Below are 53,628 nucleotides of genomic sequence, written 5' to 3' on the forward strand. Positions count from 1 at the left end.
GCTTTCTACTTCTGCTTTACGTTCATTTATCATACAAAGGCATCCAATACACACGTCAATGAGATCATCCCAACTTCCAAGTTCTCCCAAGCAAGTTTTCAAAGCCCACAAGAAAATGATTTGTTCGGCCTTTGGGTAGTGGGGATCAATCTAATTGCCATTTATTTGAATTGGGCTCTAACAATTCTAGTATCGGACAAGAGAGAAGGAAAATTCAAATAGGGGACTTAAACGTTCTAAATATTAAAGCTACAGACCCTTCGTGCCAAGTTGTTTTCGGAACACTTTATTTAAAAAGCATAATATTAAACATGACTAGATCATAGTGTTTCTAGATCGACGACTAATTTCTCAAATCTGTTACTCTAGTGTTGAAATTTGGTAGGGTTTAAGGTACAAGAAAGGAGAAGTCATTCTCTACTCTTGCAATATCTTTATTCTAAAACTTAAGCTCACATTCAAACACAAAACAAGAGAAAGACTACGTCTAAAAGAGCACAAAATTAGGAAATTAAACTTAGTCTAAACTTTGTTGAGCACTGACTCATCTTGTGGTTTTCCATGAATTGATGAACTTCCATGTTGAGTTTCCGTGATCTGAGTTTCCTGCTCATAACCTTGGAGACCATTTCCCTTCTGATTTTCCATGATCTCAATTTCCTGCTCAGAGCCTTGGAGGTTGATGCCCTTGTACCACTTAGCACAAAACAAATAAACCACAAAATCCAAAGCTGCTAGAATTGCAATGAGGAAGTAGAATCTGTCCATGTGACCTTCATTCAGATTATTTGGGATCCAACCAGGGTCTCCACCTTTAGCTGTAAAATGCGTTACCATGTTAACCAGTAAGCTGCTCACATAGTTTCCGAGAGATATTGACGCCATGCATAGTGAACTTCCAAAGCTTTTAATACCATCCGGCGCTTGTCCATTGAAGAACTCAAGTTGTCCCACGTACATAAAAACTTCTGAAGCACCAACAAGAACATATTGTGGGATTTGCCAAAATATGCTTAGTGAGCTTATCTTCTCACCAGGTATCACACCTCTGAGCCTAGCAATTTCCGTGGCACCGGCCGCGACCATTGCCAACAATCCAATAATGAGCCCTACTCCCATTCTTTGAAGCTCAGATAAGCCTTTTGGGTTCCCACTTAACCGTCCGGCTAAAGGCACAAGGCACTGGCGGTATAGTCCAGTGCAGATAAGAACACTGCATATGTCAAATGCAGACATGCTGGCGGCTGGAAGGTGAAATTTTCCGATGTGGGATTCCATCACATCACCTTGCTCCACAAAAAGTGAAGCCATTTGTGTGAACACCACTGAGTAAATTATGGTGCAAAGCCAAATGGGTAGCATTTTTAGTACGCATTTCGCTTCCTCAACTTGAGTTACAGTGCACAGCCTCCACGGATTCTTTTCGGCTGCAGTTTGATCCTTCTCTGTTATTGTCGCTGCCTTGTCCAAAAACCTGACCAAATTAAGTAACAAAAAAAACTTGAAATATTGGGAAACTAATGAAACTATTAAATGAAAGCTGCTATTTGCACTCTTAAAATGTCATCTTCCACTCCTCGCATGACAAAATAAAAAAGATAAGAGTGCATGATGACATTTTTTTAAGAGCTAATAAAATTAACTCATATATATGTATACAGTTAAAGTGCAATATTACTTACATAATCTCATTACTGTGGAGAATTTTTCTACTCCCTTTGATTGCAGATTTTGTTCCTTCGAGCTCATACAGATTATCCGGGCTGGCTGGAGCAACTCTCAATTTTCTAAAAGCAGCCACAAAACCCTGAGCCACGCGTGGCAACGGGTTGCCACATGGTTTTATGTACCGATACCGAGGTGATGCCGCCAAATATGACACTAGGCCTAAGATAGCAGATCCTAATGACACCAGAAACCCCATAGTCCATAAACCTTTATCCTCATAGTAAACCAAGATGGTGTTTGAGAAAAGACATCCAACGTTGAGTGCGAAGTAGAAGTAAGCGAAGAAAGCTGCTTTCGAAGATTGTTGTTTGGGATCTTTCTCGTCGAATTGGTCTGCTCCAAATGTTGCAATAGTTGGTTGGTGGCCACCGTATCCAAGTGCTATTAGATATATTGATAGGTAAAAGAGAAAAACACCAACTTTGGATGTTGGTTGGCAGTAATTGCCTACACCGCCACAACCATGCGGATGGATCAGCCAGAGCCAAGACGTCAAGGATAATAGCCCCAAGCCCTGATTAGGGAGTATTAAGTTTTGTTATACATGTATGTTTCAAGAACAATACAAAAAATTCACTTGGAAATCTCAAAAGGTAAGTATATATTATAGAAAATTCTATTTCAATCATTGAAGAATATTACTTTTGGAATAAAATTGTGTATAAGATTAAAAACTAATTTTAGTCCTTAGTATTTGATTGTAACGATCAAATATTAATTAGGTTGTAGTACATTAATTATGGACGGGTACATAATTTCGGATCATAAGTTATAAATAATAACTATGGGAAGTTTTAGTAATAGGGACTTAAATTAGATTTATAAAATCATCTAGGTTAAAATTTAAAAAGAATCTTATTTAAACCCTAAAATCTAAAAAGCATACCAGCACAAGGATGACTTGAAAGATGGCGCATGTTAAGTAACGACCCCAATAGGAGTCACTGAGGAATGCTCCAAGCAGAGAGAACAAATAAACAGTTCCAGTCCATATGCTGACGTTGTTTGCCGCAGTGGCACTTTGTTGATCAAGAACTCTGATCAGAAACAAAACCAAATTCACTCCTACACCAAAGAAAGCTAGTGTTGCTAGGCCTTGATTCGCTGCACAGAATAAGAAATAACATGTACATTTATTCTTGATAATACTATTTGAAGCAAATCTCTCTCTCTCTCTCTCTCTCTCTCTCTCTCTAAATATATATATGCTAGGAAAATTAAGTGAATAGCATCGATGATGGGTACCTAGCAAGACAAGTGCAAGCTTCCATCCTCCCCTACTCTTTCCGACAGTTGGTTTGGATTCCTGAGTTACCTCATGGACGTTTCCAACCACAGCTTCTGCTACTTCTATGTCTCGGTTCATGGCCGTGCTTATCATCTGCCAGTTTTGCAGGGGATACTAAGTTAAATATGTGCTACTAGTAACAAATTAACTTTGAAGTTACATTACAAAATATATACATGAAACTAGATGAAAAATGTAGGATATACCAACCTTTTACGGAACTTGATCACTGCCCTTGAAATTGTTGAGCCGGACTCCGGTGATGGGGAAGAGCGTGGGTCGGTAATTACAAACGGCAATGTAGTAGGCCAATTCAAATAATTTGCCGGAAAACTAGAAAACACGAAAAACCCTTTTGTCATTTATGGTGGGAAGTTGAACAAGAAAATTTCACTCTAAAACAATGGCCCTTTAGCTAATTAGTCCCCTCTTTCAACCCAAAATCTCAATCCAAACTACTCGAAGAACCTCGAAAAATCATAATTCTGAAACCCTAATGCAGATTATATTTGGAGAGACTGTATATAACAGAAAATATATATATCGCAAGAGAACCAAAGAGAGAGTTCTTGATCAAAGAGAATCCAAAGACTTGAAGCTTCGTGTGAGATGTGAGAGTGTAACAAATGACTTATATATTTGAAGGCTTGGTGATGACAAACCAGATACATTCAGGCTTCAGTTACGGATTTCCCTAATAATACTCACATGTTTTCAGCTCTTATCCAATGACTGGTTCGAAGTTTCGGATCTTAGATTTTAGACCTAAAAATTAGGAGAGTTATTATATGCTTAAAATTTTAGTTAAGTTCGTGGACAAGTACAGGTTCATTACAATTAGGAATCAGCTTCTGTTTAGTAGTAACAAGTAGAGCCACATTCTGAACCACAAAACTGATTGTGAAATCCCCTACATTTCGGGGGAATCCTAACTTTTCTGTTCCACATATTCTTCTCTTCCACCTTAAAATAAAATATTCATTTACCGATAACTTAAAATAATTAAATCTAAAAAATTAAGTGAAGATATAGTGGAGAAAAATATTTTTTTAATTATATTTTTTTTTTTTCTTGTTAATAGACTTTATGAAGGAAATAGTACCTTAATTCCGCACCATTCTTACTTCAGGGAACTGATAAAATTTATAGCGTCAGACCACCCAACCAAAATGTATCAAGCATATATATATATATATATATATATATAGTGTGAAGTTTTGAGCTTTTGAGAGATGGATTCCAAACAGGTCACCAAAAAAAAAGAGAGAAAATAGATGGTTTTGATTTGGGTTGTTAGAGATGTATAGCAATATACGTACACACACACACACACACTCGGACTGAGATTCCAAACTGGATACAAACTGGATTCCAGAGAATTTTAGTCATGTCAGGATTGCATGGAGGTCTGGAACAATTACTATGCGCGCGTTACTGATCACCTCTTCATTGTGTTCAGATGGATACATGCGAAACTTCAACATATAAGTAGACATTAAGTTGGTTGGCATTTTTTTTTCTTTTAACAAACGATATTATTTACTTTAAAGAAATTTATTGGGCATCTTAATTATTGTGATTTGGGTTTCTTACATCTTGTTAAGATAGATTTTTCTTTCACATAACAGGTTGAACAGTAACTTTAATGTTAACAATCCTACCCTCCCTTCCTCTGCATCGTGCCTTTTCTGTGCGTCAACCTAAATGTTCTTGTCTCCCAACTTGATCTGTCCTTCGTCTCCCCTCGATCTCTCCCTCCCATCTGCCTGAAGCTTCGTAGCTGACACAGTGAGACGCCAACCCTCCCAACTTTGCCTTCGTCCTCCTCTGAGTCCTCTCTCTCTCTCAAAACCTATCTTCCTTCATCGCATCGGCCTACTTGCACAACTGTGACCTTTTCTTCCTTCAGATCTGAGGTGTCAGTGCCCGTTCACAAAACAAAGCACAAATTAGTGCCCAACTTTTTTTCATCCTGCTTATAATAAAAAGTTAAAATGGAGTACATATAGGATACACCGGTGCTAAAACGTTTTCTCAAGATATCTTCCAAAACATTGGGGTTGTTACTCTGTGGATGTTGTTCCCCCGGTGTGAAACAAGTTGATTCTGTAGTTTTACAAATATGCTAATCCCAAGTACCCCATCTCCATCATTGCATACGGGAATATAGAAAGTATAATGAGGAAAAGGCATGGCCAGAAGAATTGTGTGGTCACTGTTTCCGCTCCAAAGGGGGAAGGTTTAGATATTTAATTAAACCCTATGTCGTGAGGGAAGTGACCTATGCAAGGGATCCGGACAAAACTCATATTCGTATTATTGTAACACCTGTTGATGTACTTCATTGTTGGGTTGTATCTTCGTCAGGTGTCAAATGTGATGTTGTGGTGTGTAGCGGTAAAAATAAGGTATGATAATTATTTTTTGTAAGGATAATGTTATAGGAAGATTAAAATTTTAAACCAAATTTACAAATCAATGATGTGTCACTAATAAAAAAATAAACACGTTAATCAATCATTGAGCAATAATCTAACCATCAATAACTATATCATTTGATTTACGAAATTTGGTTTTAAAATTTTGGTTGTTTTGGCATTTACCCTTTCTGTAAAGTTCAAAGACCAACTTGTGAAGAAAGAAAACTGAAGATCAAAGTGGAAATACAATTAAAGCTCAAGGGCCAAAGTTGTAATTAACTACTTTTTCTTTTCTCTTTGACGATTGATACTCCGACTTCCACTCCGCTCCAGAATCCTCACTTCTCAGTTCTCACCCCTCACCGAAAAACACATCATACATTTCATAGGCGCCCTCTCTCTCTCTCTCTCTCTCTCTCTCTCTCTCTCTCTAACGAGCAAAGCTGATAAGAACGGGAGTCTTTCCAAATTCCAGCTCCGCTTTCTCTTTCCCAATTTAAAAATACACAGGTTTTGCTGTTTCCGCTCTCCACATTGGCGCTCTCAGTTGCAAAAAGGTAAGAAATTGATGTTGCATTCATCTTTTGGAATAGCTACTTCTATTACTGCTGGGGTTGCTGTTCCGATCAATTATTTGGGTGCTGATATTTATATGAAATGTAGTTAAAGTTTGAATTTTTCTCAGATTTGAGATAATGGTGTTGAAATTTACTGGGGGTTTGTTTAAGTTAGAGAAGGGTTTTACTGTTCTAGTTCTCTGATTATTTTTTTTTTGTTCTAAAAGTTTCTGGCTTTAGCTTCAATAGCGGATTTTTGTGTCTAAATTTTCTGGGTTCGGCTTACTTTTAGAAGTTTTGGACTTTCTGCGAAAGGGTTTTGTGTATCTTAATGTAAAAACCAGCATTTTGGTGGAAATCCAGGATCCTTTATAATGTTCGAAAGTATTCTGTTTTCGAGACCCTACTGCAAGTTTTCTTGCGCTTCGCGGTTTTATGGATGTTAATTATGTTTTAGTGTATTGTGTAGATCTCTGTTCTCCTTAGTGAGATTGCAATTATCGGATATGGCAACAACTGCTGCTTCCAGCCTGCAAATGGCAACTGCCAGACCCTGCATTTCTTCTTCTTCTCGAAGAGCTTTCGGGTCAAGTTCTAAAATGCTTAATGGAAATTTTAAGGGGGCTTCATGGTCCAAGCTTTCGAGTACATGTCATACATCATCTGTACAATCTTTCCAACGTTGCTTCACATCATCATCTATGAAAATGGATAAGTTTGTTACAAGGGCAATGGCTGGAGCTAGTGAAAACAAGCCTGTCTCGGGGTTGCCAATTGATTTGAAAGGTTAATTTCTTTTTCTATCTATCTGATTTCACACTCTTGCTTCACTACTTGTTCGTGTTAAGTTACTTCCTTCATCTTTAATAAAATGGACTCGTGTTTTCATGTTGCAGAAGCTCATATTGGAGATTTCTGTCTTGTAATTTACTTTATGTCATACTTTGTGGTAATGGGTTTTTTCCAAATGAAAATGTATTGCAATAAAGAAAGCAGAAAATTCGTACCTACTTATCATAAAGAAGCTATTGGTTCTCTTTTGAGATAATTACTCTTGATTTGGAATCTCGGATGCATTCACTTGGAAGAGGTGATGGAATCTATAGCCAATGTACTTGAAGGAATAACATCACTCTCAAGATGATGTTTATTAGATCTTGTTTAGCTATATTTAAATGGCGATGGTTAATATGCAGAATTTATTCCTTTAATTGTAAGCTTTTAGATTGTTGCTCAACTGGAATATTGCATATATTCCCAGGTCCATATGCCAAGTAGGCTTGCAATTTGATGAGCAAATACCTTCCCAACTAAATATGTACGTGCTTTGTGCAGGAAAGAGAGCATTTATTGCTGGTGTAGCAGATGATAATGGATATGGTTGGGCAATCGCAAAATCTCTAGCTGCTGCAGGTGCTGAAATCCTTGTGGGAACGTGGGTGCCTGTAAGTTTATTGGCCCAATCTCGAGGTCTTTATATCTTCCTTTATCTTCTGCATTTTTACTGACTACGATGAGTCTATGTGCAGGCTTTGAACATTTTTGAGTCCAGCCTGCGACGTGGAAAGTTTGATGAATCACGCGTGTAAGATGTTTGATCTGGTTTTAATCCTGTTAGCCAATAAATTTGGCAAAAGGTTTCTAAATTTCTAACTAGATAATTGATACTACAGGTTACCAGATGGTTCTTTAATGGAGATTACCAAAGTATATCCCCTAGATGCTGTGTTTGACAACCCTGAGGATGTTCCCGAGGAGGTAAAGGAGAGAAATAAATAGTTTATATTAATAAAAGATGAAAATGATTTGATAAATTTAATGTGTTTCGGCGTAATTTCATGCAGATCAAAACAAATAAGCGCTATGCAGGTTCCAGTAATTGGACTGTCCAGGTATAAATTAAATTTCATATTTGCTTCTAAATGTTTGTAGAAAAACTTTACGGTGCATGTTGGAGCTTGTGACCAGTTTTCAGCTTAAATATACAGACCGCAGACTTTTCTAAACTACATGTTTTTACTTGAATCTTGCTTTTATGTTTGCAGGAAGCCGCTGAATGTGTGAAAAATGATTTTGGCAGCATTGACATTCTTGTGCATTCGCTTGCAAATGGACCGGAGGTACAATAGTAACCTTAATAGATTTTCTATTCTCTGTCTTCTTGACACATACTAAGTTATCTCTTAAATAGGTTGTTAAACCTCTGTTGGAGACGTCCAGAAAAGGATATCTCGCTGCTATTTCTGCATCGAGTTATTCCTATGTTTCTTTACTCAAGCATTTCCTCCCAATAATTAATCCAGGCAAGGTTCCACGTTCACCTATCCACTATTTTTTTCCTTCTTTTACTAAGCGCAAAACTGAGCTCAGTGGCGTTCTAGGCATATAGCTGACCCCACTTAGTGGGATAAGACTTTGTTGTTGTTGTACATGTGTGTTTTTCAAATTAACATAACCTTTTGGTTACAGGTGGTTCTTCAATTTCTCTTACATATATTGCTTCCGAGCGGATCATTCCCGGGTATACATTTCACCGTTTGTGGATGGAGTTACGTTTCTAATATGTTGTGATGAGGGATTTTTATATTATCTTTTGTAGATATGGTGGAGGTATGAGCTCTGCAAAAGCTGCTCTTGAGAGTGATACTCGAGTGAGTTTTTCTTCCATGCACTTGTACCTTATCCCACTTTCGTTTTCCTTCCAAGAAGTCTTTTGACATATCTTGGCATTGTTCAGGTGCTTGCTTTCGAAGCGGGAAGAAGAAAGGGAATTAGAGTCAACACAATATCTGCTGGTACCGTACATTATTCCTTTTCGTTTGGATTACGTTAAACTGGAATGCTTTTGGATCAACCACGTTTGTTTACATACTCTGTTAAGATGACCAAGTTAAGCTTCAAGTTCTGTTTTTTAACTTCAGGTCCACTAAGAAGCCGTGCTGCAAAAGCGATTGGATTCATTGATATGATGATTGACTACTCATCAGCCAATGCACCTCTAGAAAAAGAACTATCCGCAGGTGATTTGCCAGTCTCTAGTCTTCGATTCTCTTTTGCTTTTCCGTTATTATAGATACTAAAGTCACAAATCTCATTAAACAGATGAAGTAGGAAACACAGCTGCTTTCTTGGCATCACCTTTGGCCTCTGCCATTACCGGCGGTGTTATATACGTAGACAATGGTTTGAACGCAATGGGTGTCGGAGTTGACAGCCCAATTTTTGAGAACCTCAACATTCCGAAGGCTCAGCACTGACGATGGTTGGCTGGCTGGCTGGCTGAACGGTAATCCAAAGTGATCATTGTACCGTAGACTACTAAATGCAGTTAGTTTTGCCACCCAACTCCCCAAGTCACTGAATCACCGATGTCTTGGCCAATGGCCCCCATTTTGGCATGAGAGAAATTTTACGGCAGGGACTAAGAGTTTCCGACAACCTCAATTCAAAATGTGTTTTAACTCAAAATTTTGTGTTTGATACTGGATTATGCTTGTTAGTACTTGTCTATAAATTGAGCAGCTCAAATTTAAGGGTTTTGTACTACAGATGCAGTTGTGTTAAGGAGAGTGCTAGCAACCTTTGCACTAACCTTTGTATTTCGACCATTTCAATTTTTCAGCATGCATGCACCGTTTTTTCTTTCGAAAGAGAGAACCTACACTACTTTAATCTGCATGGAGCGGGGCTCGAACGTAGACCAAGAGGAAGGTTGCCTGATTGACATTTGCTAACGGATTGTACCATTAATAAATAAGGATGAGGAAAATACCCGCAGATACTAGTATCCGCGGGTAATGACCCATCCCTGTAGTCAATGTCCATAACAAATACGTCAAAGCAAAAAGGTTTAAGTCCATCCTAATGCAGAGGATATTGATATGGGCTTTTCTTTTGTCTAAATGTGAGAAGGAACGTATTATACAAGAAGCCCACACTCCTACAATCTGAATGTAGGAGAATGTCAATGGACTCAAAAATGATCGCACAGCAGTGTCAAAACCTAACTTAAATACTGCCACTGCAGGACAGATTTCTAACTGGAAGTCTAATCATCCTAATCCGGAATATACATTTTAGGACACAAAAGATATTCAGCAGGTAACTGAACAAAATAAACCTGCATAAACAGCGGTGATCGGGCAAAGTCCATATCTGAATTAAAGCTTGCGCTTAGACCTGCGAAAGATGTTAGTTCCAGTAGCTTCATCGTTTTCAGGGGATTCTTCTGCAATAGATTCTTCCAGCACAACCCGGCCACGGTTTCTAGAGAGTTTTCGAATCGGGGTTGGGGGTAAGGCTGTTTGGGAACCAGATGATGCTGGTTCCTCTTGAGAGGTACGTGTAGAGTTTGGTGGGGATCTATGAGGCATCAGCTCCTCACCAACAGGCAAACTATCCATCATTACCTGCAAGTAAGAAAGTATGTCTTTTGAGGACTGAAGATGGAGCATGAAAAAGGATGCAAATACGAGAGTCATACACATAATACAAGACATTAAACAAAACAATAACAGTGAAGGAATGATCACTATGACATACCTTCCAGTCCTTGAAATCAAATCGGAACACAAAATGGTGGTAAGTGACCTTCCGTGATGCCACGTCCTCGGCGGAAGGAGCATTCCTAGGTGCTGAAAAGAGAGAAAGAATGATTGAATAAGCCAAACGCATGGATACTAAAACACAAATGTAAACTAGAGAGGGGTTGTTTCAGTTGGGCTATCTTTGATTTGTTATATTCTACTTACAAACAATATGAAAGTCATTTGCATCTACAGATAATTCAGCTCGGCCATCTTTGACTAAGAATGACAGTGCAAATAAGTTCTCCACCGTCTGCGCAAAAGAATTTCTGTTTAACATCAAAGCCTCAAGTCGACTCCGCTTTTTCCTTCTTAGAATGTCAAATATCGTTGACATGTTCTTGTCAGTATCAGTTTTCTCTTCCGTCTGAGTATCATCTATCTGTTCCATAAACCACAAAGGAGTGATAACGTCAGAAAAATCCATACAACTTGAAGGCGACGTTCCTAAAAACAAATGAAGAACAAAACTACATCAGCTTTACAACCATTTTAGCTCTACTCTAACCCTGAATATCAATAACACCGCATTTCCCATAGAACACACCCGATACAATCGACAACCAGCTTTACCTCATCAGGCCTATCGGTTGTGGTAGGCTTCACACGTTTACTGCGAACCACAGCCTTCCTTTGCTTCAACTCGGTACTCATGGGTCCAAGCCTAAGGAAAAAAGAACATAACCATGAGTGAATTAGAACTTTATATACGAACAATGCAACGGTGAACTAAAAATCTTTACAACAAGGCAATCATTGGAAACAAGTAACGACTTACATAGTGCAACAACCATGAGCGCTCTTGAAAATGGGCAAAACAGAAAACCCAATTCCCTTCCAATTAACCGTGACGTGGTCATCCCCTCCTCTCGGTTGGCTAAAATTGCTAAGCAAAGCGGTAACAAAGTCCGACGGGCTAATCCCGGCACTGGACTGTGACTTAACAGAGATCCACAATGTGTTTGTTATGTCCAGCAGTGCCTCTGCGTCTGCTACTTGTTCCCTTGGCTTCTGAACTGAAAAATCCCCAAATGGACAACCCAAATTTTACCATCAAAATTATAGCTCCAAAGAACAGAAGTTTCATCTGTTTTTTCCTTTCACATTTACTCAATCTTCTCAGTAATCCACAACACATCAAAAGGAAAATAAAAATTATAAAATAAATTAAAGTAATTATTTTTCTGATAAAAATTCAAAATTTATGTTATGAATTTTCAAAAACAAAAAATGCAATACCTTGCTCATGCAATTTCTCGACTTTATTGATGAGAAGTCCGAACTTCTCCAAATCCGAACACATCAAATCATCTCTTTTCTCTGCAAGAACAAAGAAATAAAATTTGAAATTATTGAAATTAAAAATCCAAACTTTATTTATTTACTTCCGGAATATATGCATTTGCGATAGGCAGAAATTGCATACCACTGATGAGGTTCTTGACGGCGAGATAGTCGGACCGCAGTGCCCGCCGCCTGACTGCTTCCTGCTCACTCGGGATCGCCGACTCGTCATCGACTCGGTCGCCGGCGTTGACCTTCTCACGCTTCATGGCTCTGAGCTGCGCGGCCTCGTCAACGCCTCGGGTTTGACTCGCGCTCCGTTCGCGCTTCGCTGACGTGGGCATCGCGCCGGAATCCTCGGAGAATCGAGCGGATTTCGACTCTTTGAGAAAAACCCTGAACTTGAAAAGCTTGGATGAGAGAGAGAGAGAGAGAGAGAGAGAGAGAGGGGTTCTGGAAAATTTTGAAAAAACTGGGGAAGGAAAGAGGGAAGCTGTGAATTGAAATGAAGTTTGAGTTGGTTAAAAGATGGGGAATTTTTGGGAACTGGATTTCAAAAAGTCGGTCCTTTTCCCGCTCTACTCTCAAATGCTGATCGAAAAAAATTTCGGTTTTTTATCGTTTTGTTTTTTTGAGTTTTGGGGATTTTATGTGGTTCGATTCGACTAATAACGTGTTTACGTGTCCATAATCGAAATCAAAACAAGAAGTTAATTCTGATTACAGAGAATTGAACCGTTTATTAATTTTAGAGGAATCAAAAGTGTGGTGGGACCCACACGAAAGAGGGAATCCAACTCCCCAAAAATTGAAGGAATTGAAATCCCTATATGGATGTGGTATTTAAGTTCCGGGAGATTGAGGTAATGGGAATGCATTTTTCCTGCCTATTATGCCCTCTGATTATTTTTATAATTTCAAGTCTACCACTCAACTCGCCACTCCCCACCCTCCTTGCGCACTCTGCTTCATGCGGCATACCTCACCTTCCAGTTCCACCTCCCGGTGCGACCTTCACTACCCAACCCACCAACTCACCCCCATGCGACCTTCACTACCCAACCTACCAGCTCAAGAACCCCATCCACATATCCCGAAACCGGATTCAAAAATCAATCACCCAAATCCTGAAAATAAACAATTCAAACTAGACCGAAACCCACAGATGCGGGGAAGCAATCACTCAAAAACCCAAAAAAATTCTGAAATACTTTGCAGGGAGAAGTGGTGGCGGCTATGGGGTAGGGTGAGTGGGGAAGATGGAGGTGAGGACAGGGATAAAAGATATGAAAAATTGCAAGGAGAGAGGAGTATTCTATTCAACTGGGTTTGAATATGGGCATTATTGATACCACGGTCTCCTCGAGGAAGAAAAGAGAATTGTGGCTCTGGTGAAGAGCACTGGTACTTCCAAGGGAAGCACCGAAGCAGGGAAGGATGAGATTTGCAGAGATTTTCTAATAAATTTGTATACAAATTTAATTTTTTTCGAAGAAGGGCATTATAGTAATTACACTGATTTTCATTCTGATTCAGGTGAATTAGTAAACAACTTATATGAATTCAGTGGTATTTTTATTCCGATTCCAGAATATTTAAGTAAACAGCTACAACATAAATCCGATTCTGATTCCTTCTGATTTTAATTCCTCCTCAATTCAATTCCTCCTCAATTTAATTTCTTTTATTTTGATTTCGATTACGTAAACCGGCCAAGTGTATATTACGAGAGTCTCATTCCGACTAATTGTCCGGTTAAATGGTCTTAACGAAATCCTAAAAAGCAGAAGACTACTAAGACCTTTTCTTCTTCCGATCGTGTCCTCTTCCCGCTGGACGACCTTGTCGAGTAGACAAACATATATGATATATGATCAAACAAAAAGCTGAAATTGTGAAGAATTTTGAGAATACACTTGAAAATTTGCAAGCACAGAAGAATTCTAAGAGTTAAAAATCAAATATAATTTATTTAGAACCTATCGCCATTGAAACTTTAATTTTTTTTGTCAGGTCGCAACGTTGATATATTTAAAACTTAAAAAAATTTGTAAAATAATATGAATGTTGTAAAAGTTATGGAAATGAATGCCCACATGTTTTAGCTAAAAATGAAAAGTGATGAAGAATTAATAATAGTAGCGTTGTTGCTGTTGTATGATATTTTTCAACAAACACTCATTTTACTTTTATGATTCTTCACGGATATAACTCTATATAAAGAGCATTTTGCGTATAATCACAACACACAACAGAAAAGGAAACAATGAAAGCAATAATATCAATATATCTCCCTTCCTCTCTTTACTTGTAATTTTTTTGTGTTATAGTTATGAAAATAAAACAGTATGATACATTGCACGCACTTCGCTCTTATCTCTAGCACAAATGTTATCTCTTTCACTTTTGCCGATTTATAACAATGAAATCTATAAATTTTGATACCATGTGAGCATTCACATCATCCATGTTAGCTTTTCTACTTTTTGTAATGGGATGTTGTTGTCTAACAGTTACATGTTGTCGTCGTACATGTTGTCACTGCTGGACAATAACAATTTGAATTTCAAATTACTCAATTCATTGTTGTATAATAAGTTTCAAATAATTATATGCGACGCATTTCTAGAAAATTTTGATATGTATACAATAAATCATTACAATAAATAATTTGATTATAGATGAAATATAAGAATGACAAAAAATAGCAGTATAAATATATTATCTAATTTTATTACTGTTGTTAGACGTGAGTTACGTACATTAACTTCTATTGTAGACTTTTGCATGTTAAAAACTCTATATAAAGAACATGCAATTACTATCAAAAACATCAAAGCATAAGTTAATTATACAAGTTTCTCTCACTTCTCTCCTTGTGTATTCATTTCCCTTGTGTGATACATACACAAGTAAAGAAAACAAATAGAGTGATAAGTTGATATCGTTCCACTTCAAACTCTAGCTCAGGTTTTCTCACATTTTTGTTTATTTAAAAATTAATATTTTTTTTTTTTTTTCCTTTTTAAAAAGAGGATTAGCTCGTGACTTAGCTATGACATTCCACCCTTCTAAAAATTGGGAAGATCATGCATAATGTAGTTCTTAATAAAAATGAAATTTGAGTGACTATATAAGATTAAGTTTAATAATTATTCCAACGTAAGATTATTGATTCATATGATGAATCTTTGTATTCACTCGTATTGCCTTTTCAATATATAACTATACATGTTCATGAAACTTATGTTGCCAAGAAGGCTTGGCGCATATTTAATACCAAAAATGACATTTTTTATGTGTAAATTCCACTAACACACAATCTACGATTTAAGAGATTTATGTAAAGTACTACACCCATGGTGGTGGAGTGAGGAGTTTTACAGAGTCTCCAAACTTATATGATACAGAGTATTATCTAAAGATAAAATTCTAAACCAAGAATATGAGGGAAATTAACACATCTTAGAGCCAATTAATACATGACTTTGGACTTCTGAAAATATGTTTTATACGAATTGATATGTTATGGGTCAAATAAACATTGACATTCCAATGTAAAGTTACGTTAACTCGAGTAATTTTTTAAGTCCCAAAAAACAACTTTTAAGATATGCCAACAAAAAATAAGAATATTCCCACTTACATGCCTACCTTGCGGGGGTTTTTAACCCCTGTAATAGTAGCGGATCCAGAAAATAATATTAGGGGGGTCAGCAAGGATAGCGCGCATCACGCAAATTTTTTTTAACAGAAATAGCATGCATATCGTCATTTCATCGAGTCTTGGTTGGCCTAAAGTCATTTGGAAAAGCATACTGCACACTTGTTAATGCCTCATTTGTATGGGTAACTAACATGTTCCAAGATTGCTCCCATATGAATGTTTAACAAAGAAACACACTTATCTTGAACACACTAACGTTGTTTGATATCATTGCATCTCATTGATATGTTTGTCCAAGAATGATGATATTTTGTTATTCTCTGAGATCACCATTTCATTTACTTCGCATTTTTGGATAATTTTTTACTTGGTTCTTTTTTTCTGCCTACAATTGTAATCACAACCAACAAACAAGCCAGAGGTAAATAATAATAGGACTAGACTGTAAAGGTACAACACCTCTCTAATGCATTTTATCAAGCAATTGAAGGGCATATATGAAGGGCAACTCTAACCTTTAAATGGACAGCATCCAAGTCATCCATGAACATTCATCAAAGTTCAGAGGGTCAGCACTCAAGTTTTCCTTGGACATTTACTGTGTTCGGGGGGATCAACTTACCCCCCCCCCCCCCCCCCCCCCCCAATGCATCCGCCCTTGCCCTGTAACCAATGTTTCACAATCAAGAGTGGAGATAAATCCTCCAGTTAGCTAGGTAGGTGAAACCTCATCCAGGTTTTGTAAAGGTTAAATGTTGATGGTGCTTGGAGTGAGAAAAGAAAGTTCGGTGGTTTGGGTGTTGTAATTCGTTACTGTCAGGGGGGCTTCTGTTGCAACTCAGGATCGCTGGAGCTTTGGTACGGGCACTACTCGTCACCAAGCTAAAGGAACTGCACACCGTTTAGCTCGCCATAGTCTTCACATGAATACTACCTCCTGTACTTGGTTTGAGGAGCCGCCTAATTTCATTTCGAATTTACCAGTTTCTGATTGTAATTGACTGTGGCAACTTTTTGTTTGCCTGCTGACTACTACCGTTGCTTTCAAAAAAAAATTTGACACTTTATTCTCTTATTCTTATCGCATCTAAAACAACCAAATTTCATATAATAAAATTTTGTCCTAGTATGCATTAAGGCAAATGTCTTTTAACTATAATTCGTACAATATCAAATTTTCATTTTCTCTAAAACATGGCCAAGAGCTTAGGAATAATGTCCCGAGGTCGAGAAATCCTAACAATATTAATTATCAAGAATTGCGTACTTTTTTTTAGGAGGATTCTCTTCCCTCCTAATCTCTCTCCTATTCTCTCCTCTCTCCACCTGAACAATTACGATTAAACCACGTCAACACTTAAAATCGATTTTTTATTTTTATTTTTATATAGACAAAAGGACAAAAACCAATGTGTGAGAAGAAGGGAAATAAGGAGATGAGATAAGAATAAAAGGGGAGAGAATCATACTCCTACTTTTTCTTTCTTTAAAGAAATGTCTAATTATGGTAGATGAACTATTGTGGATTTGAAATGGCTCAATTCAGTAATATGTAATAAATTTCAAACAACTATGTACAACAAATCACTAGAAAATTTTGACATTTGTCAACCATGCATAAGGTAATACAAGGTATAATGAAGATCACGCGAGTGGATAAGATTAGAGTTTAATTACTATAATACCCTTATCATAAATTAATACTAGTTTACTAAATTTTGATCACTAAACTACCCTTAATTTGTAATTGAATTACTACTGTACCATCATTGTTTGTCATATATTTCTTTGTTTGTAATACTAAAATAGAAACTTATGTGTATTATTGGTATTATTTTTAAGCAATTAAACTATAAACATTAGTTCATGCTTAATTTTATTTTTAAATTTATCAAAAGACAATTAATTTCATAATTCAACCTCAACGCAATGACAAATGAGCCAAAAGACACCTATCAATTATTGCTAACTTAAACTTTATTTCTATAGAAGTTCCTTCGTAAACCTAGTTAGAATCTTGTTCTAGGCTACATTTGACATCCGCTACTTCCAAATCTTGAATTCATGTTCTCATCGTTATTCCATAATCTTGAAGATTTTGTCATTTATAATCATTATTTCAAAATCATTACGATTTGAACGAAGCCAATTACATGCCTTTTCAATACACAAAACTAAACATGATCATGGAACTCATGTTGCCAAGAAAGGTTGGTGTAAATCCGAAGAAAAATAGAGGAATTTTTTGTATCCCTTGGGTAGAGTACAAAATTTCACCAACACCGTAACTATATGACTTGAAAGATTTGTGGAAGGCGTAAGATTGGAATTACAGATAAAATGAGAACCCAAAACATTCGTGCAAGTCTAGGCCCGTGCTGGTGGAGCCACGGAGAGAGGCTGCGCGAGCTTTACAAATCCTCTCACAAAAACTAATGATTTAGATAGTGCTATTCACATGTTCATTTTTACTTTAGACACGCTATTCTTAATTTTTGATCATCGGATCGAATGAATTGAAAAAAAATTAATGACAAAAATATAACAAGAGTGTGTGGAAGGTAAAAATAGTTATGTGAATAAGATTATCTTATATTTTTGGTGTGTCGTTGTGTCACCGAACACAAAGTGACCCTACAAAAATAATTAGAGCTATGATTTTTGAATTTTAGCTTAATTGGAACTTTAGTTTTTAAAATTTGTGAATAGTAGATTATGAACTTGTAATAATGTGATCAATGATCATTTTGACTAATTCTATTATAACGCCCATCCATTTTTGCTCATTTAAGTCTTTTATTTTGGTTGCAAGTTATAACAGAATTAGCCAAAAAAAAAAAAAAAAATTTATTGCTCTATATTATAACAAGTTCAGAAGTTAATATTTTCAGTGACCAAAACTCTAATTAGGCCAAAATTTAAGGGTACATTTTTTTGAAATTATTTTTTTTTCGCTTAGTTAAAAAATATAAAAGCGAACGAACAAACGTAATAAACCTGTGCATTCATCATCATCTATCATCCACTGTCAAAGAAAGAATTCGGAGATTTCGATTGGTACAAAACCAAAAACCCTAATTTATAAAAAAAATAAAAAAATAAACAGAAAAAAATGATGAAATGAGAGGAACATGGCTGGGGAACACGGAACGAGAACGCAACCATGGGGGACGTTAGAGGAGCTCTTGCTCGTTTCCGCCGTGAACCGCCACGGCACCCAGAGTTGGGACTCCGTCGCCTTGGAGGTCGGGGGCCGATGCTCCGCCAAAGCGACGACGCTACTCACTGCTCTGAACTGTAGGAACAAGTTCGAGGACATCAAGCGACGGTTCGTATTGGGAGACGACGACGATTCGTCCGGGAGCCTGGGCGCGATGGTTGACAAGCTGCGAAGGCTGAGGGTTGAGGAGCTCCGACGCGAGGTCCGCCGTCGCGACGTTTCGATCGTGTAAATTTTGCTGCCCTTGCGAGAGATCTGAGTGTGAGGCGTCGTCGTTTTAATGGTCTTAGATCTGAGACTCTGGTTTTTTACAGGTCGTTGGAGTTGAAGGTGAAGAGGTTGGAGGAGGAGAGGGATCGCAGCTTGAAGGAGGACGCCGAGGCCACCAGTCCGAGCAAAGATCTCAAGCGCGGGGGAGAGGATCAACGGGATGGTTCGCCGGAGAACCTAGCCGGAAAAATGAACTCCGGCGAAGACTTCGGCTGGGACTTCAATTCCGACGAGCGTGAGAATCGATCCTTCAACGAGTCCAATTCGACGAGCCAAAGAGGCGCGGCGGAGAAACAGGCGGAGGGGAAAGAGGAGGAGCCCGGGCCGGAAGGAAACGAACCAGATCCGATGCGGGCTAAAATCCGGTCCGAACCGGATCGCGATTGCTCTGTTAACGGCAAAGTAGCAGACGATGACGACGAAGACAATCAAAACAACAAAAACGGCGATGATACAGCGAAGGCGAGTCAACTCGACGACTCGAGCGAGTTGTGGGAATCCGGTGGCGAGTCGAAGCGGGAGGGAAAAAGAGGTCGTCGTGGTGGTGCGGCGGCGTCGAGGCAGCAGAACAGCGACGTGCAGAGCTCGGCGAGCTTGTCGAAGAGGAAACCACGTCGTGGCGGTGGAGGAGAGGGAGGAGGAGGAGGGAGTAGGAGTAGGAGTAGGAGTAGGAGTAGGAGTAGGAGCAGCAGCGGCGAAGAGGCCGAGGGTGACGAAGTATCTCCCGCCACCAGCAAAGGGGTTAAGCAGCTCAAGCTGGTTAAATCTGAGCCGTTGATCAAGGTCCTCAAGATCATCCGGTCTCATCGGCTCGGCTCCGTATTCGAGCGGCGGCTTCGGAGCCAGGTATTGACAAATATTCCTAAACAAATTTTAACGTATATAATTTTAATTTTTAATCTTAAAAGTGAAAAATCTAAATTAAATAAATTATCCAAAAAGAATTTATAAAATCCGGAAAATAAGAACGAGACTTGACTGCTTAAGATTCAGCAGCATCTCATACTGCCAACCAATTACGGCTGAACATGTGTTCAAGTTGTGAATTTTTTAATTACAACTTAAACACGTGATCAGCCGTAATTGGTTAGTAGCAAGAGGTGTTGTTGAATCTTTGAGCAGCCATGTCTTTTCCGGAAAATAATTAAGATTTGAATAATGGGATTGGGAAAATAAAAAGAGGTCGTGGTTCATGGACGAAGGTGGTGAGGTCTGAGATTAGATTTAGATGTTTGGCTGTGGGCCAATTAGAACGTGACAAATAACGATGTCGAGGGTGTTTTGGTCATATGAGAATAAAATAGGGGTTATTTGGTACTTTAAAGAGTAAGATCGAGGCGGTTTGGGATGGTACGCTGTGCTGGTGAGGATGTTACCTAGCGTGCAGTGCATGAGCTTTACGGATAGGACAAAAACTTGGTCAAGGTTTTGATGAAGGGTTGGGTTACAACCATACGCCTTAGGTGGGGGTACTGTACACAGTTTGAAATTGTGAGAAATTTTTTAATGTGGCGAGAATACGGTTAAATATATTAAGTGTTTTAATATAAATAGTGGATACTTGACAAAAAAAATTTCTAACCAAATTTGGAACGGGGCCGTATTTCAGCACATAAAATTTCTCTAAAGTTAGGATTTAGAAGATCATTATTATTATTTTTTGACAAGTATAGTCTAAGCTACTCTATTTTATTAATGATACTTACCTCTAAGTAGTTTGAAAACTCAACGGCTTTATCATGTATATAAAAGTTTAATAAATTTTTATAACAGTTAGATTTTACATAAAATTTGTATTGCTAAGTGATCATTGTTATATCGTAACCTTAATTTTACCAAAAAAAAAAAAAAAAAATCAAATTCGAATGCTTAGGAGATTATAAGTCGATCAATTGACCTGACCCAGATTTAAGAGATAAATCCACAACCCAATGGAAGCGTTACGAAAGTACCAATGAGGGCGTGTGGCAGGGGGTGTTGGACGCTTATTGGACCTGTTAGTTGTTTGAGCTTGTTTATTAGCTTTTTTTTTTAATTGCTTTATTTTTTAATCTCAATTTCCGAAGTTATTTATATTTTTTCCATTACATTTGTTTTATATTTTTCATTACGTTTATTGGTAGTAGTAAGTAGCAAGCCCATGATCTTTCACGTGGAGTTCAGGATTAGAACAACTTGTCTGGCATGAACCTCACTGCTACAGTAATATTCTATGCTAATAAAAAATATTTTTGTATTATTAATACAAAATTTCATATGATATTACTCGTGCCATGTAAGTTCTCGTATACACACGCAAAGGAGTAAATGGTGGTCCATTTTAGAAAGTGCTCTAATTTGTCTCTTTCATAAACATTTAGGAGGGCATAAATGTAGTTGTTAGGGAGGCATCAATCTACTTCACTCATATATAACTTATACAAAAACACTATTCTTACCATGTATTTGTAATATTATTTGTATAATCTTTCTATTAGAAAATGATACAAATAAATTGTAAGTGTAACACGTCATGTTATGCATGTGAATCCAATAGAAGATGGATGTTACGTAAAAAGGAAAATGTGCGATCCATGTACTAAGAGTAGGTAGGTTAGACGTTACACGGTGCATTACCATATTTTCTTTATTATTAGTATAAAGTAATAATTTAAGACTTATTTTTGCTCACCACTTGGTAATGCTTATTATATGACCGTTTGATAAGTTTAAATTTTCAAATTTGTGTTTTTCTTTACTAGACATATCTCGCGGTTTAAAATCATCTAACAATGATGAACGGTGATTTGGTCAAGAAAAATAATTTCTAGCATTTGTGATGTTTTTTTGGTTTCTAGTTTGCCCTAAAAAAAAGTTATGAGTACTAAATATTAATAAAAAAAAAGCCTACAATTTTTGTGCAGGAATCAGAAAGGTACAAAAGTTTGATTCGGCAACACATGGACCTACGTATGATTCAATCCAAGCTTAACAAAGGCGTCTACGCAGAAGATTGCATCCGCTTGTTCTTCCGTGACCTCCTCCTTCTTTTCAACAACGCCGTCGTCTTCTTCCGCAAGAACTCTCCAGAGCACAACGCAGCTCAAGAGCTCCGCTCCATTGTGCTAAAGGAAATGAACGACCAGCTCCCGAAACCACAATCCGCGACTGAAACCGAAAAATCGAACGTGCCCAAGATCGAAACCAAAGCTCAGAAGCTCGAGTCCCATGGCTCTGAGAAACCCATCAAGTCGTCCATTGTTGTGTGTGGAAAACTTGGTTCTGTCAATGCACTCTCTGATGCGAAGAATCGGAAGGGAGATAAGATCGAAGAGAAAGCAAAGGCGGCGAATGTGAGGAAGGCGGATGGTGCTGCATTTGTGAAGGTTGAGGACAAGGGGGTTAGGAAACGGAGGACGCAAGAAAGAGGCGGGCGGAGAGGCATGAGCACGAGGGGCAGGAATGCAGCGAACCCGACCAAGCGGCATGAGTATGGTGTCAATGAACTCAGTTCACATGACGGTTTGGACGCGTTGAAAGCGGAGAAGGAGAAGAAAGAAAACGGAAGGAAGAAGCAAGGCGCGGCGAGGTTCTTGAAGCGAATGAAGCAGACCTCGAGTACTGAAGTGAAGAAGGAGAATTCGGATGGTACCGAGGAGGATAGCGAGGAGAGCGAGGACGAGAAGAAGAAGAAGAAGAAGAAGAAGAAGCCGACGAGGGGTAGGATGAAGCTGGAGGTTGAGAGGAAGGAGAGGGTGACGCGGAGTTCAACGGAAAGCGGAGGAGGGAGGGGAGGGGGAAGGAGGAGTCAGGAGAGCAATGGGAGGGGAAGAAGAGGGGTTGGGAGGCCACCGAAGAGGCCGGAAACTTCAGCGGCTGGGGCGGGGAGCGGGAAGAGAGGGAGAGACAACGGGGAGGCGGATCAGGTGGGGAGTGCAGGGAGGCCGAGAAAGCGTACAAGGAGGTGAATGTGAACATTGCTGTAAGATGTAAATTATTTTTGGTGTGGTAGTTTGGGTTAATTTCTGGTCTTGTATTGTTGCTAATGCTAGGTTTTTACAGTCTTTTTATTACCTTTTTACCCGAGAGGTCAAAAGAATTACTAGAGAGGGACAGGGAGAGAGGGAGAGAGAGAGAGATTTGTAGTGAACTCGTACAATGTTTTGGGGCATATATTGTTCTTGTTTTTTAGTGTGGGCTTTTTTACTGCAATAAGAAATAAGCTGGGCCCAAAACCCCCGAAAACAAAGGAAGAAGTTAAAGATAATACAAAATAAATAGTATTGGACAGAGAAAGTGTAATGGATGCCCCAACCGTTAATGCACAATTGTTCGTGGATCTAGTCGGGAATGAACGCTTCTCTGCTCGCCAAGGCGAGAGAAAACGTTACCCTAGGGGCCAAGCGGAAATTATTACTCCTATGAAAACTAAGGAGATTAGTCAAATCATATAATATTAACAATTTTCTTCCTCGATAGTTTGATAAGTTATGGGACTTTTTTTTGGGTTAAACGTGTAACTTATACTACATTTAGTTTAGTGTAAATTCGTCTGACAAATTATGTTATCAAACTTTCTGAGAATTATTGAAACATGTTTTTAGATGATGATTGATAGTTTGACGGGGACAAAAAAAAAAAAAAAACTGTTACATTAAAGAGATTTTAAAAATTCTGTTCTACAACTTTAGTTATGGTACATCTGAAATTTTGTGTTCGATTTTCTCGCTCTAATTCACTCGTATCTAAAGAAGGACATCCCTAACCGTAAATAAAAGATAAAATAAAAGAGCTGCTCAACTGATACTTTGTATTTCTTCTTTGATTGGATCATTGAAGACGGAGGTAGAGCAGTCCTGTTTGCGAGGGACCATGAAAGAGTTACTGAGGCTTGCATCTTCTGTGCAATTTTTACTGTCACCCTCAGCGTGTGAATGGCTGCTGCTTCCAACTTCTCCCCTTCGGTTTGAGACTTGGACTTGGTCTTGGGGTTGCTTGTTAATCTTCATCCTATGTTTAATTAATCAAGTGGAACAAGGGTGAAAAAAGTAATTACGCATCATGAAAAAAAAAAAAAAATGAGTAAAATTCAGGTGTAAATGAGGATATTTTCTGTCTCTATTTGTCATTTGTTGCCTAAATAATGAGATACAAATACGAGATTATATCCCCATTTACATGTCAAAATCTTGTCAAGAAAAATTTGGGTATAACTAGGGATATATTTCGTATCTATCTCACTCATGATATTTATGTGAGGCTAGTAGTTGAATGCATAGACGTAAATATATTCCTAGTTACGTGTAAGAGTCTCGACAGACTTACGTCACCGAACTAGAAAAACTTGAATGTAATAAAAGAATATTTCAGTTTCTGTCTCACTTGTCACATGAATGGTGAGAGACAAAGGCAAAAATATACTCCCGATAACATTTAGAATCTCACACGATTTACTTCATCAAAACAAGGAAAAAGAATAAAAAACTTGATAAATAAATTAAAAAAAGTGTATAACACTCTTACCTTCGCTTAACCTTTCTCTGCACCAGATAGAGCTTAAACTGAACATTGTCTAGGAATTGGAAATATGCATATCTCCATGTCCTCTTGAGAAGCAAAGGGCAGCAGAATCCCAAGAACCCTACAACGAAACCGAGCACAACGGATAACCCAATCCATAGACTTTGATCCTCGTCGTCGTCCAAATCCTGGCTGTTCTTATTCTCTCCATCATACCCATTACTTGACAAGCACTTCGGAAGTGGAGGGCCGCAAAGTTTTGGATTCCCTTCGAATGCAGAGACGTTGAAGCTTTGTAGCTGCGTGCCGGTCGGTATTGATCCTTCAAGACTATTGTACGAGACATTGAAAGAATTCAAGAAACTAAGGCTTGCCAATGACAATGGGATCTTTCCGGAAAAATGGTTCATGGAAAGGTCTAATTCCTCCAAGTTCTTGAGGTTGGATATTTGCTCTGGGATTTCGCCCAAAAAGTTGTTCATGTTAAGATCCAGCGTTTGTAGCAGCTGCAGCTGGCCTATCTCAATGGGAATTCTCCCACTAATGCTGTTGTTCCTCATGTCGATCACGCGAGGAAAGTAAGACAACTTGTACTGCAGAAATGTTCTGTTGGTTGAGGTGTAGATAGGCAGTTCGAGAACATCATCGTCTGCTTGAGGAGAAGTTTCTTCGGATAACAACATGGGAAGTGTACAGAGTTCCCTTGGAAATTCACCCGAAATTCGATTGGCTCCCAATCCTAAAACAAAGAGCCTTGGAAGAGCCCCCAACCAACTAGGAATCGATCCAGTGATTCTGTTAAAATTCAGAATCAAGACCCCTAGCTTCTTGAGCTTCAAAAACCATTGAGGTATTTCACCGTTGAGCTGACAGTTACTCAAATCTAGCATTTGAAGATTTTGGAACCCGTCGAAATTAGCCATTGCTTCATCACTTGGAATTTTCTCTCCATAAAATGTTGTCGAAAGGATGAGTACCTTGAGACTTTTGCAGCGCATTAGTATCTTCATTGCCCCCGTGATGTTTGTCAATCGGCTGTAGCTGAGGGAGAGGAAGGACAAGGATTCGAGTGAAAGAATCTCGGGTTGTATCTGTCCCTCTAGATTGTTTTTGCTCACTCGAATTGCTTTCAGGGACTTGCATGAGTAAAGGCTTGTTGGCAAGAAACCGGTGAAGTTGTTATGGCCAAGATCAAGTATTGTTAGTTTAGCAAGATTGGAGAAATTAAGGGTTGAGATGTTTCCTTCAAAAAGGTTGATTCCGAGATTCAGTTTGATAAGGTTTGTGCAGTTCATCAAAGATGGGGGCAGAGAGCCTTTTAGACTGTTAAATTGAAGGAAGATGTGTTGTAATTTGGACAGCTTACCGATGTTTACAGGGAGAAAACCGCTCAATCCGTTCGACTGGAGGTCAAGGAATGCAAGGTTGGTGAGGTTGACAATTCTTTCGCTTATGGCACCGTGTAGCGAATTGCGAGGCAACGCAATTTCTTTAAGTGTGGTAGCATTGTAGATGTCATCTGGAAGTAGTCCCGAGAGGTTGTTGTAACCAGCTCGAAACACCTGTAGTTTGGAACACGCACCTAGTCCGCGAGAAATATTGCCACTGAATTCATTGAGGGAGAAATCGAATAGTCTAATCGAGGGAGACAAATGAAGACAAATAGAGGACGGGATGGACCCTGAGAAGCTGTTGTTCGTGACGTTGAAACTAGTCATATTCGAAGCATGTCCAAAGAATAAGGATGGAATTTCTCCATGGAAGTGATTGCTGGACAAATCAACAATCTGTACAATACTTGGAAGCTGAGAAAGTGAGAGTCCTCCAGAGAGAAGGTTATAGCTCAAATCGAGGATCTCAATTCGATTCAAGGACAAGAAGAATCCAGCTTCGAGTGAACCATAAAGTGAGTTGTGGGAGAGATTGAGGTGTGTGAGATGCGTGAGATTTCCAAGTGATGAGGGAGAAATAATACCCCCATTGATGCCTTTGGATGGTAACTGCAATCGTGTGATCCAACGGTCCTGATTACAAGTGATGCCTTCCCACTGGCAACAATCAACTGAATCAGTAGTCCAGTTCAATGGAGGAGAAGACAGAGAGCGAGAGAAGGTCGTGAGTGCGTTGCGTTCGCTTGGATCGCATGCATCATTCGTAGATATAATGGAATTGAATATGAGGATGAAGAGGATGAAGAGGAAGCCATGAGAGATTGAATGATCCATCTTAGGTTAAGATTCTCACAGGTTTGTTTATATATAATACGCATATAGACGTAAACGTATAGTGACTTGTGTAAATGTGTTTTTAAAAAAACTGAAAGCGTTTTTAGTAAAAATATTTTTAGAATCAATCCTTAATAAAAATGTAAGTAAATCTTGGGAAAAACACTTAACGTGTTTTCTGGAAGAAGCAGAAAACACTTAAAGTGTTTTTAGAATTTAAAAATATTTTCTCTAAAAGCGTTTTAAAAACATATCCAAACAAGCCATAGGTCAAATGTGCACCACTTTGTGCAGTACATACATCTTTTGGAAGCCATGACAGTTATACATGAACATTGTTAAGTTGCAACTTGCAAGCTTTTCAATGCATCAATATATAATATTTGTTTGCAATTTCTCAATATCTTCGAGGGAATGGATCCGGAGAGGATCCCTTTCTCCTAATCTAACAAATTAGAGGATTTGGACTATTGAAATTTGATCTAACGGCTACAAACAAGGGCCTACCTTAAAAGTTATAATAATTTTAGTCGTTAGATCAAATTTCAATGGTTTGAATTCCTTGATTTAGTGAATTAGGAGGAAGGGATCCAAAAAGAATTTCTTTCCATCTTCAAGGTAAGGATTCTTTTATATGTTAATCTATGGATTTGAAGAGATTTGGTTTCGTTTGGTTTTGACTTTAGTAGTAAACAACAAACAAAAGACTTCAAAGAGTCACACTTACAGGGACTTAAATCATTTTGCGTGTTGATTAAATTAACAAAGGGAAGAATGTAATTAGGTAATGGTTTGAATTCTTGTGCTCATTGTCTGAATTTCTCAGTCTTTGCTTTATAGAGACTTGAGTGAAATGGGACGTCACTAACAATGGAGGGTCTAATCATGGGTGGCAGCACTTTTAAATTTTAATCACTTTGACAATTTTTAGATGCAATCAAGTTAAGGAAATTCAACCAAATAGGATAGTTGTATGGTTAAATATAGAGAGATTTTAGGTGAGATCCTTAGTTATTAATATTCCTTGACAGAAATCTTGTTAGTTTTCAATTTTTGATTGAAATATCTGAAATTAATATGATAATTTATTTCTATGTATGTTACTATATTTTTTAAATTAAAAATTGAAATTTATAGTTGTTTATATTAATGAGATTTTAAATAAAAAATCATAATTTGTGGGATTAAAAATATTAGAATATAAATATAATATTGTGTGTGTGTGTGTGTGTGTACATGGGTACATGCATCAAAATTAACCAAAAAATTATTGTACCCAAAACATGGGTACATTCTTCAAAATCACAAAAAAAAAAAAAAATGATATTAAGCTTAAACATTAGTAAATTTCTTCGATTAAACTTGACATGGATACATTCTCAAATCAAAGAAAAAAGAATGTACCCATATAAGTTTAAAAATGGATTAGAAAAAAAGTTGAATAGATTTTATATAAAAAAAGCGTACATTTTACATATAACAAATTGGTATATTTAAGAATGAATACATTTTAAGATTAAAATTTTAAAAAAATTACATGAATGGGTACATATAAGATTAAAAAATTGAAAACATTTTTTTAAAAAAGTTAATGGCTACAAATTTATTCTATTTTATTTATTTATTTTGGAAATGTTTTGAATTGAAAATTAGTTAGGAGTTTAACAAAGGTGTGAGAATTAAAATTCTAAATCAATTATTAATTTTTATTTTAAAAAATTATGTAACTGATATGTAAATTCATTATTACATTAATGCTAGAGACTTTGATCAAAATCTAAAAAAGTCAATAAACATTAGTAAATAGGAACTGGATACTAATTTTTCCTTAAATATAGGAAGTAGAAGTGAGAGGCTCATTAATTAATTAATTTAGTGAAATTTTCATGATTTAACAACGTGAAAGTACTGTTACATGAAAGGAAAGGTTACTTGCTCGATTTTCTTCTTTAAAATTTGAACATCTCTCGTATAAAAGGAAATAATACAATTACGTGTATTAATTACATAATGTAACATGACGTAGACCTATAATCCATCAACTTATTTCATGACTATATTTTTTTCTTTGTCTAGACTTTGAAATTACAAATCCATAATAATCAAAATGGAGAATGCTTTGAAACTGCACTGACATCACATGCCACTTACCTAAGTTTGATTTTTCTTCTCTTATCGGTAAATTGGACTCAATGGTTTACTTAAGTCATGATCAAGGTAAACTAATGGAGCATTTTGTTTATCTTTTTGGCTGGGTAAGATGTTTTATTATATGTTATAGTTACACTCATGCAGAGTAAGAAAAACGGCAATACCTGTTGTGAATAAGTTCCACGTTAATAAGAAGAGGGACCTTGCATGGATTTATAAATAAGTTGGGCTACTCCCCGTATGACTTGATTTTATGATGGAACCTCAACTTCTACACGATATCAAAGTAAGTTGTCTCACATGTGAAGTCAAACGGTCACACGCGCTCCACATCATCCCGTTGTGTTGTCTACTTGTTAAGCTTGAAAATTCGCTATACATGAGGAAGCATGTTGAGAATAAGTCTTACACTAATGAAAGAAGGGATCTTGCATGGTGTACCTCAACTTCTTCAATACCTCGAGACATCATCAAATGTAAACCAAGACATCTGTTTGCCAAAAATTTTAATAGAAGAAACTGTTACGTTGTTGCAGCAACATGTTTCTTCCAGAATATGCCATGCTATGTACGTTCAGGGACGGATCTATATAAGGATCAGGGTGGTCCCATGACTTCTGTACATCGAAGAAATGCTTATGAAGAACCTCAGAGGACCACCCTAAACCCTAGGCCATGAAGGACTCGATAGGATAAATTATAGAAAATTAATAGGATAACATAGTAGATATAAGAGCCACCATTCCTTGGGTTTTAGTCGCCGGAAAGCTTGAGTTGCAGAACTGACAAAATGAAGAAGAAGGTTTGTGCTTTTGCACCCTGCTTTTTGACATTGTCGTTTTGCCTTCTATCTATCCCTTTTTCTAATTTGGACCCACCATCTTCTATTTAAATATTTTTTTTCTACCCCAATTTTCCGTTTGCCCTTTTTTTCTGGAAAAGGATCCTTGTCAGATCATTTTCCTGAGAATTCGGGAAATTCTGTAATTGTCAATTTTCGTTAGGTACTATTTATATTTAATTTTTAATTTTTAATTTTAACATGATTTTTGACCGCATGATGTATGATAAACAGACACGATTACGAGATTTCTTGGATCCCCAAGAAAAGGATCCGGCGAGGATCCTTTTCATTTTTTCTATCCCCTGCAGAAGTATTGAATGCTAAATATGTTTTTTAACCTTTTAAATTACTAGTATGACTTCACCTCTTAATTATTAATAAGAAAGAACATTGTTCAAGTTAAGAGTATCTTAGGCGGAAAAAAAAAAAAAACCCTTTAATTTATGTTCTCAAGAAAGATCTTTCAAGTTATTGCATGTCAAGAAAATTTGACACTGAAAATTTTAGCAAGACTTTTAATCTCCAAAGAACAAAACAAGGCCGCTCATATCTATAGAAAGTACTCGACAAAATGTTACATTTAAAAAATAGAGAAAAATATTTTGTGCATTGCGCACTATTTCTGTCTACAAAATCCTTGAATATTTTATATTAAAACCACCAAAGATTGAATTCTGGATCCGCCACTGTGTACGTTAACAAGATAATTGCAATTTAAACTTCACTGTTTGATAAAAAAAAAAAAAAAAAAAACACACAAAGGTGAACTATTTTCTTTTGCGTATTTCCAGATTTCCAGATTGTTTTCATGTTTCCAGCAGTGGCCAATTTGCAGGATTAAGGTGCCATTGCAACCCATTTCCTGAACAGCCTTTTCTTGCGAAAGTTAAAGCTCTGCAATTTTCGGCTTCTGTTCTTGTTGGGATTCGTTCAACAACTTCCGGCTTTCAATCCATGCAAACTAGAAGACGTGAAAACCCAACTTACACTAGGTTTTTTTTAAAATATTTTTTTAATATATATATATATATATACTTTGAAAAATAAAAATATATAAACCCTTCTCAATGATTCTGCATAAACAGATTTTGAATTTTTGATGAGTAGTATCAAATTGAATCAGGACCCTTTTCTTATTTTCATTTTTGTGGGTTTTTTTTTTTTGTTGAAAATAAAACTTTATTAATGAAGGAGAATATTACAATTTGTGATAGATAGGTCTAAACAAAAACAAAACCCTCCATAAACAGAGTAAGACATAGTTGATTTCGAAATTGGAACCTCATCTTTTTTCGGTCATGAGGAGCTACACCTACACCAATAAGGACTAACACCATGTTGATTGGGCTTCAGCACTTTTGACCATGACTCAAAAGCACTTCCATCACACTTGGAACAAAACGTGTTATGCACTGATGTTTACAATCCCAAATGATGCAAAGTAATTAATTGAATTAAATTATTACTTTGTCCATTTGCCTAAAATTTAAGTCCTCTTTGAGTCTTTAGCTTGTCAATTAAACAAGAAATTAGCCCTCGAACAAGAAAATAGAAAAGAATAAATAATTGTGGTGGGCCACATTCGTGAGATGGGTTCAACGTACTATATTAGGACAAGTTCCCAAGCTTCTTTTTGAGCATGTTGAGAATTTTGTGACGGTTGGATTTTAAAAAATTGATGGTGGATTATTTATATTAATCATTTGTATTAATAATGATTAATATAGTGATTTCATATAAAAGAGACTTATTTCGAGGTTAGACATAGCAAGACGGTCACGACTCAAGAACATATCAGTGAGTGGACTTTTAGGTTCAACCTATATACGAGATATATGATTTTCGAAAGGGTTTTTATGAAAAGGAATTATATTCGCACACACCTTAAATTATTTTTTTCAAATCTTTTTATTTTGTTAATATTTTTTGACACACCACTAACACTTAATAGAAAATATTAAAAAATTAAAAGGGTGTGAAAAAAGTAATTTTGGGGTGTGTTAATATAATCTCTCTTTTATGAAATATCTTGTTATCATGTCAATGTTTTACTTAGCGAATCCAAATATTTTATATATTGAAGACATTATGATTTATGTGTTTTGTGAACATTATTATGGCATGATCATACATTTTTATTATCTCATCATGTATGTTAAACCGATATCTATAGTACTGTTTGAGATCATGACCAACTTCCGTGTATGGTCACACTGCACGTTAGATTTATGTAGTTCCAACTTGTACTAGTTGCATTTAGCTTTCAAGACTGAAGTGTGATGTGCCTTGCACCAACTTCACGTAGTAATCACGTGTATTTGTACTTGAGCGTAGATTTATACACCCATCTTGTTCATGTTAGAGTGTCCTCCCTTGCATGAGCTCGTTTGTCTGCATTTCGAAGACATTTGTGTATGAATTTAGTTAGGAAAGTTGGATGCACGTTTAACCTTATAACGGTAATTCCCTTTTTGTTTTACTCAGTTGTTAGATTGTTTGTATGCAGCAGCAATGTGGTTAATACGTCCTTTATTTCTCACTGAAAAATTACACTGATCAACGTATGAAGCGATCTTTAACATCGGAGAGGAACTGGAAATACGCATATCGCCACGACGTGATCAAAGCTAAAGAGCCACAAACTCCCCAAAATCCTACAATGAAACCAAGAGCCACTGAAATATAAAACCATGGAATTTCATTCCCATTGCCATGCACATCTTCCATGTTCTTGGTTGCATTATCACTTGTGTTCTGCTGGCATTTGTTTGGAAGCGGGGAACCGCAAAGTCCCGGGTTGCCCTCAAAGGCAGTGGCATCGAAGCCTTGGATCTGAGTGCCTAACGGTACTTGTCCTTGGAGGTTATTGTATGCAACACTAAGTGAAGCCAAGAAATGAAGATTTGATAGTGAAGCTGGGATTCCGCCCGACAGATGGTTTCTTGAGAGGTCTAGTCTCTCCAAGTTTGTGAGGTTAGATACCTGGTCTGGAATGCTGCCAACGATGTTGTTGACGCTGAGATCCAGCTCGTGAAGGTTTTGCAACTGGCCTATCTCAACGGGAATGTTGCCACTTAGACTGTTATTCCGGATGTAAATTGCTCGCGGCAATTTGGACACATAGTTGTACTGCAGAGCTGTGACAGATGCATTTGTTCGCTGCGTGTTGATAGGTAGCTCGACATCACCACTATCTGTTTGAGCGGCAGGCTTCTCGGATACAAGAGCTTGTAGTGAGAAAAGCTCCTTTGGAAGTCCCCCAGAAAGTGAGTTGTTGTTCAAGCTTATGAAGAAAAGACTGGGAAGACTTCCCAACCAAGGAGGTATTGAGCCTGTGAGTCTGTTGGAAGACAAATCAAGGGCTTCGAGTTTCTTGAACTTTGACATCCACACCGGAATATGACCTTTAAGTTGGCAGTCCGATAAGCCAAAAAGGCGGAGATTTTGAAACCCAGAACCAATCATAGCATCACCATCCGGCAGTTCTTCACCTATAAAATTATGTGGAAGCATGACCACCCTGAGACTTTTGAAACGCATCAATATATGCAGAGCGCCGGTGACATTGGTGAGTCTGTTGCCACCAAGTGCGAGGAAGGATAGGTATTTCAACGAAACAATCTCGGGTTGTATTTGTCCCTCTAGATAATTACCGCTCAGGCGAACTGCTTTCAGAAACTTGCATGAGTAAAGGCTTTTTGGCATGACACCGGAGAAGTAATTGCTCCCAAGATCAAGCTTGATAAGTTGATCAAGTTTGGAAAAATCTAGCTCCGAGATATTTCCATCTAAATGGTTGGATTCAAGATTGAGTTCGATAAGGTTTGTGCAATTCATCAAAGATGGTGGCAGAGGACCTTCAAGATTGTTGAAATGAAGGAGCATGAGTTTTAATTTGGAGAGCTTCCCGATATGGAAAGGAAGTGCGCCACTCAAATGATTGAAGTAAATCTCTAGGATTGTGAGGCTGGTGAGATTGACAATGTTGTCACTAATGTGACCGAAAAGAAGATTGGAAGGTAACGAAATTTCGTGAAGCGCATAAGCTTTGAAGAGATCACTAGGAAGAGTCCCAGAGAGAGTATTAAAGCCTGCGCGAAAGATTTCCAATTTCAAACAGTTTCCTAGTCCGAGAGGAATTGAGCCATTGAAATCGTTGTGAGAGAAATCCAAGACTCTGACCGAAGAGGAACGAAGACAAATAGAGGAAGGTAATTTGCCAGTAAAATGATTTTTACTGACATTCAAGCTGCTCAAACTCCAGGCATGCTGGAGGAATGAAGATGGAATTGTTCCATTGAATTGATTGTTCGACAAATCCACTATCTGAATGTAACTAGATGATAGAAACAATGGTACTTCTCCGGAGAGAAGGTTATAGCTCAAATCAAGGATTTCAAGGCGACTCAAGGACAACAATAGTCCAGCTTCAAGAGGACCTGAAAGCAGATTGTGGGAGAGATTGAGGTGCGAAAGACGTGTGAGGTTTCCAAGAGAACAAGAAACGCCTCCTTGGAGCTGTTTAGAGGGCAACAAAACATGTGTTACCCTACCATCAGCATCACAAGCGATGCCTTCCCAGTGACAACAATCACTGTAAGACCAATTTAAACGAGAAGAAGACATATTGAAAGATGACAAAAGAGAGTTGTGATCTGCCTTGTTGCAAGCATGGTTTGTAGAAATGAAAGCAGAGAACACAAAAAACAGGAAAAGGACTCCATGAGGCATTATATGACTAGGTTCCGGCATGGCGTTTTTCCCTATGGCTGTACCGGAGTTATATTGCTCACATCGTTTGGGGGGTATATATACACTTCTTTGTTTGAACCAAAGGAGGTAGAAATTAACCAAGGGAAGAAGGTAATTAGTTAATGGTTTGTACTCTTGTGCTCAGTGTTTGAATTTCTCAGTCTTCGCTATTTGGAGACTTGAGTGAAATGGGACGTCACTAACAATGGAGGGTGTCTAATCATGGGTTGCAGCAACGTAATAGAAGGTCTACATTGACTTTTCGCTTGTGCTTTTGGAAGAGCTAAAAGCATTTTTGTCTTGAAACATGGTTGTTTGATAAATTTTTTAGAAGACCTTTGAGTGTGAAGTAGAAGCACTTTTAATCACTTTGACAATTTTTTTGATGCAATCAAGTTAAGGAAATTCAATTAAACAGGAGAGTTGTGTAGTTAAGTATAAGAAGTAAAAGTGAGAGGCTCATTAATTAATTAATTTAGTGAAATTTCTATGATTTAACAACGTGTAAGTACTCTTACATGAAAGAGAAGGTTACTTGCTCAATTTTTCCTCTTTAAAATTTAAGTATCGCTCTTATAAAAAGTAATAATACAATTACGCGTATTAATTACAGAATATAGCATGACATAGACCTATCATCCGTCGACTTATTTCACGACTATGTTTTTTTCTTTGTCTAGACTTTGAAATTTCAAATCTATAATAAATAAATATGGAGAATGCTTTGAAATTACACTAACATCACTTGCCACTTATCAGATTGGACGCAATGGGTTTACTTAAGTCATGATCAAGGTAAATTAATGGAGCATTTGTTTATCTTTTTGCTGGGTAAGATGCTTTATAATATGTTACAGTTACACTAATGAAGAGTAGGAAAAACGGCAATACGTGTTGAGAATAATCTTACATTGATAGGAGAGAGACTTTGCATGGGCTTATAAGTAAGTTGGGTTATTCCTCATATTTTCAATTGGTTTTATGGAGGGATCTCAACTTCTTCATGGTATCAGAGCCGATTATCCCACATGTGAAGTCAAATGGTCACATGTGCTTCACTTCATCCCGTTGTGTTGTACACGTGTTAACCTTGAAAATTCACCATACGTGAAGGACGCATTGAGAATAAATCATACATTGATGGGAGGAGACACATGGCGTAATCTCAACTTCTTCACTACCTCAAGACATCAACAAATTGTAAATCAAGACATTTGTTTGCCAAAAAATTTAACAGAAGAAACTGTTACGTTGTTGCAGCAACATGTTTCTTCCAGAATGTCTACGTATGTTAACAAGATAATTGCAATTTAAACTTTAATGTTTGATGAAAAAAGTAAAAATCGTGAACCGTTTTCTTTTGTGTTTTCCTAGATTTCCAGATTGTTTTCATTTTTTTGCAGCAGTGGCCAATTTGCAGGATTAAGGTGCCACTGCCACCCATTTCCTAAACCGCCTTTTCTTGCGAAAGTTGGAGCTCTGCAATTTTCGGCTTCTGCTCTTGCTGGGATTCGTTCAACAACTTCCAACTTTCAACCCATGCAAACTAGAAGAATAGAACTTTTTTTTTACTTTCAGAAAAAAATATAAACCCTTCTCAATGATTCTGCATATACACATATTTTGGATTTTTGATGAGTAGTCTAAAATTTTCCTAGTTTCAATTTTGTTCTTAACCAACATGATTGCACAACTTATGAAAATCAAGGAGATTTTGCCGAGTAGTTTGATATGTTATGAGACCTAAACATTTTTGGTTCATTTTTGTCAAGAATAAAATTTTATTAATGAAAGGGAATATTAAAATTTGTGATAGATGAGTCTAAGTCCAAACAAACACAAAGCCCTAGATAAACAGAGTAAGACATAATAGAGTGGACATACTTAAGCTAAATGAGAGTTACACCTGAAGACATAAAGGAAAGCCTACACATACTTAAGCCTGAAGGCAACAATAAAAAACAACAGGAAAAAAACCTTAAGAGAAATTTTATTTGAACCTGCAATCTTATCTCTACACCCATTTTTTTTTTTGAAAAAAATTATATTCCAATTTTGCCCTAAATAAAAAATGGGTGTAGAGAAAAAAATTATTGAATTAACAACCGACAAATGGGTGGATCGCCGGAAATCAAGAGGGATTGTGGAGTTTGGTTGCTGGAATAGGAGGAATGTTGCCAGAGTTGCATTAGATTCGTAAGAGAAAAGAGAGCGGTTATGATGTTGCAAACGACAACAGCCTCCACCTCCTCCTCGTCAGCCACCGTCGAGTGGTGGGTTACCACTCTTTCTCTTTCAATTTTGGTCTCTTGTTGTAACCATAAACCCTAATAGAAAAATGTATGGTGCTTACTCAAATTCACCGTTGCCACCCCCACCCAAATTCTCTATTTTTTCACTCTCCTCCATCATCAAACCCAAAATCTCAAGAAAAACATCAACCCCATAATCAAAAACTAGCTTAATCCACAATTCTCTCTCTCTATCTCCCAAGCAACAATCGGCGAGCTTACTTATTAGTTAATTGAAGAAAATAAAATACTCAGAACAAGATCCATCCCTATGGAGGTTTCTCAGAAAAACTGAACAACGACGAGTGAGGATAGAAGGTCGACGGCAGTTTCTGCTAACGTGCTCAGTGGGTTTCTTTGTCTATTTACTTTTTAGGGTAAAATAGGAAGTCATGAGGCAAAACTTTTAAGTCGGGTGTTGCAAGATAATATTTGGGTTCAAATAAAATTTCCCAAACCTTAATCTCAAGCGGCAAAAAGAAAGCCTCAACCACCGCCACATCATCCGCGAAGGAAGAGATTGCCACAAATTGAAAAGAGCACCCGAACCAAAACTAGATTTGAGAGAGTTGCGCACAATCAATTCATCAAGAACAACAACATCCACAACCACACCTGAAAGGAAGGTCAAAAAACATACAGGAGGAGGGGGAGGGAAAAGGGGATGTGTAAAACACCCTTGTTCCAACATGAATCGTTCCACACTTTGCCCAATTTTTTTGGAAATCTAGTTCAGCAATGGGCTGTGAGCGTTGGGTCTTGTGTCAAGATAGAGTCCAATATTCCGAGATCTAATTCATGATTATGGGTTGGAAAAAATGAGGGGTAGCAAGGGAGAGGTAGGAAATAAGGGTGTGATGTGCGGATGGTTTTGCTTTGCTTTCTTTCTTAAAGAGAGAGAGAGAGAGAGCGCTGATTGAGGTAGTCATTAGAAGAAAAGTAAATATTTTTTACTTACTCTTTAATAGTTATTTTGCACCAGAGAATTTCTGGCTTACTTCGTACACAAAAATGTTTATTCGTCTTCTGGGCTGGGAGATTTAACTGGAACACTAAAGAGAAAGGTGGTTTGGAATTTGTCAGGGACCATGAAAGATTCACCTTTGCTTGCATATTCTGAACAATTTGTACTCTCAGCTCCAATATCCAGTTTCCTGTTAAGAACAAGGACAAGAATTAAACATCACAAACCAAATCGAAAAAGAAAACGCAAAAAGAGTCATACCTTCTTCTAAGCCTTCTCTACATCAGATAGAGCTTGAATTGAACATTGTCCAGGAATTGGAAATATGCATATCTCCACGTCCTCTTGAGAAGCAAAGGGCAACAGAATCTCAAGACCCTACAACGGATAACCCAACCCATAGACTTTGATACTCATCGTCGTCCAAATCCTGGTTGTTCTCATTCTCATCTGCATCATTGCCATTACTTGACAAGCACTGGTTTGGAAGTGGGGTGCCGCAAAGTTTTGGATTCCTTTTGAATGCAGAGGCATTGAAGCCTTGGAGCTGAGTGCCAGCTGGTATTGATCCTTCAAGATTATTGTATGCAACAGTAAACGTAGACAAGAAATGGAGACTTGATAGTGATGATGGGATTTCACCTAACAGACGGTTACTGTTGAGTTCTAATCTCTCCAACTCTGTGAGGTTGGAAATTTGGTCTGGAATGTTGTCGGAGAAGTTGTTGATGCTTAGATCCAGTTGTTGAAGAAATTGCAATTGGCCAATCTCAAAGGGTATGCTGCCACTTAAATTGTTGTTCCTGAGGGAGGTTACTCTTGGCATGTTGCTATATACTTGCACTGTGAAGACAGCATAGTTGCATTATTACCGCGTTTGAAGTGGATGGGCAACTCAAGTGAACAATGGCCTGTTTGATTCGCAGCCTTTTGTGATACTAACGCTTGTAGTCTGCAAAGCTCCCCTGGAAATTCACCCGAAATCAAGTTGTCACTCAACAACAAAAAGAAAAGACTCGGAAGAGTCACAAACCAACCAAGTATTGTGCCAGTAGTGAGTCTGTTAAAAGACAAATCCAGGACTTCCAGTTTCTTGAACTTTGAAATCCATACAGGTATTTGACCTGTCATATGACGACTATATAAATTGAAAACACAGATTTTGTAACCTGAAATCAACAGTTATATCCCCATCTGGCATTTCTTCACCTCGAAAATTTTCTGAAAGAATGAGCACCCTAAGACTTTTGAAACCTGTAAATATCTTCATTGCCCCCGTGACATTGGTGAGTCTGTTACGAACAAGCGAGGGGAAGGTCAAGTTTTTCAATTGAAGAATCTCAGATTGGATTTGTCCCTCGAAATCATTTGTAGCCAGTCGAAGTGCTTTGAGGGACTTGCACGAGTAAAGGTTTATTGGCAAGGTACCAGTGAGTGCATTATTTATAAAATCTAGTTTACTAAGTTGAGTAAGTTTAGAGAAATTGAGCGCAGTGATATTCCCACTAAAATGGTTGAATCCCAGGTTTATTTCAACAAGGTTTGTGCAGTTCATCAAAGATGGGGGCAGAGGCCTTCTAGATTGTTGTAATGAAGGTGCATGAGCTTTAATTTGGAGAGCTTCCCAACATTCTCACCGATGGGTACGAAAACGCTATTAGTAGATAATGAAATTTCTTGAAAGGCCTGAGCATTGTAGATATCAGCAGGAAGGAACCCTGAGAGAGTGTTGTCGCGAGCACGAAAGACCTCCAATAGTCCTAGAGGAATTGAGCCACTGAAAATATTGCAGGAGAAATCCAAGACTCAAAGCGAACAGGAAAGAAAACAAATGGAGGATGGTATTTGGCCAGTAAAATGATTATTGTTGACATTCAAACTGCTCAAATTCCAGGCATGCTGGAGGAATGAAGATGGAATTGTTCCGTTAAACTGATTGCTGGACAAATCCACCGTCCGGATATAACTTGATGATAGAGGTAATGGTAGTTTTCCAAATAAATGGTTTTCGCTCAAATCAAGGATCTGAAGGCGAGTCAAGGACAAAAAAATTTGAGCCTCAAGAGGACCGGAAAGCATATTGTGGGAGAGGTTGAGATGCGAAAGATGTGTGAGGTTTCCAAGAGAGCGAGAAATGCATCCCTTGATACATTTGGAGGGCTACAACAAATGAGTTACCCTACCAAACATATCACAAGTGATGCCCTCCCGTCGGTAACAATCGTTGGAAGACCAGTTTAAACTAGAAGAATCAATATCAAATGAAGACCGAAGAGAGTGTTGAGCAATTTTTCGGCATGCAGGGGTTGTGGCAATGCAACTTGAGATGAAAAATATGAAGAGGAGGCCATAAGAAATTGGAAGTGCCATGTCTGTATATTTGATTGCTCACAAGTTTGTTATATGTAACACACTGCATTGTTTTGTTTTGTTTAGACTAAACCTAGCTCTAACTCCTACTAAGCCTAGGGTGCGTTTGTTGCACCGGACTACCTCGAACTGGACTAGTTTCAGGACTAAGTTAGACTGGCTTGGCTTAGACTAAACAGGATAAAAATAGTAAAGTGTTTGGTGCAGTGCCGAACTAAGCGTCGGACTAAAATATTGACCCAATTTTTTTGTTAATAGGAGAACAGGAAATTAAGAAAGAAATGCAACACCACATTGAGCCAAATTCATCGTTTCCAATTTTTAGGATTGCAATCGATATGATATCAAAAGGTCCATAACTCTAGAATTAAACCCAAAATAAATAAAATTAAACCCAAACAAACAAAATTAAACCCAAAAAAAAAAATTAAAGAAATTTAACATCAAAACTAAATCCAGAACTAGAAACGATGATGGGCAGTGTAAAACACTAGAAAATGGAGATGAGCAAAGCATGCCGGTTATGACAAAGACAACACATTGTAAATTCCTTCGAGAATGAGACTTTGAGGCCCTAACAAAATTAACCCAGAACTCAAAATTAAACCAAAAAAAAAAAAAAAGGAAATGAAAGAAATTAACATCAAAATTAAACCTTGAACTCCACCCTGCAACGCCAATCCATAAGTTTTCCTACCAACCAAACAAAATTAACCCAGAACTCCAGAAGGTCCAAGAATTTTCTAGAGTGTGCGATTGCAGCGCTATTCCTTTCGATGGCTTCGATGGCTTCGACGACACCAAATCTTGGTCGTCAACGATTTCTTCTTCTTCGAGCTCGTCGTCGTCCTCCCTCGACGATACCCAATCTTGGTCGCACAAAAGATGAAGGTGGGTCACCGCCGACGGCTACGCAGAAGAAGACGGAACGTGGAGGGACTAGAGGGTTTAGCAAGCAAAAGTGGGGATTGGATGTCAGCCTGGTTTCCTTCTTCTAGTCCTTGCTAATACCAAGCGAAAGCGTAGGATTAGGCTGAGAGCTTTAGCGAAGCGCGCAGGGACTCATAGTCGAGGCGAGTCCCATTTATTTTAGTCCCACAACCTACCAAACGTAGGATTATAGTCCTACTTCAGGTAGTCCAAGCCAATCCCTCCTAAGGAGGTGTAACAAACGTGCCTTAAGGGTGCGCGTTTGTTGCATCGGACTGTCTCAGACTGGACTAATTTCAGGAACTAAGCTGGACTAGCTTAGAATAGACTAAGCTGGACTAGGTTAAGGCAACGTATGGTGCAATGTTAGACTAAGAAGCAGGATAATGAAAACAGTACTGTCACCATTTTGGTGTTTGCTCAGACTAGGACTACATTATTATTCTATTAATTGCTTTTTTATTAAAGATATTATTAAAATTAATAATATTGGATGAGAGTGAGACTCAATAAAAATACAAAAACCAAATTACTCACTCGAAGATGTCCCAATTGTTAGTCTTTATTGAAATCAACTTTGTAAATTGTAATAGTGATGTATTTAGGATGACACTAAGCTAGCTAAGGTAAAATGGGTGAGATTGTAGTCACTCACTAGTCAGCCACAGCCTTCGGTTTGGTTGTCAGTACTTAGAAGCATCTCTGAAATTGTTCTATAATACTGCCCCGAAATTGCAGTCTTCAATCCTTGCTTGCAAATCTCTCCCTACTATTGTGAAAAGGAGATAGCACAATTAAGATGATAGAACTGATCCAAAGCGATAAACTACAAGCTTCGGTGAAATCAAATGGCAGCTGAAGAGTAAGAAATAAACAAGAATAAAAATAATCACCATCCTCATCTCATGAATATCAATGCACCAAGAAACAAAATACAAATCATTCAAAAATAAAAATAAACCTCAGGTTTATAGGTTTACATAAATGCAAGATGACATTTATGTAAACCTGTGTGGATGATGGAGAACATTAGTTGTTATTATATTGTAGTTGAGAAAAGCTATCTTTCTTCTTGTAATTCATTTGTAAATTTATACGAATACCTCAGGTTTATGTATTACCATCACCCAGCTTTAAACCATATAAACCGGTGTAGTTGACTGATTTTGTAATGTAAAAGATTGAAAATCAAGATGAAATTTAGAAGTCAAGATAAGTGGGAAGGGGATGCAAGATGAGTGGAAGTCACAAAGCAGATAGCTTTTCATATGACCTCACAGGTTTACAACTAGAACAGTAGAGGCACTTGAAAAAGGTTAAGGATGCAATCCAATATCACCATAAGTTTGAGTTTACAACTAGAACAGTAGAGGCACTTGAAAATAGGATGATAAGATGGTAACTTCATTCTGGTTAATCAAATATTTTAGCTAGCAGCAAGTGAAGGCTCGATACCAAAGTCATAAACTATGATTTTAAAGCACATTTCAGCCAACAAAACCCAGAGTACTCATGTCAAATATTAACAGCCAAAGCCCAGAGTACACATGATAAACTATAATTCATTGATGGGAACGAAACATCTGAGAAAATATGAACTCAACAACCAAACCCAGTGTACTCATGTCAAATATTAACAACAAAGGAATTTGTGTATGTATGTCAAGACTCAAGAATCAAATAAAAAATACCACGCAAGATAAAAATCAATCAGGGAATTTCTGATTGATTTATCACCCAAATAGAACAAAAGAATTAGAATGGCCTGAGAAGATTAACAAAACATCTACGGACCATCTACAGCTCCACTCAATACATAAATTTAACTTACAGTATAGTTCTTCATCCTCTGGAATATGGCTCTGCTTGTCAGTACTGCACTTATGATCACACTTAGCCCTGGTTCAGTGAGAACAATATCTGAAGCACCTCTTGCAGCATCAGTAGCATCAACTACAGCAATACCAATATCTGCTTTTTTCAAAGCAGGAGCATCATTGACACCATCTCCAGTCATTCCACAGATGTGCTTCCTCTCTTGCAGCCTCTTTACAATTTCATATTTGTGTTCTATAATATTAAAAAGACGTGTTAGAACAATGTCAACGACTCAATATCAAGTTAACAGCATTCATAAACCGTGCACTTTTAATTAATAATGAAACAAAAAAAATCTAAATAAAAAGTGGACAATTGTGATAGTGTCGCCAAACAAGTAGGCAGAGCAACATGCCCAATAACTTTCATGCTATGAGCAATCATGAGTCTAGGCTGAATTTAAACCAATAACAATGAATTTGGAAATGCAAACTACTACCAAGAAATGTGAGGTTTATAACTTCTCATTAAAGAGCTTGCATGTTTAATTAGAAAGCGGAAAGAACAACGAAACTCCGGTAGAACCCACCAGGAAATACTCCAGCAAATCCATCAGCCTTCTCAATCAACTCGTCCACAGGGAGGCAAGCTATGGCTGCATCCTTGTCTTGGCCAAGCAATGCGGAAGATGGGTACATGTTTGTTCCCATACCAAGCCTCTTTCCAGTTTCCTTACCAATGGCAACCTGATCCCCTGCACAATAGGAACACAAATTATACTGAATGAGTAAAGCATCGAAATTCCCCAGGCAGTAGAAAAATAGGAGGGACTATATGTAGCCATGGTGTAATACACAGTTTTTAAGGGGAAATGAAGCTTACATGTAATCATCTTCACATTCACATCGAGATTGAGTGCCCTGCGAATTGTTTCTGCTCTGTCGTGCCTGGGAGGATCAAATAACGGCAATAAACCAACGGACTGCCATGGTGTCCAGGGACTCTTTTGTTTTCTCTTGTACTTGCTGGAGATAAATCAATGACAGAAATATAGAAATTCAGTTGACACAGCAATAAAAAATACTGAAAATATGAGTACACCCCTTAGAATTCAATTTTCTTTAACTAAAACCCATCATGGTAAGTTTCTCTAACAAAAACCCAATGACTAGGCTCCAACTAAGCAATATCTATAATTAAGTTTGACTTGGCAAAATTTGTATTTGTTGATGTCTATATTACCCTTAATAACACTTACTTTGGGTCTCTCACTTATTATCTACATTTTATTTTACATTATTTCATTCAATTAAATGTCTTCAAATACCTTATGGAGATTTGGAAAAAAAATTTAAATGTCATGATTCATATGCATTTAATAACAAAAATTTACATGATACCAATGTTCCTTATATATTTGTTTTCACATGATGCTAACAAGTAAATTAGTATATCCTACAAATATCAAAAAGTTATTTTATTCAAAATTATCAATATTTTAAGTATAAAATAGGTAAATTATTTTGCACAACATATATATAATAACAATATAAGTTCCTAGTAAATTATGTAATGATACATGCAAAATAATTTACCTACAAAATAAATAAATATTTTTTATTCAAAATTAATTAAATACCAATATTTTGCATATATATATATATATAACAATTTACCTACATGCAAAATAATTTACCTACAAAATAAAAGAATGTAGATTGATTGCACACTCTATATAATAATAACAAAATGTGGCTAGTATATATGTATTATCACATGAAAAATAATTTACCTACAAAATAAATAAATGTTTTTAGCCAATTGATTCAAAATTAATTAATTACATATTATTTTACATAAAAATATAGATAAATTATTTGCACGCATATATATAATTTTAACAAAGTACCTAATACATACATGCAAAATAATTTACCTACAATGATTGTCAAACAAATAAGGGAAATGAAACATATGATGGTAAGAGAAGTATAAAGTAGATAATTTTATAATAATAAGACACTTATTTCCCACAATTATGGTGGATAATTAAATTCATTAACATAATTAGAGTGTTGTGGCACAATTGTAAATAGTTTGAAAATAATAGGTATTTAATTGTTTACATGGCAGTCTACTTCAAATTTGGGTTTTATTTGGATGTTTAAAATGAGATAGGTTTTTGTCAAGGAAATAAGTGTTGCATGGATTTATATCTGAGGGACCCTAAAAAATATCAGAAACATCACTCAAAAAAAAAAAGGCTATATGGGTTATAGATCAGAAAGGGATGCTTTTGCATGCTCAGAAGATTGTTAAAAGGCCATAAAATGGTGATTTTTATGAGCAGGGAACGAAGAAAAAATTGCAATCAACTTGCAAAAACTTAGCAATTATTCACATAAGGAAAAACAGCAGATAAATTGGGTAGCAATCAATTCAAAAACTCACCCAATCACAGAACACAAACGCACCCAATCACAGAACACAAACCCACAAAAACGCGCCTAATTTTTGTGCTAGAAATTCAAAATTTCCAGAGATTTCGAGCATAAAACAACGCAATCGATCAAAACCCAATAATAATTACGATCAGCAAAACAAAATTGAAAAAATTGATCGTCAGATTCCGAATTTACCAGACGAGAACAAGGATGAGGAAGCAGCAGGAAGGAGCAGGACGAGGATGACGGAGTAGAACGAGCACGAACAGGATGAGCGATATACATGTATTCTTTGAATTAACATAGTGGCAATATACATGTATTCTTTGAATTAACTGGTTTAATATTAATGGCTTAGTTTTCATACTTTATGGTCCGAAAATTTATGAGTTTTACGGCGAGGAATTATGGGTAATGCTAGGGAGATAAAATTATGTAAACCAAATGATACGTAAGTTGATGATTGAATTTTTTACTTAAACGTTGATAAACGTGCTTATTTCTATTGGTGACACATCATTTAATTTATAAATTTTCTTCAACATTACCACAATTATTATGTTAAAAAAAAACAAGGTTTTAGAAAACTATCCCAAGTCCAAGTGTAGGTGAAATTTTTAGTTGTGATGGGAATACGGATGATATATTACGTGTTTTTATGCAAGTGATGAAAATTTTTAATTTTTAAATTATTAAACTTTTAACATACATAACCCACTATTTATATAGAGACACATTGTGTAACATCTAGTGTGATGGTCACATTGGAAAATCTTTCTTAGTGCAGAGGCAAAAGCCATACCAGTTTTGTCACTTTCTCATCCACCAAAAATACAAACTCACCAGCTACCCCGACAACTTCCTCTCTCTCTCTCTCTCTCTTCCCCTGATGTCGAACTGTACGGTGGAGCGCTGCACAGTTGAGACCGGCGATGGAGTTAGCTCAGCGCAAAGCTCTTCAAACCCAGAGAAGAAGAAGAGATCAAGAAGGGCAGCCCTGTGGTGGTTCTGGTGCACCCATACTCCGTCCTTGGCGGCTGCCAAGGCCTGTTGAGAGGAATAGCAGCTGGGTTGGCAGACAGAGGCTATAAAGCTTTGACCTTTGACATGAGAGGGGTTGGGAGGTCAACAAGGAGGGCCTCTCTCACTGGGTTTGCAGAAATTAAGGATGTGATTGCTGTCTGCAAATGGGTTTCTGAGAATCTATCAGCTGACAGGATTTTGTTGGTGGTTTCTTCTGCAGGTATAATATTTTTGAATTTTTATGCTCTTTTAGAATATGTTTCTGCAATTTTTATTGGATTAAGCATGCTGGTTATAAATTAAAGGGGGTGTTTTTATGTGGGTAGTTGATTCTTGATTAATCGGTTTAAGTGGATGATTTTTTTGGATCTATGGATTGTGTATTAGTTTGTGGAGAGTTTTTGTCAAAATTTAATACCAAATTTCATAAATGTCATATTTTATAAAATCTTTCAAAAATATCACAAAATTCACTTAAATAGACTTAAATACCTTTAAAATTAAAACCAAATAAACAAAACTAAATTCAATGAATTAAACCCTCAAAATTAAAACCAAATAAACATAAACCAAAGAATTTAATTTAGTTTGAATGATTCTTTGGGCTGTTTGGCCGGAGAGAAATTCTAGTGTGTGGAAAGGCAAGATCAGTCACCCACTTGATGTTGTTCAGCGGGCTATTTCATGGTTACAGAAATGTATGGCAACTGTCTCTCGCTCGCCATCGTTGCGGCAACTGTTGCAGCATCGGTAGAAGACTCCTAGAGAGGGTTGGGTTAAGGTGAAAGTGGATGGAGTTACAAGGTTAGAGAATAGTCTGGGAGGAAATCGACAACGAATCTGCATATATCCGCCATATTGGTATGTTCGATCATTCACTTGATCTTTCAGAAATTGATCAATAAGGTCTGCATGAATTTCCACTCCAACAAACTTGCACAAGTTTGATATTACCAATTTTGCTAACGGCCTCGCACTTTGAACAAAACTGCCAAGGAGATCTATTCAAGTGTTAGGTTTTGGATTTTGAGGGTACGAGAAAATATGCCCGCGTGTTGCTGCGGGACTTGAATGTATTAGGTGCAATAGGCATGAATAGTTCTACACAAAGCAACTAAAAAGACATAGCACCTAAGAATCAATGAACAATTGGGACATCTTACTCATATGTGAGTCTCAATCCCTATTGAACAAAAGTACTGTTTCTTCTTCAAATTGAATCGACATCATTGATCAAGCAATTAAACATTCCTACTGGCAAATAATTGACCCAAGAGTTGAGCAGATACATAGTGATTGGAAAAATACAAAGTGAGCACCAATGATACCGCACCAGTACAAAGAGCATCACTCATCAGCTAATCTAGCTTGAAATGATTGGGAAAGAACCTTGACTAAGATCTTCAATCATTGAGACAGCCCAAATGAATAGAGAAAAACACAATTAATAAACTCGGGGACAAAGAACCTGAGAAGCAGAAACAAACTTATATGCACAAAAAATTTGTGCAAGTAAACAAACATCCAGTTGTACTGAGACTTGAATGATCCATGTTTAATAATATAACTTAAACCCAACCATGAATTTACAAAAAAATTAGGTAGAATTATTAACATAACTCAGAAAAGAAAAGACTCAACTTTGCAATTAAATTTCTTACATAACTTAAACCCGACAAATTTAACTAATTAGATTCATCCACAAAATAGATTTTAACATAACCTCAAAGAGTTTCTTCTAACCAAGTAAACCATTACTCAACAAAAAACATGTAGACAAAGCTCTTATCAAAATCATAATATTGTAATGAACATGAACTTCAAAATAATCTCAGCTACACACTTTTCCAAAACAAAGGAAAAATCTACTTTGTAACTTAACTTAATATACGAAACCACCAATTTAGTCACCTAAAATTCATAACCAACAGAGAAAACAACTCCAAATCCTCAGGTTTACACATGTATGAGCCAAAGGTCAAGTTTGTACAAAACACTCATCCCACAATATGAAAAAGCAGATCGAAAAACTTCATTTTTGAATAGAAATAAGCCAAAGGTTCAATTTTTACAGACACGGATCATTTTATACACAATAAGCATACATAAAAACATAAAACTTGACAAATTTTCATTAACTTCTCAACCAATACAAAGAACTTAGTGGGTCCTGATGAATGAAAAATAATTCAGAATTGTTTTTACATTTTTATTATTTTCTAAGTTTTTCACGGAGCCAAATTAAACCAACATGCTTAAAAGAAAAAATTGATACCTGTAAGGCTGGAGACTGCTTTCAAGGCCTTTTTATTTTCTCTGTCGTTATGTAAATCCAATTTCACTACCACCTTCTGCAGAAAGAAAACAATTTTCAATTAACAAATTGTTTTGGGAGAGAAATGGAAATTCATTAATACAAATACCAATACCGATTTCTGGGATTTTAGGGTTTTCTGTTACCCTTGCAACTGAAAGCCTAAAAATCCCAGAAAAATGCCAAGAAGCTTAAGCATCATATTTTCAACAACCAAAACCCAACATCGATTTAATCATAAACGAAAGAAGAAATTAAAATCTAAACAGAGTCACAAATTAACAAATTGAAAACCCACAAAAAAAAACATAAAATAAAAATAGGCAACTGACCTTAAAACAAAGAATAAATACACAGAACAGAGAAGAATACCCAAAATGAGAGAAAATGAAACAAATATATAGAGAGACAACCATCCCCAAAAACCTGACCTAACCGTACTAAGATATATGGCCAATTAATTGTTCAACCGGTAATGGATTGCTGGATATTCTTAGCTGCCCTTGTAGTTCTTGTTTGTCATATTCGAACACAACTCAGAAAAAGTAAATATAAACACAAAGAGAGAAGAAGATATAAGACAATTACCTATTTAGTGAGTTCTTGGACCTATTTAAAGAGTCACCGGAATGAAATGAAGCCAACTCTGCAACAAAGAAACAAACTAAAAGTCAAAATCCAGAAATTCAAGTTTAACTCAATCAAATATAATAACCAATTAAGTGAAACTTTGCTTGCTACATATGGATATGCATGCTATAAGAAACCATTCATTTGTAGATCGTATTGCATTATCAGTATTATACTCATTGTTTCATGTAATCAGCCTACTACATGGGGAAAACACAGAAAGGGGAAAGTAGAAAAGTAGAAGACAATACTTGAGTATTTGGCAGAAATAGTTAGTTTTTGAAAAAAACTGCTAAACTGTGTTACAAATTCAATTGTTAGAGTTGTTAAAATTCACTTTCATCTGTACAATTCAAACTTCCACACATTTATTCGTACACTTTACCAATTGTCACACACTGCTAATTGCCAATATAGCAAGATAATGAATTCCGTTAACGAAAAAAAGGATATGCAACTTAACTTACCATGCCAAAGAAGCTCCATAAGAGTTCAAAAATAATACTCACTTAAAACAATGAGTACATTCTAATCCAACAAATACTAAAACAGAATAGTGCCAGCATAATGACTTGGCACGTTAACCTTTAGGACATCTAAAATATCATATAATTTCCAATAGGTCACTATAGATTTTAGGGGCTCATAAACAATTAGCCTAATCTTTTTCTTTCATCTTGGCCTATAAATATTAAAATGCAACCAAATCTTCAACGTCAAAAATGAGAAGATGACTTTGATTTCTTTATAAGAAAAGTCAATAACCTTCCAATTGGCCGATGCTTATCCAATAATCCAAATATATTCGTATTGAATTATGATATGACACTGTAAGTTTCAAGCATATAAATTAAATTTGTAGTAAAAAGCGTAGGCAAATGAAGAATAATGTTCTCTTCCATATCTCAAGCCTATGCTTACAATGCATCCTTTGCTTCTTTTTTGTCTTCAGCATCTACAGTTCTTTAAGGCAGGTTTTGCAGCGTCTGCATTCACCTATATAGGGTTTAAAATTTTTTAGTCAGAGAGTAAGGAGAAACGTAATGAAATGCTCCAAGAGGTAAACCCAAGCAAGCAATAGAGTATATTTTGAATGCAAAATAGCAATTAGGAGTCATACGTACCTTAAAAAAATACTTCTTAAGCGCAAACAGTCCCATATAAGGGTAAGAAAATTAATAGAGCAGAGAACAAAGTACTCACTATAAAACATTTTAGTTCTTTAAGAAAAATAAAGCAGGGTTCAAAAAGGATAATGAAGCATACCAGTAGGTTCCCAATATCAGATAATGATTTCTTTCTTGGCCCAAGATTGTCATTTGATTCTGCTAGCTTCTGAACTAAAGCATTCTGAAGTAGCATTGCACCTTAGGAAGCCACTGAGCTATCCTTCTCCACTTCAGTTGTATCTGAGCAGTTCAAAATGCCATCAGCCGTCTCTGATTGTGACAACTCATTCAACTTAATTTGGTTATCATTTATAGCCTAAATCAAACTACAACTTTATCCCGTGAAATCAAGGAAAACTACCTGTGTTCGATTTCATGTCAACACCTCAATTTATATCGCATCCAATTAAACTACTACAACAACATACTGACAAAGTGAACATGGAAATTCATATACCATTTGACAATACCAAATCAAGCAATTTCTAAAGACCAGAAATAGATCCTACAAAGCAGAAACCCTATCTCATATGCATTAAAGCGATTAACAAATTCTCGGTGAATCATCATAAAATTAACCCAATTTCTCAATTCCAAAAATAGGAAAGATTAAGAAAGGGTTCTGAGTTCTCACCATAACCAATATAATCATATTGTTTCAGTTTGAAATCGGGTCAATTTCCATCATCTGCATTAACAAAAACAATAACTTATGTCAGTGCATTCCACCATAAATCAATTCATAAAATCAACTGCATATCACAAAGTTACCCAAAAGACACAAAATACCTGAAAATTACTATATTAGCACTCCCTCCACCCCAAAATCAGAAAATTTGAAAATAGAACTTGATAACATTGTACGTAGAAAGTAAGGAATCAATAATTTAGGTGGTTTCCCAGGACAATAATGAGCTTGCAGAGATCATATTCATACATGGATGCACAAACACACAGAGACACTACAGAGACCATTTGATGCAAAAAAAAAAAATAGAAATGCTCAGAGACTCAACACACACTATTCATAGATCCATGACTTAGAAATTCTCAGATTTGGTTGAAATTAATAAAATAAAATAAAAATTTAGGGATGTGAAAATATACCTCTTTTAGTCTGGGTTATGTTCCCCTGATTCCTTTGCCGGCTTGAGTCAAACCTGAGGAGATCGGCGATTAAAGGATAAGTAAACTGGCGGCCGTGTTTTAGTTTTTTGATAGAGAGAGTTTAAGAGAAAAAAGAAGATGGGGATACCCCTTCCCTTCTGAGATCGTCTATAACATCTGAATTACTTAACACCCATACACTATATTTACAGACTAATCAATACTCATAACACATCAATGGTCCAACAATTATGGAGCTCGAAATTTCTATGAGGGACAATCAAATCATAAATTAAAATGAAAACATGTAAGTAATTAAGAATTATTACTTGCTCAGTCAGCTCCTTCTTGTCACTTCAAGGATTATTCAATTCAACCTGATTCGATCAATCTGCATCACCTAACAAAATAAACAAAAAATAAATTAAAAAAGAAAATCAGGGGAGCTAAATAAATATACACTGACCTACTTTTTGGCTAGAAAACCCAAAAAGAGCAATTAAACAGCAGTGCATAATGACAGAATTTCTATGAAAAAATATGAATGAGTTTTCAATTAATAATTGAGCCGGAAATAAAGAAGGCCTTTCTCACCTTGATGCAGGGCGGATAACAAAAACATTATGTATGGATTAATGTATAATATCTGAGATCCTATCTGTTTTTTATTGACTGATGCTTCAACACCAGCCACCTAATTCATATGACACATCCATACATACCTGAGAACGCTTATTCCCACCACCATAACGTTGTTGCTTTAGTATGTTTTTTCACTGAGAAGAAAAGGAAAGAGCATCATGAAAAATTTAGTTCCAATATACCTGAGAACAATTCACATGTTATTACCTTAAACAGGAGTTAAAATTACTCACCCATTTTTTTTTCATCACACCAAGACAAAACTAAAGGAAGACTTCTAATCCTATAAATTAGCAAATACTCTACTTTCCTAAATTCCTAATCCCACTTGAGTTCGCTGCCCCACACCTTTGTCCCCTGTCTCCCATTAACTAAAAACACTCCCAAATCACATCAGCCAGCCATACAACAAAGCCACTGGCCACATCAAATATTAGGCACGATTTAGGTAACCAACTTCAACGAATAGAGTTCGGATAACGAAATGCAAAGAACACGATACATAATTGTAAAATTCAAGAACATGATTAAGAGGATTTGAACTATATTGTGTTGAAAACTTACGGAAGAGTGACGATTCCAGGGCGGTAGCGGTCAGGCTTCTTGACTCCTCCAGTTGTGGGTGCTGATTTTATTGAAGCCTCAAAATTAAAACAATTAGCAACTTAGATCCAATAATCTGATTGTTTCTCGGAAAAAATAGCTTGCAATTATTGACCCAACACAGATTTTGCAGCATTAATTAAGAGAGAATTATAGTTTTATTTACTTGTGACTAAATCTTTCTTGTTTTGTGGTAATTTGTATAGCAGACAGCCAAACAATATATATAATTATTCAAACAGATTAAGACTCGTAATCAAATCAAATCGTTTCTGGTGCAGCTACTGAACAATGAAGAGCCGAAGCGACTCCTGTTTTTGAGTGACAGAAAACTCTGCAGTGACTCGAACAGAGAAATTGAACTAATAATAACAAAGAGTTAGGATCACGATACTCACCAAGACCAGATCAAAGAGAACATTCTGATCAGCTTTGATCTCGTTGATGAAGTCCGACAAACTTCTTGATAGTCTAATCGCTGCTGTTGCCGACGTTTGTGCTATCGCCGTCTCGAAGCTCGACATGCTTCTGGCCGTACTCAATGACTTTGGTGACGATGTGGCCTTGAGGATCTTGGACTTGAGGATCTGCTCATCTGCATACATCTAACGCTCCTGCAGGAACGGGTGGAGGGAAAAAAATGAAGAAATTTGCGTTTAGGGATCTGGGTTTGTCGTTGAATACTGGAACGATACCAAGAAATTTGGGTTTGCGAAGAGTAGCAAAAAATGGTGATGGCCTCCTGTTTGCCCTGCAATCCCCTCGTCATCGATCCCAATCAGTTCCGACAATTAAGATGACAAAAGTACCCTCCAAACTTTTAATCCGGGCC

General features: G+C 36.9%; 7 protein-coding genes and 1 pseudogene across 7 annotated transcripts; 2 read left to right on the forward strand and 6 right to left on the reverse strand.

Moving 5' to 3' along the window:
• Positions 1-522: 522 nt before the first annotated feature.
• On the reverse strand, positions 523-3,109 carry LOC137716602 (protein NRT1/ PTR FAMILY 7.1-like). The gene is made up of 4 exons (XM_068456048.1): positions 2,974-3,109; positions 2,615-2,832; positions 1,683-2,242; positions 523-1,474 (listed from the first exon to the last, which is right to left on the reverse strand). The coding sequence occupies exons 1-4, from the start codon at positions 3,107-3,109 to the stop codon at positions 523-525; spliced, it is 1,866 nt and encodes a 621-aa protein (XP_068312149.1).
• A 2,589-nt stretch (positions 3,110-5,698) lies between these two features.
• LOC137716187 (enoyl-[acyl-carrier-protein] reductase [NADH], chloroplastic-like) lies at positions 5,699-9,539 on the forward strand. Its single transcript, XM_068455598.1, has 13 exons — positions 5,699-5,993; positions 6,463-6,779; positions 7,329-7,438; positions 7,523-7,578; positions 7,667-7,751; positions 7,838-7,885; positions 8,039-8,113; positions 8,185-8,296; positions 8,463-8,514; positions 8,593-8,644; positions 8,731-8,788; positions 8,915-9,013; positions 9,096-9,539. Exons 2-13 carry the CDS (start codon positions 6,500-6,502, stop codon positions 9,248-9,250), a joined length of 1,182 nt encoding a protein of 393 aa, XP_068311699.1. The 5' UTR covers positions 5,699-5,993; positions 6,463-6,499; the 3' UTR covers positions 9,251-9,539.
• Positions 9,540-9,636: 97 nt separating this feature from the next.
• On the reverse strand, positions 9,637-12,467 carry LOC137716188 (non-structural maintenance of chromosomes element 4 homolog A-like). The gene is made up of 7 exons (XM_068455599.1): positions 12,006-12,467; positions 11,819-11,899; positions 11,358-11,595; positions 11,153-11,243; positions 10,745-10,961; positions 10,536-10,627; positions 9,637-10,402 (listed from the first exon to the last, which is right to left on the reverse strand). Exons 1-7 carry the CDS (start codon positions 12,205-12,207, stop codon positions 10,154-10,156), a joined length of 1,170 nt encoding a protein of 389 aa, XP_068311700.1. The 5' UTR covers positions 12,208-12,467; the 3' UTR covers positions 9,637-10,153.
• A 6,084-nt stretch (positions 12,468-18,551) lies between these two features.
• Positions 18,552-23,244, forward strand: LOC137715711 (DEK domain-containing chromatin-associated protein 4-like). Its single transcript, XM_068455052.1, has 3 exons — positions 18,552-18,978; positions 19,065-19,866; positions 21,924-23,244. Exons 1-3 carry the CDS (start codon positions 18,662-18,664, stop codon positions 22,965-22,967), a joined length of 2,163 nt encoding a protein of 720 aa, XP_068311153.1. The 5' UTR covers positions 18,552-18,661; the 3' UTR covers positions 22,968-23,244.
• A 483-nt stretch (positions 23,245-23,727) lies between these two features.
• Positions 23,728-26,744, reverse strand: LOC137714114 (receptor-like protein 2). The gene is made up of 2 exons (XM_068453400.1): positions 24,523-26,744; positions 23,728-24,009 (listed from the first exon to the last, which is right to left on the reverse strand). The coding sequence occupies exons 1-2, from the start codon at positions 26,742-26,744 to the stop codon at positions 23,796-23,798; spliced, it is 2,436 nt and encodes an 811-aa protein (XP_068309501.1). The 3' UTR covers positions 23,728-23,795.
• A 5,551-nt stretch (positions 26,745-32,295) lies between these two features.
• Positions 32,296-34,497, reverse strand: LOC137715579 (receptor-like protein 2). The gene has a single exon (XM_068454922.1). It carries the CDS (start codon positions 34,489-34,491, stop codon positions 32,296-32,298), a length of 2,196 nt encoding a protein of 731 aa, XP_068311023.1. The 5' UTR covers positions 34,492-34,497.
• A 3,300-nt stretch (positions 34,498-37,797) lies between these two features.
• LOC137714752 (receptor-like protein 2) lies at positions 37,798-40,386 on the reverse strand (annotated as a pseudogene).
• Positions 40,387-41,589: 1,203 nt separating this feature from the next.
• On the reverse strand, positions 41,590-53,401 carry LOC137715581 (plasma membrane ATPase 2-like). Its single transcript, XM_068454924.1, has 5 exons — positions 53,195-53,401; positions 52,758-52,834; positions 43,747-43,889; positions 43,454-43,618; positions 41,590-43,116 (listed from the first exon to the last, which is right to left on the reverse strand). The coding sequence occupies exons 1-5, from the start codon at positions 53,399-53,401 to the stop codon at positions 42,869-42,871; spliced, it is 840 nt and encodes a 279-aa protein (XP_068311025.1). The 3' UTR covers positions 41,590-42,868.
• Between the last annotated feature and the right edge of the window lie 227 nt (positions 53,402-53,628).

The sequence above is a fragment of the Pyrus communis genome, chromosome 14, assembly GCF_963583255.1.
Source record: "Pyrus communis chromosome 14, drPyrComm1.1, whole genome shotgun sequence".
Taxonomy (NCBI): Eukaryota; Viridiplantae; Streptophyta; class Magnoliopsida; order Rosales; family Rosaceae; genus Pyrus; species Pyrus communis.

Bases quoted from the DNA above. Each gene is read 5' to 3' on its own strand.
- LOC137716602 (XM_068456048.1), bottom strand. From the start codon at position 3,109: ATGATAAGCACGGCCATGAACCGAGACATAGAAGTAGCAGAAGCTGTG. The intron at 2,243-2,614 runs GTATGCTTTTTA...CTCCCTAATCAG, and splicing joins TTCAAGTCATCCTTGTGCTG to GGCTTGGGGCTATTATCCTT. The intron at 1,475-1,682 runs GTAAGTAATATT...TAATTTGGTCAG, and splicing joins CTCCACAGTAATGAGATTAT to GTTTTTGGACAAGGCAGCGA.
- LOC137716187 (XM_068455598.1), top strand. From the start codon at position 6,500: ATGGCAACAACTGCTGCTTCCAGCCTGCAAATGGCAACTGCCAGACCC. The intron at 7,439-7,522 runs GTAAGTTTATTG...GTCTATGTGCAG, and splicing joins TTGTGGGAACGTGGGTGCCT to GCTTTGAACATTTTTGAGTC. The intron at 7,886-8,038 runs GTATAAATTAAA...TTATGTTTGCAG, and splicing joins CCAGTAATTGGACTGTCCAG to GAAGCCGCTGAATGTGTGAA.
- LOC137716188 (XM_068455599.1), bottom strand. From the start codon at position 12,207: ATGCCCACGTCAGCGAAGCGCGAACGGAGCGCGAGTCAAACCCGAGGC. The intron at 10,962-11,152 runs GTAAAGCTGGTT...TTTATGGAACAG, and splicing joins CAACCGATAGGCCTGATGAG to ATAGATGATACTCAGACGGA. The intron at 10,628-10,744 runs GTAAGTAGAATA...CTCTCTTTTCAG, and splicing joins AAATGACTTTCATATTGTTT to CACCTAGGAATGCTCCTTCC.
- LOC137715711 (XM_068455052.1), top strand. From the start codon at position 18,662: ATGGCTGGGGAACACGGAACGAGAACGCAACCATGGGGGACGTTAGAG. The intron at 18,979-19,064 runs GTAAATTTTGCT...GGTTTTTTACAG, and splicing joins CGTCGCGACGTTTCGATCGT to GTCGTTGGAGTTGAAGGTGA. The intron at 19,867-21,923 runs GTATTGACAAAT...ATTTTTGTGCAG, and splicing joins AGCGGCGGCTTCGGAGCCAG to GAATCAGAAAGGTACAAAAG.
- LOC137714114 (XM_068453400.1), bottom strand. From the start codon at position 26,744: ATGGATCATTCAATCTCTCATGGCTTCCTCTTCATCCTCTTCATCCTC. The intron at 24,010-24,522 runs GTAAGAGTGTTA...AATTAAACATAG, and splicing joins CAGAGAAAGGTTAAGCGAAG to GATGAAGATTAACAAGCAAC.
- LOC137715579 (XM_068454922.1), bottom strand. From the start codon at position 34,491: ATGCCGGAACCTAGTCATATAATGCCTCATGGAGTCCTTTTCCTGTTT.
- LOC137715581 (XM_068454924.1), bottom strand. From the start codon at position 53,401: ATGTATGCAGATGAGCAGATCCTCAAGTCCAAGATCCTCAAGGCCACA. The intron at 52,835-53,194 runs GTGAGTATCGTG...TTTAATTTTGAG, and splicing joins TTCTCTTTGATCTGGTCTTG to GCTTCAATAAAATCAGCACC. The intron at 43,117-43,453 runs GTGGGTTCTACC...TTAATATTATAG, and splicing joins ATTTGCTGGAGTATTTCCTG to AACACAAATATGAAATTGTA.